Source organism: Phodopus roborovskii, unplaced genomic scaffold (assembly GCF_943737965.1).
Source record: "Phodopus roborovskii unplaced genomic scaffold, PHOROB, whole genome shotgun sequence".
NCBI lineage: Eukaryota > Metazoa > Chordata > Mammalia > Rodentia > Cricetidae > Phodopus > Phodopus roborovskii.
This window is the reverse complement of record NW_026125554.1, coordinates 3,569,588-3,641,676: the sequence shown is the minus strand read 5'-3', so window position 1 is coordinate 3,641,676 and position 72,089 is coordinate 3,569,588. Positions and strand designations below refer to the sequence as shown.

The 72,089-nt window shown below is 43.5% G+C and overlaps 1 protein-coding gene across 1 annotated transcript in view; it reads left to right on the top strand.

The window, feature by feature from the left end:
* The first annotated feature begins 71,527 nt into the window (after nt 1-71,527).
* Nucleotides 71,528-72,089, top strand: part of LOC127216813 (olfactory receptor 10H2-like) — a 956-nt gene continuing 394 nt past the window's right edge. The window contains exon 1 of the mRNA XM_051177678.1: nt 71,528-72,089. This exon is cut by the window's right edge and continues 394 nt beyond it. Coding sequence (XP_051033635.1) covers nt 71,533-72,089 — 557 coding nt within the window. The 5' untranslated portion in view covers nt 71,528-71,532.

Here is a 72,089-nt window from a genome sequence, read left to right as displayed (position 1 = left end):
TATCGTTGCCTCATGTGTTTTAGATTCTGATTTCTGGCTCTGATAAAGTCATCTCTTCTTTATTGTTCCACTTTTCTGTTCTAAGATGTTCAATTGAAGGTTGATTTTCCTTTTGAATTGTTTTCATTCTGGGTCAACTATGTAGTGTCTCCATTAAAAGAGTTTTTAGACATTGTAATATATTTTTTGAATTTGCATTACATTATGATTTATTAATTATGAATTTATGTAGGTCAGAAGACAACTTGTGGGAGTTAGTTTTCTCCTTTAACCCTGTGAGTCCTGAGGATAAAATTCAGGTACCAAAGCTTTGGCAGCAGATTCCTTTACCCACTGAGCCATGTCACTAGCCTATATTAATGTAGTTTTGGTCTTTATACTAGGCAAGTTATCACTTTCTTATTGAAAATATTGGTTGATGTTTATTGCAGCTACTTTGTTTGGCAAAATAAATTTATCAGTTGTCTTACTGGTTTCCTGCTGCTGTCATAAACATCTTGATAATTAAAACTTAAGGGAGAAAGGGTTTTGTTGTAATGTTTTAGAAGCAGCAAGAGAAAGACACCACACAATAAAGTTCAAGCACAAGTTTTTTGTTTTTGTTTTTGTTTTTTGTTTGTTTGTTTGGTTTTTGGGAAAGGGATCATAAAGAAAGAAAGAGGAGTGGGGAGACCAGCCTCTGGGGACAGGAGCAGTGGGAGAAAGGAAAAAGACGCAGAGAGGGGCAGAGAGGGGCAGAGGGGGGCAGAGAGGGGCAGAGGGGGGCAGAGGGGGGCAGAGAGGGGTAGAGAGGGCAGAGAGGGGCAGAGGGGGGGCAGAGAGGGGCAGAGGGGGGCAGAGAGGGGCAGAGAGGGGCAGAGGGGGGCAGAGGGGGGGCAGAGGGGGGTAGAGGGGGGACAGAGGGGGGCAGAGGGGACAGAGAGGACAGAGGGGGGCAGAGGGGGGCAGAGAGGGGTAGAGAGGGGCAGAGGGGACAGAGAGGGGCAGAGAGGGGTAGAGAGGGGCAGAGGGGACAGAGAGGGGTAGAGAGGGGCAAGGGGGCAGAGAGGGGCAGAGGGGGGCAGAGGGGGGGTAGAGGGGGGCAGAGGGGACAGAGAGGGGTAGAGAGGGGCAAGGGGGGCAGAGAGGGGCAGAGGGGGGCAGGGGGGGCAGAGGGGGGCAGAGAGGGGTAGAGAGGGGCAGAGGGGACAGAGAGGGGTAGAAAGGGGCAGAGGGGACAGAGAGGGGTAGAGAGGGGCAGAGGGGGCAGAGGGGGGCAGAGAGGGGTAGAGAGGGGCAGAGAGGGGCAGAGAGGGGCAGAGAGGGGTAGGAAGGGGCAGAGGGGGGCAGAGGGGGACAGAGAGGGGCAGAGGGGGGGCAGAGAGGGGTAGAGAGGGGCAGAGAGGGGTAGAGAGGGGCAGAGAGGGGCAGAGAGGGGTAGAGAGGGGCAGAGGGGACAGAGAGGGGTAGAGAGGGGCAGAGGGGGCAGAGGGGGGCAGAGAGGGGTAGAGAGGGGCAGAGAGGGGTAGAGAGGGGCAGAGAGGGGTAGAGAGGGGCAGAGGGGGCAGAGGGGGCAGAGGGGGCAGAGGGGGGTAGAGAGGGGCAGAGAGGGGTAGAGGGGACAGAGAGGGGTAGAGAGGGGCAGAGGGGGGCAGAGGGGGCAGAGAGGGGCAGAGGGGACAGAGAGGGGCAGAGGGGGGCAGGGGGGGCAGAGAGGGGCAGGGGGGCAGAGAGGGGCAGAGGGGTACAGGGGTAGAGAGGGCAGAGAGAGAGAGAGAGAGAGAGAGAGAGAGAGAGAGAGAGAGAGAGAGAGAGAGAGAGAGAGGAGGTAGACAGGGCCCTTTTAAAAGGCATATCCTCTCAGAGCTTCAAGGGCAGGCCAGGACAAATGCCTAAATACTAACATTCCTCCTTTTGTATTTATTACAAAAAGATGAGGCTTTAGAAAGGAGTGGCAGGTGAGGTAGAGATGAGAATGCTGTGTTCTCAAGACTTCTTCCTGTTGACCTAGAGGGCACCGTTCATCTTTGGGGGACTTAGGAAAGCTGGAATGCTAGCCATGTCCGGAGTGTCTGGCTGCCCACGTCACTGCCCAGGCTCTGTGGAACCATGAGGTGCCACCTGGATCTGGAAAAATGATGTTCAGGTGGATCCAAATTAACTCCTTAGGGCTTAAAGAACCTGATTCTTTCCCATTACTACAGCATCACATGGGCATGTTTGGTAGTCTTGTGCCTTCAGCTCTGTGGCCAACAGCTACCAGTCCTGCAACAATAGTTGATTAGGAATGGTTATAGGGTCTCCAAAAAACATCCCAATGGGAGCAAGGAGTTATAAACGATGACAGTTTCCATGAGTGAGACAGAGAAGCAAGAGCCTAGAGTCTGCAATTCCTAACATCCCAGGAATTCACAGAGGGTCAATTTCGAGGCAAGCATAAGCTTCTCAGTGATTCAAGCACAGGGCAGAGGCCAAGGGCTCTGAGCCCAAGAGAGACACAGTTTCCCGATACCAGGACTTCGAGAAAAGCCAGAAGGTGAGGAGAAGAATGTGCTTGAGAAATGAAGCCTCACATCTGGAGAATGGTCAGAGGTGGGTAGCCCCACCAGAGACACAATTGCCAATATTAAAGGGAAGGTGAAGCCACCAGAGAAAAAGAAAGCAGATTGGTTGCCAGTGGAAAAGAGATCTGTTGAGGTTGGAGCAGGTGGGTAGGGCCCCAGCGTGAAGTGATTACCTTTCTGTGAGCTCTGCCACTGAGCAAACATGCCTCACACAGCAGAATTAATGTAAGAGGTTTATTGGGGGAGGGGGAAAGTGGAAGAGTGAACGAGAGAAGGGGTGACACCTCCTATCTATCAGGATCACTGGCAGAATGTTGCAAAGGGCCCATAAAATATAAGAATATAGAGTGCTGGGAAGCAGATTTTTGGTAGGCTTATTCCCCATGAGTGAGGCAGAACGAGATCCAATGGTTTTTATCAAGTGAGGGTGGAGTGAGAAATGCACAAGCCACCTCAGTCATCAAACAAAGGACAGGGGCTGAAGGACCCAAGGGTCCACGAAATGAGACTGGCAAAAGCCTTCACTCAAAGGGTGGGGGCCAAGGGCTCAGATGAGCCCGAGAGAGCTATGGTTGCCTGGTACCAGGACGTAATGAGGCCAAAGGTGAGAAACCACACTTGAGAGACAAGATGAGTCCTCACTTGTGGGAGCAGGGGAGGGGGGAGCTCACCAATCATGCTGGCTTTGGACAGAGGGACCCATGGGTCTGGAGAAGCGAGGCTGTCATATGTAGATGGGGTTAAATGGGGATCCAGGGTCCCAGAGTGCCTCAGACTCCTTGTAGGCAGGAGGAAATGCCAGCAGGGCCTTCCCAGTCAAAGAACCAATGTTGTAATTTTGTTGTTGTTGTTGTTGTTTGTTTGTTTTTTCGAGACAGGGTTTCTCTGTGTAACAGCCCTAGCTGTCCTGGAACTAGTTCTGTAGACCACGCTGGCCTCGAACTCACAGAGATCCTCCTGCCTCTGCCTCCTGAGTGCTGGGATTAAAGGCATGCACCACCACCACCCAGCTCCCAATGTTATAAATTTTAAATTGCAGTGTGGGAGAGAAAGACACCATGGGACAGAGTTCAAGCAGAGGGTTTTTGTTTGTTTAAATTAGGGAAACGGGATCACAAAAAGGGGTAAGGGGAGTGGGGAGACCAGCCTCCAGGGACAGGAGCAGTGTGAGAGAGGATAAAGAGGCAGAGAGAGAGAGAGAGAGAGAGAGAGAGAGAGAGAGAGGCAGAGAGAGAGAGAGAGAGAGAGAGAGAGAATCTAGCAGTTCCCAGGTACCAGGAGAAGTAAAATTGTCTTTTTGAATTTTTTAAGAACATACAGTATTTGGGTCATCAGAAAACCCAGAATTTTATGACTGTTGTGATAGTGACACAGTATACAAATAGAAGATAGCATGACCTTTGTGGTCAAGGAAGTCCGATTGTGCTGTTGTTTTAAGGTAACTCCCATCTACTGTCAGTTTTAAGAAAACTCCCATCTACTGTCAGAAGTGCAGTATGAGAGAATTTTTGAATGTGCAAACAGTGGAGTATGATAAAGAAAACAAAAATTAAAGACGTGGAATATAGTATTATTTCAGCTTTTAATGAATTAAGCCTTGATTTTCGGTACTATTCAGATCATACCTCCTGTGAAAATGTATGTGGGCTCATTTAAGAGTCAATGGCCTTTGAGAATATCACTGGGAACTTCACCCTGCAAGAGTGGGCTATTCTGATTCTACCCCAGAAGAACTGCCATAAGAGATGATGCAGGAAACTGTGAGGAAACTGGCCTCTGTAGGTAAGTATATAATCATTCCTTCAATTAGTCAATTGAAGAGTAATTATTTCTGGTTTTTCATTGCTGCTACATGAATTGGAAAAATGCTTAAAAACATTAGTGAATATATCAGATGGGATTATTGTGTACTGCAAATTTATCTAAAAATTTGTTGATGTTTCCACTATAACATAATAATTCATAATGGTTTCTCTGGTTCTGTACTTTAGGAAACAGGGAAACACCAAAACATTGAAGATAACTATCAGAATCCATGGATAAATGTAAGATAACTAGCTCCTCAGGAGTCATCTATGTTCTTTAAGAGCTGTGATGTTACCACAAAATAAAAAATACATGTACATCCAGCTTCAAACTCAGTTAAACTCAAGGCATTTTTGGCAAAACTGCAAACGTTTAGAATCAGAAAAAAAAAACATTCAAAATATTCCCAAACAGGACAACTGAAACATGATGCCAAAAATGATGCTTTATCATGCTTCACATGTATCAACTTTATTCCATAATACAATATTAAAATTATAATAGTTATTTATCTACAAACCTTTGGTATAAGGCATATGAAACAAAAATAATATTTTTAGACAGGGACCATTTTGGAGATAAAAAATTCAAAATGCAGCATGATTTTGGCCATTAGTGCATATCATATTGTGCATGCTATTGGGTATTAAATTCACATTAAATATGACATAGATATTTTTTCCTGACAAGGAAGTAATATAACACAACAACTCATGAAAATAACTGTTTTTATTTTAGCTGTCCTCAAATAAAGTTGCAGAACATTGAGTGAAGACATTTTCAAAAATTCTCACCAACCAATGGAACCAAAATTTTTATTCATAAATCATTAACACGGAAAATATAATGCACCTTTGCTTTCTTGCAGCAATCAACTGGTGGGGAAACTGTGGATGCAGGAAACATTATCAGCATGCAAAAGTCTTCAACTTCTCTACCGAGGATATTGTGAATCAGAACTGTTTGTTGTTTTTGTTTGTTTGTTTGCTTTCCGAGACAGAGGTCCTTTGTGTAGACATGGATGTCCTGGAACTTACTTTGTAGACCAGGCTGGCCTCAAACTCAGAGGCCTTCCTCAACCTCCCAAGTGCTGGGATTAAAGGCATGTGCCACAATTGCCCCACTCATACTTTCTTTTTCTTTAATGTGCATTAACATTTTGCCTGCATGTGTGTCTTTGTGAGGGTATTGGACCCCTGGAAATGGAGTTGTAGACAGTTATGAGCTGTCTTGGGAGTTCTAGGAATTGAACTGTAGTCCTCTGGAAGAGCATCCAGTGTCATCTCTCCTGCCTCATAAATCAGAACTCTTACCCATGAATACACAGATATGAAAGCATTGAGTATGCAAAAGTAGTTATTGGCCATTTATCTCTAAGTATACATTTTAAACCTAATACAGGTCACAGATCATATGAAAATCAGGAATATGGAAAGTAACTGTAAAAATAAGCATTGTGATAAAGACTTCAGATTTGATGAAAATTATGAAAGGACTTCCACTGAAGAAATATGTAAGCAATATGGAGAATTTTTCAGTTCTTTCAGATATTTTCAAAAGCATGAATGACATTACTATACCAAGAAATCCCACATATGTATGTAAGCAATGTGGGAAAGCCATCATGTAGTGAGATATCCACCCTGCCTGAACCTGTTGCACTGACCACGCCCACTGGGGGGACATGGGGACAGGTGTGGGCATGATCTGTGGGAACTAGGTCTTGGGTCCTGGACCTGAGCTTGCTCTCTTACTTCCTGGTCAGAGACAAAGAGCATTTGGAGGCATCCTTGGAAGGGGAACCTGCATCTCTCATCTGTTTCTGTGTAAGTGATTTCTTCCTCAATAAACATTCATTAGCCTATGGTTTCCCAGATTCTTGTTTGCCATGCATTATCTGGTGTCAGAAGTGGGATAGGGATTTTCACAGGACCTGAGGGATTGGGTTTCACCCAGGTGGCAGGCATCTGCAATGTGCCGCTCCCTCCCCCAACCCCAGCTATTTGGCAATCCCTTGCAGTTTTCCCACTCCCCTGCCCCTATGGTCTGCTTGTTACACATCTGTGCTGAGGTTTCAGTGGGACATTTGTGTCTGGGCTGCAACTCCTTTATTGCTTCAGTAGTCCTGAGACTGCACTCACTGATGCTGCTGTCCACCCCCCCCCCATGTTGTGCTGAGACTGAGCCACTGAGCCTGGCGCACTGTGCATCTAGCACCCCACTCCCTTCAGTCCTCCAGCCACCTAGCACCAGTCATTCCCAATACTAGCGGTAGCCCTGTGGTCCCAGCAATTTGCACGGGGCTTGTTTCACTCCTCCATTTAACAAAATTTCTCTTGGGTTAGTTTGTTAAGAACTGTTCTACAGGGACCAGGATCGGAAGGATCTCCTACTGCCAGTCACTATTTGGTGGTACACCTGCACACCTACTGGCCAGGTGTAATTAATACAAATTGAGATCTGCAACTGAAAGCATCAAAGTTCCAGGACAGCAGAATTATATCTACGGTAATTACAACATCCTTGACAATTTAAGCTGATATAATAACCAATGGCAGATAATCTTATGATGCAGGACATTAGGAATCTTTTTGTTTTACATATGAAAGGAATCTTAGAAGAGGAGCATGACTTAACCAGAATATACATTTTTAAAATAATGGAGATTAGTTTCATAATCCATACAATATTCTTAAAGAAAGGGTTTCAGATTAGAGTGAAGAATAAGGAACTTGTACAAACCATAGGACACTTAGTAATAAGGATTTCAGAATATGGAAAATGACAATGGAGATCTGAAAACCAGTGTTCTAACACTTAGAAAAAAGGGTTCCGAATATTGAAGATGGCAATGGAGATCTGACAGGTAGAATGCAAAACAGGGAACATAAAAATGACCAACTAGAAGACAGAATTTGTTTCATGTCTGCTGCTTCAATAACCAAAATAGAAACAATGCAGCACATTAACACGCTAGCAGAAACAGCTCGTTCCTTGTCTGACTACTCGAATAATAAGATAAACTGGAACATCAGATTGAAAAACTGGCAGATAGAATTTGTTCTGTGTCTGAGGATAATGGTAAGCTAGCAGATGGAACATTGTTTCTGGAAGGCAGTTTACATGCCATTCAGATAATATCTAAAGATGAGGGGCTGGAGAGATGGCTCAGTGGTTAAGAGTACCGGCTGTACTTACAGAGGTCCTGAGACTTGCCTAAGGTCATTATGCCATATTCTATGGCTTTCCCTATATCTGTTTCTGAAAAACCAGCAATAAAAAGCCCCTGAAAGGTTTCCTTGTATATCAGTGGGAACTAATACACATGAAAGATTTAAAAGTTATAAAGGAAGCAGTAGTCTCTTATGGCATGCACTCACCATATATGAAGCAATTAGTTGAGTCATGGGCAAGGAATAACAAGGTAACCCCTAAGGATTGGGATCAATTAATATCAGCTGTTATTGAAAATTTATCTTAAATAGAGTTGAGGGATTTATGGAGGGAAGAAGCAAAAACTCTTGAACTTTAGTGCTTAAAATTCTTGGTGAGGGTCTTTATACTGATCCAGAAACTCAAGCTGCATATGATGAATGCATCTTGTCTCTATTCAGTACAGCAGCTTTGAATGCTTGGGATAAGGTTCATGAACCAGGGGAGAGAATAGAATCTTATACCTTGGTAAGGCAGAAACCAAGAGTATATTTCTACAAAGATTGTCTAGAGCAGTACAATTAGAGGTAGCAGACCCAGATTCTAGGAGAATACTCATAGAATCATTATCTTATGAGAATTTGAATCCACAATGCAAACAAGTGCTTTGGCCTTAAAAACCAGATCAGTTCCATTGGATGAATGGGTCCTGCATACAGCCAATGTTGAGTATAATGACCATGACATTGAAGCTTGGGTAGGAGAAGTGATCTCCAAATGTTTTAAAAGACATAAAAATACCACCTGTTTTAATTGTGGTAGAAAAGGACATCTAAGAAGAAATTGTAGGCAAAGAATTCCTTCAAATAACACTCCTTCTAGGAATAAATCAAACAGAAAGCCTCAGCCTTCTGGATTATGTAGAAGATGTAGTAAAGGCCAACACTGGACCAATCAATGTAGATTGATTAGAGATAGGCAAGGAAACCCTCTACAATGGGAAAATTCCTTGGGGGGCCTCTCGAAGGCCCCCATGTCAAAGGTGGTCCAGACATTCCCAGTCACTTTGGAAGACAATCTTCCCCAGGTCAATTAGAAAATCCAGTACCTATCATAAAAAATCATACCACTCTGGATAACAGATTAGCTATGGAAGATGAATCAAATGTAAATGGAAGAAACAAAAAGTGTATATTTTGGCAAACTTTTATAAATGATCAAAGGCCTAAACTAAGGGTCTGAATAAATAACTGGTTTATTGAGGGGATCCTTGACACAGGCACTGATGTGACCATTATAACTCAAAAATCTTGGCCTCCAAGATGGCCCCTGGAAGAGGTAAATGTCCAGTTCTTAGGGATTGGAACCTTATCTTAGGGCACGAGATGGGTTAAATGTATAGGACCAGAAGGACAGAGAGGAAGGTTGAGACCAAATGTGGCTGATATAGCAATAAATTTATGAGGTTATGATCTATTGCAGCAATGGAATACACAGATTAACATTCCTCCAGTATTAGATATGAACCATAAATGAACTCATGGTTGTAGAAAAATATTATAAAGTACTATACAAGACAGATGCCAAAATACAGGCTGTACAAAAACAGAATACAAGTGCCAAACTAACAGAGCCCTACCCTTAAAATGGCTAACAGATGAACCTGTCTGAGTAGGGCAATGGCCTATGACCTCTGAGAAGCTAGAGGCTTTAGAAAAGCTGGTTTAGGAATAGCTAAATGCTGGACATATCAAAGAATCTACCAACCCTTGAAATTCTTCTGTGTTTGTTATCAAAAAGAAATCTGGAAAATGGAGAATGCTTACAGATCTGAGAGCCATCAATAAAGTAATCCAGCCAATGGGCTCTCTACAGCCTGGAATGCCCTTGCCTTCTTTTATACCTACAGAATGGCCTATTATAGTTATTGATTTAAAAGGTTGATTCTTCACTATATCTTTACAAGAAAAAGATAGGGAAAAATTTGCCTTCTTGGTACCTAATTGCAAAATTCTCAGCCTGTCAAGAAATATCAATGGAAGGTTTTGCTAAATAACCCCATCCTGTACCAATATTTTGTGTAAAAACCTTTGGAAATAATTTGTAAACAGTTTCCACAATCCATAATTTACCATTACATGGATGATACATTGTTGGCTGATTCTAAAGTAGAAATATTTTTTTTTAATGTTTGAGGAAGTAAAGAAAGTTTAACCTCTCTGGGAATTACAAATTGCCTCTGAAAAAATACAAAGAGGAGATTCTATCAATTACTGGGGATATAAAATAGGTCTACAGAATATTAGAGCATAAAACAATACAGATCAGGAGAGATCATTACCAGACTTTTAATGATCTTCAAAAATTTCTAGGAGAGATTTCTCAATTACAGACCACTATTGGAGTAGAAGGGCATGATTTAAAAAAACTTGAAAATGGCCCTAAGAGGGAACAAGGATTTAAATAGTTCATGAATACTATCAGCTAAAGCTGAAAAAGAATTAGAATGTGTAGAAAAGAGGATACTAGAAGCACATGTGGACCATGTAGATCCAAAACTAGATGGCATTCTGTCTGGTTACATTACCATCTAGAGAATATCCCTCAGGGATTTTGAGGCAGAGGGAAGATATCATAATAGAATGGCTATTTCTACCACATAGAATGAAAAACTAAAAACATACATGGAAAAGATCTCTGACTTGATTTTAAAAGGCAAATTAAGACTTTGTCAACTGACAGGAAGAGACCCAGGAGAAATTATAGTACCTTTAACAAATGAGGAAATTTTCTCCTTATGGAAAGATAATGAATATTGGCAGAGAGTTTGCAGTAACTTTTTGGGAACAATTATCAACAATTACCCCAAAAGTGAGAGAATCAAATTCATAAAGAAAACAATTTGGATCCTTCCATGCACTGTAAGAAAAACACCAATTTCTGGAGTCCCTACATTCTACACTGATGCAAAAAAAAAAAAAAAAAAAAAAAATCAGGTAAGGCAGGATATAAATCAGGAAATATAAGTAAAGTAGTTCAAAGCCCTTATAACTCTGTACAAAAGGCAGAATTGTATGCCATTCTCATGGTACTTATGGATTTTACAGAACCTCTCAATATAGTTACTGACTTTCAATATGCAGAGAGTCATCTTACACATTGAGACTGTGGAATTTATTCCTGATGATACAGAATTAACTTCATTGTTTATACAGTTACAAAAAAACAATCAAAAATAAAACTCATCATATATATATATATATATATATATATACATACATATATGTATGAATGATACATCACATTAGATCCTATACAGGTCTGCCAGGTCCTCCAGCACAAGGCAATGATGACATTGATTGGCTATTAATAAGAATGTGATGAAAAAAAATACCAGGTGAACAGTATAGATTTAAAAAAGGATTTTTCTACCACTTGGCAGCAAGCTAAGGAAATAGTAAGGAAATGTCCTACTTGTTCATTCTATAACCAAACTCCTTTATCAGCAGGCAGTAACCCTAAAGGTATAAATAGGAATGAAATATGGCAAATGGATGTGTTTCACTTTGCAGAATTTGGAATATTAAAATATGTGCACCATACTATAGATACATTTTTAGAAAAGGCTGATTCTGTTTTCACACACCTATTAGAGATAATGGCCATTATGGGTATATCTGCACAAGTAAAAACTGACAATGCTCCAGCATATGTCTCCAGCAAATTGAAATGGCATTTTGAATATTACAACATAAAGCACATAATTGGTATGCTACACAAGCAGTAGTTGTGAGATATAATTGTACTTTAAAAGAAATGCTCTATAAACAGGCAGGGGGAACCAAAACACCCAAACACAGATTACATAGTGCTTTATTAATATTAAACTTTCTTAATGCTAATGAGAAAGGAAAAACAACCGTCGCGTCTACCTCGTCCAGCAAGGAAACACGACCACAACTCCTCTCAAGCAGTTTATTTAGGAACCTTGTACATCAGCTTCTCTCTTCCCAGCCCCAGCAAGCCCTTAAATGTGCGCCCAATGAGCCCAATCAGCTCATGCCACCTGGTGATCCCAGATAGGCCACAGAAGGAGGAAGCGCACCAGATCCATCAAGCACTTCCAAATAAGGCTTGTTTACAGCTAAGCTCAGACTACCTGGCATCCAGCCAGGTGCCATCTTGGGGCTGTGGCTTCCCACAAACAACCACAGAAAGACACTGGACAATAGAAAACTTTTCTGAACTAAACCAGCCGGTATACTTCAAGGATGTATTGACCTCAGTATGGAAACCTGGATATGTGCTACGTTGGGGTAGGGGTTTCACCTTTGCATCTATCTACAGGAGAAGAAAAGCTGTGGATACCATCTAAGTTGATCAAGATCTGAGTTGAATGATTGAAACCTCTTAATGAGGAGAAATGGGAAATCATCAACCAAAGTATTTTTCATGAATTGTATGGAGACCTCTCAAAGGTAGGGGAAGTGTTCTTTTCTTGTCTTTACAGGAAAACAGAAAACTCTCATCTTCAAACAGCTAAAAGACACTGAACTTATGGGTACCTAAAGAAGAGAAGATAGCTATCCAGAAAGAACCATCTAACAAAGAGGAATCTCATGTATGGTACCAATATCTAATTCTAGTGAACTATTTCTATACAAAAATTTATTGCTCTTTACTTCTTAGTACTCCTTTAGTTCCAATTCATGTAAACAAATGCTGACTTTGGAGTTGGATTTGGCTTTCATCCTCTAAATTCAAACATGTGGCTAAAATAAAATTCAGAGTTTCTGCCTTATATCAAGAAGCTAGTTGGTGTAAGACAGAAGAAAACAAAATCTAGGAACTGTTGTTTGTCTAAACTCAGTTTTCTCTCTGAAATTCTAATTTCCCTTATACTTATTTTCATAATCAATGTTGCCTTTCCCAATATGCACACCTATAAAAGTTGAAATTTTTATGTTGATGTTAATGTTTAAGTTTTCCACAAGGGACAATAACAATTCCTAACTGCACTCTTTGAACTCTCTGGAAAAAAGATGGGGCCCCGCTTCATCTGTTCCACTTGATTCAACCTGTTGCATCTGGATTACAAACATCACCCTCAAACCAGTTTGGGATTGTAATGCCCCAGACAACTCCAGACTAGCTAGCAGAAGTGGTGTACCTTCTTATTACATCCTGGCCAGAGTTTCAGATAAGAACTTCAGTCAAGCATTTTCTCCCATGCAGAGACTTGCTACAAATGTTACAGCTAGTCCCCTCAAGAAATTTTGTTGCCTTAATTTTTTCCTACAGGATCCCATGGAGTCATGTCATCCCATTTCAGCAGGAAGTAAGCTTAAGAAAATGAAGCCCCATTTTCCTACTTTTGGCATTAAGGGATAATATTCATCTGCATAGGGTTGGTTTTAGTTACTTAGGGTTGGGTATGGAAGGTGATGCTCAGACTTGGGTATCACTTTTAGATGAGTATAGGGTATGGTTGGAAAGGGTATGGTTTAGATGGGATATAGGTAGATTAACTTATCTTCTTGTGAATTATCTTAGTAATTATTAGCTATACAACTTACATTGTTATAGATTCTTATATGCTGTAACTTAAGTAAAATTAAGTTTATATCCCTTTCTCAGATAAGTTGTATATTTTGTTATATTGTGTAAAATCTCTCTGTTTATGAGGTTTTCCACAATATCTTTATCATATTATATGTATGTATACCTTTACATATGTTCTAGACATTTTGTATGTTGACACAATTTAGAATATTTTTTTTATCATGTTGCACTATACAGTTCTACCTCGGTCAAGTCATTTTGATTCTATCTCCGTTTTAGAGATTTACATGTATATATATGTATATAGTTATATTGCTAAAATTATTATCCTTGGTAATTACTTAGAGAAGTTTCAACCATTTATATAGTTATGTTCCTGAATATTACAGAATATCTTCACCCATGTTTCTTATACCTATGAGATTAGTGAGACATAAATGTTTGATTTTCAAAGACTTCATAGACCTGCAGAACATGGCATTTAAATGTTTGAATATTAGTACTCCCTTGACATGAGGCACTATTGCTCCTGACAGCACTGAGCTATTACCAAGAATATGTTGGGCACTGATGTCACTCCTTCTGGAGTCCATCCTCTCCTCGGCTAATGGCCTCTTGGGCAAAGAACTGCCCCATCTTGACCACTGACTTTGGACATGCTGTCCAAGTCAGGGTAAGACAGCCTTTCTACCTCTCTGCTTCTGTAGTGGTCTGCCAGATACTCTAGGCCTTGGCCAAAACTGGTTGCCCTGATGTTGCTGTAAGACTTTAGGTGACTGTCCAGTTTAGCCTGCTGTTTCTGTTTCGCTGCACTTTTTGGAAGCTGCTCGCCTGTACTCCTGCCTACCCTAGTATTTTATCTTCCTTATCAGGTTCTTGATGAAGTTGAAGATTAGATTGTCACAATTATTGTTCTCTCTTCCTAGATAGGAATATTAGGTACCAAACTTAAACTTTCCAGCTTAGGACAACTCTATAGTAATCTCTGTTATGCCTTCACCCTAGGACTGGATATGTAGCTCTTGCCCTTTACTCTTGTTACATCACTGGCAATAGGTCTTAAATGTATATGTTCTTAATTTTCTCTTTCTTAGAGCATACTTGATATTTACTGTCTTTGTATCAAGTTTTGTATCAAGCCTAAATCTTTTCTTTAGACTAAAAGAGGAATTGTAGTGAGATATCCACCCCACCCGCACCTGTTGTACTGACCATGCCCATTGGGACATCAGGACAAATGCAGGCATGAGCTGTGGGGACTGGTCTTGGACCTCAGCTTGCTTTCTTACTTCCTAGTCTGAGACAGAGAGCATCCGGAGGCATCCTTAGGACAGGAACCTGTGGCCATTATCTGTTCCTGGTGTAAGTGATTTCTCCCCAAATAAACATCCATCAGCCTGTTTTCCAGATTCTTATTTGCCACGCATTACCTTCATTACTTCTACTTTCCCTCAAGTACATAAACTCACAGTAGAGAAAAACCTTACATATTTAAGCAGTGTGGGAAAGCTTTCTTGTTTTCATATCAATTACAAAAACATGAAGCGATTCACAGTGGTGTGAATCCTTATGTTTGTAAGCAACATGGGTAAAGCTTCACTGGTTGCAGTTCCCTAAAAATACATGAAAGAATTCACTCTGGTGAGAAGCCCTATGTATGTGAGCACTGTAGGAAAACTTCAATCATTCCTTTCCTCCTTCAAGATATGAAAGAATTCATATCTTGAATTCATATCTTGAAATCCTACTTTGCACACAATGTAGAAAAGTTTTCACATCACTTCCATGAAAGTACACACAGTAACAACAACAACAACAAAAAAAAACCCTTACAAATGTAAATATTGTGAGAAAGCCTTCAATCCTTTTACTTACCTTGAAGTATGTAAACAATGTGGGAAAGGCTTCTCTTTTTCCTGTTCCTTAAAAACATAAAGAAGAAGTCACACTGGTGAGAATCCCTGTGTGCTAGCAGTATGGAAAAACCTTTGTTTGCCCTTATTCCCTTATAAAAACATGAAATAACACTAGAGAGAAACCTTATTAGGCAAAAATGTGCAAAAACTTTCACTCAATAACAGTTCACTCCACTTTCATGAAAGGAAGAACAGTGGAGAAACCCTAAAATGCAAGCATTGTAGGAAAGATTTTGCTTGTTCTGATACCTTTAACAATGCACCTAACTACCTTTGATTCACTTAAATAGATGTATATTTGTACATCTCTTCCCAGGAAAGTTCACCCAACACTGTGTGTCTTAGTTACTTTCAATTGCTGTAAAGAGACACCATGAACAAGATAACTTACCAAAGAAAGCATTTAATTTGGGGCCTGCTTATAGTTTCAGGGGGTGTATCCTTGACGAGCATGGTGGAGAGCATAGTGGCAGGCAGGTAAGCATTGCATTGGAGCAGTAGCTGAGAGTTGACATTTCAAATCAACATTGAGGAGAGAGAGAGAGAGATATTAGCACTGGTGTGGGCTTTTGCCCTCAGTGACGCACCTCCAACAAAGGCCACACCTATTCTTTCCCAAAAACAGTATCACCAACTGGGGATCATTATTTAAATATACGAGCCTAAGGAGGATATTCTCACCATGATCTTGAGTAGTGAAATTTTACCTAAAGGGGAGGAAGTGAGGCTGAGATGGAGTCTTGTCATTTTTTCTAAGCTGACATCTAAGAGCTGACGACCACCATCAAGAGTCAGTTCTACCTTGAGGCTGCATTGGATTTTCAGGCTTCTCATATTTGAGACAGAATCAATAACTTCAGTAGGCAGAGTGAATGATCTTACCAGCCCAAATTTGAAGATGAAGGTTTCTGTCCTGCCAGGTCCCACCACCCTTCAGCCCCAAATAAACACACAAAATGATATATTAATTATAAAACTATTGGTTGATGGCTAAGGCTTCTTACTATCTCTCTCCCTTAATTATTAACCCATAACTACTAACCTATGTATTCCTGCATGACCTTATCTTACCAGAGAATCCTTGCTGTGTAGCCAAGGGTCATGTCTTAGTTAGGGTTTTTCATTATTGTGAAGCAACACTATGACCATGGCAACTCTTATAAAGAAAACATTTAGTTGGGATGGCTCACTTACAGTTTCAGAAGTTTGGTCCATTATCATTATGATAGGGAGCATGGAGGCATGCAGGCAGATGTGATGCTGGAGTCACAGCTGAGAATCCTACATCCTGCAGGCAACAGGAAGTTGACTGAGACACTGGGCAGTACCCTGACACTGAGCATAGGAAACCTCAAAGCCCATCCACACAGTGATACACTTCATCCAACAAGGCTGTACCATTCCAACAAAGCCACACATCCTAATAGTGCCATTCCTTGAGATTATGGGGAGAAATTACATGCAGATGACCACAGCTGTCCTCATACTTGATTTACTTGCTACAACCTTGCAAGTATTGAGAGTACTTCCTTGACTCAGCATGGCCAGCTGTGATGATTAAGGATTCTTGATGTCTAGAAAATTAGTAATATAGTAGCACATGTAATTAAGAAGTTACTTCTGGGAAGAATTAATGCAAGGCACTGTTGGAGTATGTCAGTTGTACCATTCAATAGGCACCCAGATGCAAAATAAGAGGAGGCACCCTGGCACTAGTACTCTCTGCCTCATGTCTGCCATGAGGTGAGCCACTGGACTCCACTACATAGTCCCTACTGTAATGCTTTGCCTGGGCCCTGAAACTTTAGAGGAAATTACTGAGATTTCAGTCTGTAAAAGTATAAACTGAAATTCTGTGCTATAATTTTTGTCCCTATGTGTACAAAATACAGGTAGATGAGCCAGGCATGATTGTGCATACCTCTAAGCTCAGCACTCAGAAGGCAAAGGCAGATGGATCTCTATAAGTTCAAGGCCAGTCTAGTCTATATACCAAGTTCCAGGCTAAACAGTGTCACATGGTGAAACCCTTCTCAAAACAAAAACAAACTACCATCACTACTACCACCAACAACAAAATACCCATAGATGATCTCCCTTGCCATGAATCTACCCATCCATCCCTTGGTGTTATCCAGCATCCAATTCTTAGTCTGGAATTGGTGGTCAAAGACACTGTGGAGAAAAACGAATTTTGAAAAATGAGAGTGAGTCCTGGCACCAGAAGAAGGCTACAGGGAGTCAAATGCTTTAATCTTCTTTACATTCCCCATCATGGCTACTAGCCACTGGGGAACATGGAACAAGAACCCAAGAAAGAAAGGATTTGCATGTGTACTGAATGTATGTACTCGCTCATTTTGTGTGTCAATTTGACACTTGACACAAGCTAGAGTCATCAGAAAGGAAGAAGCCCCAGTTGAGGGAATGCCTCCATGAGATCCTGTTGAAAGGCATTTTCTTCATTAGTGATCAATGAGGGAGGGCCCAATCTATAGTGGGAGGTGCTGTCCCTGGGTTAGTGGTGCTGGGTTCTATGAGAAAGCAGGTTGAGAAAGCTATGAGAAGTGAGCCAGTAAGCAGCACCCCTCCATGGCCTCTGCATCAGCTCCTGCCTCCAGGATGCTGCCCTGTTTGAGTTCCTGTCCTGGCTTCCTGCGGTGATGGACAGCAATGTGGATGTGTAAGCCAAATAAACCCTTTCCCCCTCAACATGCTTTTTTTTTTTTTTTTTTTTTTTTTTTTTTTTTTTGTCATGGTGTTTCATTGCAGCAATAGAAACCCTAACTAAGACAAACTTATAGAGTGTCCCACCCTGTCTCCCAAGGTAAAGAACCTGGTTGAAAAGGAAAGATAGAGTGCCTCTCTCTCCTCCCTGGAGCAAAGAAGGAAGCAAGGGAATTACAGACCTGAGATTAGACAGAAAGACATAATCTAAAGATCCTATCCCAACCCAGACTCTCCACTATAGGGTAGCAGCCAGAGTTTGATCGAAGCAAATGCTCTCACTTTGTTCCCATGTGCAGCAGCTGGGTGCAGGTGACACACAGCTCCAAGCTTCTGCCTTAGCATCATGTGCAGTCTTCAACGACTTCCACTCAGGTAAATCTAGGATTCTTGATGTCAGGTCCAAAAGACACTTGGAATAGTTGGCTATCTGTGGTGTTTATTGGCACACAAAAGCACTTGCTGGCCTCCAGGCTCTCTCAGTATTACCAGTACCTGTGGCTCTTCTTACCTTGCCCTCTACCCTAACCTGCTCTAACTCATGGGCTTCCCTGCCTACTGCTCCCCCAGCTTCTCATTGTCCTTATAACTCTGGTGTTTCAGTCATAACTCTCTCTTGTATGTTCTACTCTCGGGCTTCTCTCCTGTATCTTCCTCTCTTGGTCTCCTCTCTCGGTCTCCTTTGCCCACACCCTCCTTTTCCTCCTCTGTTGCTCTCCACCTCTCTCCCTCCTTCCATGGCCTGTCCAGTCTTCTGGCCATGTTTAGTGTACAACTTTCTTTTCACACTCTGGACTCTTCTAGATGCCCCTGGCTGTACTCTCCCTCATATCTACAATAAAGAACTTTCCCCTTAACACACCTTGGAGAAGTCTCATCCTCAGTTTATGAAATCTGGTGCCAAAGCCCTCAGTTTATTCAATTGACTCGTAAAAAAAATTCTCATATATAGATATATATGAGAATTTGTATGAAGACAAACAGACATTGGAGTTTCTTTTTGTTGTTGGTTTTTGGAGACGTGGTCTTACTGTGTAGCTCTGTCTGTCCTGGAACTCACTGTGTAGACCAGGTTGGCCTCAAACTCACAGTGATCCATCTGCCTCCTGAATGCTGGGATTAAAGGCTGCAACACTATGTGTGGCTAGGACAGGTGTTTCTTAAGGAGTGCTTTCTTCCTTTTGTTTATTTGTTTCTTTGAAATAGATTTAAGCACTAAGGCTACTAGAAAGAGAAAAGAATAAGACATACCCAAGATTGGGTGCAGACTTCTCAAGGGAAAATACTACACTTACTTGTTTTTACAATAGCCATAGATGTGATTATAATGTGTTCTTTAGTTATATTCTCAAAGGCTGCAAAAAATTTAAATGAAATTACAGAGTGAAGATGGCAGAGATGGTTCAGCAACTGAGAGCACTTGCAAGGTCAGTTCCCAGGCACTTAGGGAACTCACAGTCACCTGTAACTTCAGCTCCAGCAATCCAATGTCTTCTGGCCTGTGCATGCTTGCACACACACAGCGACAACAGTAATAAATCCTTTAAGAGAGACCACAGGCTAGATTCTGAAGCACATAGGTTAGGACTGGATCTGACAATGTAAATCTTTAACACACAGGAGTTGCCTGAGAAAGCCAGATTATTTTTACCATGACTAGAATTGATAGTCTTGCTTGGGAGAATCATAAAATATCTGGGACAGTATATGAGACAGGTCACAGTCATGGTCATATATTCACACCTAAAGCATGATTCATTGGTCTCTTAATATTCATATCTTAAAATATCTATATAAAAAGAATATTGTCTTTATGGTCTGGAGAGATTGTTAAGAGCATTTGATGTGGTAGCTTGTAACTGATAGAGTGGGACATGTTGGGACAGCATGTCTCCTTAGGCAGACAACAACCATTTCTGCCTCTTTAAAGGGGCACAACCATCTTTTTTTCCTGGTAGACCCTTCAACTTCTTGGAGGGGAGTCTGCTCCCTTGTTGTGTACACAATAAACATAGTCCCATCTGCTGAAAAGTCCTGTCTTTTTCTGCCTCCAGTCTCTTTACGCTCCCTCAGAACTGTAACAACCATTCGTAACTTCAGTTCCAGGAGTTGACACCCTCTTCTGACCTCCATGGGCACCAGGCACACATGTGGTACACATGCATATGTGCAGGCAAAACACTCATATATGTAAAATTAAATAAATCATTAAAATTGTTTTGATTAAAGTATTGTCTTGATATAGACAGCCTTCACAACAAATGTTAACTGTGCTGGAATTCTTTTCTTTTGATACTTCCTTTTACTTATGTGCGTGTATACATGGATGCATGTGTGCTTGTCAGAGCACTCACATGGAAGTCAGAGGACAACTTTCAGGAGTCAGCTCTCCCTCCAACAGTGAACTCAACAGTCCTGAAGCCTTGGTGGCTTACTCAGTAAGTCACCAGTCTCCTGTGCTGGAATTATTAACCATGACACCTCTGAGGGGGCTCCTTTCCTTCCAGATTTCCTCTAAGTTTCCCCTTTCTCTCTTACTTCCTACTTGCTACATGGAGTTCTTACTTTGGTGGGATGAAGACTCTAATGGTTTTCTGTCTTACCCTGTGTTTTCATTTGTTATATCATGGAGACTTACTGTGGTGGTCATCTTAGAGACTACTGGGTTGTTTGTTTGTTTGGTGAACACAGGATGTGGCGTTTTGTTAGGGGCAAAAACCATGCAACAAATCATTAGCCATGTGTGCTGCAGACTCCTTTCAACAGAATGAAGTATAAATGTGTTATAATAATATAGAATATGCAGTGTCCCCAGCATGGTGGCCCTACCACGTTAACAAGAAGCAGAAATCGCCCGCTGCTTGGAGGCCAGGACTAAGTTCTGCGAGCGAACAAACACAGGCTTTTCCCTCAAGCAAGCTGGGACCCTTGTGCATAGACTCTGTAATTCGGCCTCTTGCCACTAAGTGGAACCGTGGATTGTTGCACGATGGGAGGGGGATTGTTTCACACTGCATAAACTGTCCAACCAGGAGATTTGGCCTTAAGAGAGAGATGCTGCAAAACATGGGGGATGCCACCTTTTGTACTCGCTACATTAAATGTCCAAGGCTAAGAGAGATTCCAGGTTTTCCCCCCTCTACGTCTGCGTCACGCCCACTGGCTGCTAGAGTTACAAGAGCATCCTAGGACATCTAGTGGCTGAAAATGGTGCCTGCCGCCGAGCATCCTGAGTTTGAGGTGGAGGCTGCTGGGAGCCGCTGTGGCATAACCTCCTCCAAGCAGTAGTCTGCTCTTAAATATTTTCAGATACCATTTATCGGTATAAATAGTTGTCGAGTTTGTGCCTTCTGGTGTGCTGCCAGAGGGTGGCTGTTTACTTGTGTAAGCAAGATACAAGGGTCATCTTTTTTTGGCACATATGTTCTGCTAAAATGAAGCAAATCAGGTTAAGACTGTTGCTTAATCAAAGGGCCAGTGCTTCTAGGCTTGGCACAACACAACAACAAAGCATAGAGTAACCCCAGAGCCATCAGCCTGTCTTCCCTACCCTGTCCCTCTGTCATATCAGTGGCGCCTGCCTTTGCTCACATATTTGAGGGGAGCTTTCTAACGGTAATTGGCCTGTGCCTTTACCCACAGTGATTCTTAGAACTAGCAGCAATTACCTGAATTTCTAATATTGCTAAGCTAACTGCAAATGGACATCCACATCCATGGGTGACTGGGATCTTCCCTTGGACTGTTTAGGACATTTTACCTTTTGTGGGTGACGGGTCTCACTATGCAACCCTGGTTGGCCTGGAACTCAGTTTGCTTCTGCTTCACTAAGGACTGGGATTAAATGTGTGGGCCACAACACCTGGATTTAGACATTAAATTAAAATTTAAAATCTTAGTAGGGTAGGATATGACAGTAAGAGAAAGCCCGAGTATTTGATACACAAAGTTCCCTAGGGCTATGTTATTGGAGAAACTGGGTCTCTTCCCCCTCCCCTTAGTTTTGTTAATAACAGAATTTAGGAAGGGGCACAAAGACAACTATATTAGAATTTAAGAGAAAACTAACAGAGCAAGTGTGGTTCGATTGAGAATGACCTCTATAGGCCCATATTTGGTCCCCAGTTGGCAGGTTCTGTCTCAGGTGACATCTATGAGAGGGGGCCTTCTTAGAGAAAGTATGTTGGAGAAAGTGGGATTGGAGAGTTTAAAGACTCATGCCATGTCCAGTTTGTTCTCCCTGTTTTGTGCTTATGGTTCAAGATGTGAGCCCTCAGCCTTCTGCTCCTGCTATCATGCCTGCCACTTGCTGCCATGGTTCCCCACCAGGAAACTGTGGAACTAAAAGCTTAAGTAAATCTAGGTCGTGGTGTTTTATCACAGCGATAGAAAAGTAACTAACACAATAGGCAAGATGGAAACCTTGGCAGCTGCTGGAATAGGAAGGTGGAGACAGGAAGAAAAAGCCTTCTACACCAGGGGTTGATAGAGAGCACCAGCATGGTTAGGGGAGCATTAAGCTTCACAGACTGAATGAGAAGGCCCAGAGCATCAGGTGAAAGCATCCACAGGCTTTGGTCAGTATCTCAAAAATTAAAAGCCACACTTTTCCAGTTCAGAAAAATGGACAGGCTGCACGGTGGGGGCTTCTGAGAAGGATAGGTACATAACCTCATTAAATGAATAATTATGCCTCCCATCTTTTTTTTTTTTGCACTGCTTTAAGTGAATCTGTCTTCCTGAGGAGTGGTTTCTTGGCCTGGTGATTGATTGGCTCACCTCAACTCCTGTGTGACTGATTGTGATGTCTCTGTTTCCTGATCTTTTTGCCATGCCCTCCCTGCTTATACAGACTCTAGTCTTTTGGAGCTTTTAGCCAAAGTAAATGCTGTTCTTTCCTAGCTTGCTTTTAGTCCGGGCTGTTTTATCATAGCATCATAAAGGTAACTAGAACAGTATTCTATGTTGTAGGAATTTGGTCTCATAGCCAATTGCAGGGAGACACTTGGTCTAATGGGCGTAGTCTTCTCTGGAAATATTGTCCTGTTAAGTTGTAGAGGAGTTATGTGCTCGCTTGGGTGTAGGAGCTGGCAGAGCCACAGTCTAGTGACCTTCTCCAGGCTTTCCCCATCTTCTTTGGAAATGAAGAGGTGGCAACAGCTGGGTCAGCAATGGTGTCACCGATTAGTTTGTCTATTGTGAGTGCACGGTATTAAATAAACCTGACTTTATTGCAGACTTCCTTTCCTGCATTAGTTATAGAGCCATGCCTGTAATACAGCACTGTAGTAAGTTGTTTTGACTTCTATGCATCAGAGACCAGAAGGAATCCAATGCCCTGAAACTGATGTTATTTGGGACCACCATACATTAATAATTAATCAAAAACATCCTCCCACAGACATGCCTATGGGTCAGCCTGATGGAGGCAATTTCTCAATTAAGATTGCTCTTCCCACATGACTCTAGTTTATGCCATAGCATGTGACATAAACTAGCTAGTGTAAGATTCAAGTCCTTCTGTAGCAAGCATTTCAAAACAGGTTTCATTTTAAAGTTTAACTTTTTATTTTGACCTGTTAGACAACAAAAAGGCAGGATAATACTCTGGCATCTCTGTCTGGAGTTTGTCCTTTGGGAAAACTGAAACCACAGAGACAATCATCCTTCTAAATCTGTAGCTATCTTGAATTTTCAATTTCAGGCAGAGCCTCACTGAACTACTCTTACATGAGAGCCTAAAAGCTAAGAAATTTTCTTTTTTCACCTTTTTTTTTTTTTTTAATGAAACAGGGTTTCACTGTGTAGCTCCAGCTGTCCTGGAATTCGCTATGTAGACCAGGCTGGCCTCAAACTCAGAGATCTGCCTGCCTCTACCTCCTGAGTGCTGGGATTAAAGGTGTGTACTACCACTGCCACTACAATATAGAATTTTCTTGCCAATCACATAGAATCAGAATTGAGACAAGATTAAACTGGTAACAGTCTTATCAAGGATATCCAATTATATCTAACCTGTTGGGTTAGCCTTTCAGTTTTATTTTTATTTTTAAACTCTATCTGTATTATAAAGTAGAAGGAATTTGGACCAATTGGACAGTTTTAATTCATGTGAGCACTCACTCATCCTATAAGCCAATTAGGTACTAAGTAAACAACATAAAATATAAGCATATGTAGAGTATTGTATGTGTGTGCATGCATATACATAAAGCCACACATAGAGATACTTTTAATCACTTAAAAAAAGTAGTCAGGCAGTGGTGGTTCACACCTTTAATCCCAGCACTCTGAAGGCAGAGGTAACTGGATCTCTGAGTTGGAGGTCAGTCTGGCCTACAGAACAAGTACTAGAACAGCCAGGGGTACACAGAGAACCCCCGTCTAAAAAAACCTGGGGGAGTGGACTATGTTGGATCTAAACTAAAAGGATCTTTATGAGGATGTGATATGGGAAACCTTGAGGAACCTGGTCTCCATAGTAAAAATATTATTGCTGTCATAATTAAAGGATGGATGCTTCTGGCTCATCAGTGCTGCTGCATAGGTTGAAATATGGTACAGAAGCATTTGGGTAAATATATCAAGTGGATTATTTTATACTGTGAAGTTAGCTAGCTAGTATCTAATAGTTTTTCTATGATAATATTTTTGTAATATTGTCATTACTAATGGTTTCTCTGGGTCTGTCTTTAAGAAAACAAATGAGATCATGAAAACACTGAAAATGAACACCAACATCCCTGATAAAATCTAGGTAATTCACACCCCTAAGAGACAGTATTGAACCTCTAGAATCCTGGTACAAGATACTTCAGAAAAAAAGTAAAAGGCAAATATATCCAGCTTCAAAGTGATTTAATCCAGAGTAATTTTCTCCAAAACTGCACGCATATTAAGACTCAACACTCATACCATCCCAAGTGTTCCAATACTGGAAGCAATTAGAACATAAGTGTTGTTTTCTTATCATCCATACACACAAACTTCATTCCGTATATGGTACTATTTAAAATGCTATGTTAATTTATCTGTAAGCTTTAGGTATAAGACATGAACAAAATAAAAGCAAAATACATGTTTTTAGGCTGGACCAATTACCAATATACCTAATGGATATCAAGTAATCACAAAGTCCAAGATAATTTTTGTCACTCATTTTGAATCAAGAAGGTGCACAATAGGCTGGGCATTGGTGGTGCATGCCTTTAATCCCAGTACTTGGGAGGCAGAGGAAGGTGGATCTGTGAGTTTGAGGCCAGCCTAGTCTACAAAGTGAGTTCAAGGACAATCAGGACTGTTACACAAACAATAAAATGTGCACAATGTTGTGTATTTGAATGTAACATAGGCATTCAATGTTTGCCAGACATGAGCATGATATAATGCAAGTGCACATGAATACTATTGTTTTTATTTACCGATGCTCAAACCGTTTTGCAGAGCATAAAATCTGAACATGTTAAAAATGTACAGATCATGTTATCACTTTTATATAGCAAATCATTATTAACCAAAGTCTTAGTAATGCTCTTTTTCCCATTTTTGCAGCAGCCAATTGGAAGGGAAAACATTTGGATGTAAGAAGGTATCAGTGTGCAAAAATCTTCAACTGCATCCCAAAGCATGTTGTGAATCTAAATTCATATCCAGAAGTGAAAGAGTATGTGGGAAAATAGGCATTGGCTTTATATCTCTAAGCTCTTCCAGGATACAAACCATATGAAGATCAAGAATATGGAAAGAAACTGTATAATTACAAGGAATTTGAGAACATCTCCAGTTTCTCCATGTCCTTTTAGAAGCATAAAGGGACTCATATTGGAGAGAATACTTCTAAAATAATCACTGCGATGAGATACTTTTGGTATTTCAGATATGGTCAGCATCATGAACTACTTTCACTAGAGAAAAAAACATGAGTATAAGCTATTGCGGTAAATAAGGATCAGGATAAACAAATAAGCCGAATAGATGTTTATTCAGGGAGAAATAACTTACAACCTAGACAGATGAACACCAGGAAATTCAACCCGATCCTCTCCTGTCCGAGTCACGCCAGGAAGAGAGCGCCTTCCTGCCCCCTCCGACCTCCTTCCTCAGGTCACCTCCGCCCATAGCTCCACCCCCCAATGGGCGTGGTCAGTGCTACAGAAGGACTACCTCACTACAATTCCCCTTTTAGTCTAAAGAAAAGATTTAGGCTTAATACAAAACTATATACAAAACAGTGAATAACAAGTGTGCTCTAAGAAAAGGAAAATCGAGAACAAAATGACCTACATATCTAGTCCTAGGGTGAGGGCATAATGGAGTTTACAATAGAGTTGTCCTAAGCTGGAAAACGTAAGTCTAGTACCTAATATATCTAACTAGGAAGAGAGAATAATAGTTGTGATAGTTTAATCTTCAATCTCATCAAGACCTGAGAAGGAAAATAACAATACTAGAGTAGACAGGAAATGCGGATGGACAACTTCCAAAAGGTGCAGCAAGGACAGAAACAGCAAGCCACCTGAACAGTCACCCTAGGTCTCACAGCGACGTTGGTACACCCAGATTTGGCTAAGGCCAAGAGAACTTGACAGACCACAACAACAGCAGGGAAATAGAATGGCTGTCTTACCCTGACTTGGCAAGGTCAAGCAGTCTTCTATATTTGTCTCCTGCAAGCACATAGGACTGCATGTCCAAATCAGTGGTCAAGGTGGGGGCAATTCTATGCCCAACAGGCCATTAGCTGAGGCGAGATTGAACTCCAGCAGGAGCAACAACAGTGTCCAACATATTTTCGGGAAAGTGCATGGTGCTGTCAGGAGCAACAGTGTCTCATGTCAATGGAGTACTAATATTAAAACATTTAAATGCCATGTTCTGCATGTCTATGAAGTGATTGAAGATTAAGCATCTATATCTGACTAATCTCATAGGTACAGGAAACGTGAGTGAAGATAATCTGTAATAATCGGGAACTTAGCTAAAAGACTGATTAAAACTTTTCTGAGTAAAGCAGGAACAAATACTTAAACAATATAACTATTTACATATACCTACATGTAAATCCCTAAAATAGGTAGAGTATAAGTGTCAAGACAAGAGGTAGAACTATAAAGGGCAGCAAGATAAATATCCCAAATTGTATCAATATACAAAATGTCTTGAATACAGGAAAAGTATACATACATAGAATATGGTAAAAAATAATGTGCATAAATATTATAAGTGGAAACATTTAACACAATATAACAAAATATAAACTTAATTTTACATAGCTTACCACATAGGAATACATAACAATGTAAGCTGTAAAATACTATCTCATTCATACTCAAATTCTCAAGGAAATAGGCTAATCTACTTATAATAAGCAATGTAAGAAAGTTTCGTTTCTTCCAGCTCCTTTCAAAGGCATGAAGAATTTCACAGTCAAAAGAAATTCTATGTGTGTAAACAATGTAAGACCACCTGCATGGTTTCTAAAAACCATGAAAGGATTCACACAGGTGAGAATCCTTATGTATGTAAGGTATCTGAGAAAGTCTTCTTGTCTTTGAAGCAATTACAAAGACATGAAAGAATTCCTAGTGGCAAGAATCCTGGGCCAGGTGGTGGTGACACATGCCTTTAATCCCAGCACTCAGGAGGCAAAGGTGGCTGGATCTCTGTTCCCCTATCTATCGCTGCCTTCTCTTTCTCATACCAATCACAGCAGTCAACTTTCTAGTTCTGCCATACTCGTATCACTTGCTACTCCATCTTTCCTGCCTCTCCATCACATATTCTTTCATTGTAGTGGCATTGGGAGCTACACTGGTCATGCAGTATATATACCCTTTGCCCAAACAGCTTTCATTGCAATGAGTCTCTGGTCTGGTTCAGGGCCTCTGGCTTCTGCCACACCATGGATACGGGACCCTCACCCAGACTCCTCTCAGATATCCTGCTGTTGTCTAGAGTATTGGCACTCCTGTGGCTTTGGTTCTACAAGAGTTGTCCCTTCACATGCTCCAGTAGCTCATAGATGGGGTATATGTTGGGGTGGACCAACTCAAAACCCTGGATCTGGGTGGTAGCTGAGTTGGTCAGCCTGGGTCTCTGCTGCCTTCACCCCACACCCTCACCCTACCCCTGAAAGGGGTGAGGCCAAGCAAGGGGTGGGGACAGCCCTACATTGACCATGCCACTGCCTATGCCTCTGTGCAGTGGCCTGCAGTGGGGGTTAGGCCAGCTCTCTCTTGGCTGGCAAGGGATGGGGACAACTCTCCATCACCCACATCAGTGACAGACAGGCCAGGCAAGAGTGGCTGGTGAGGGGCAGGGTAAAAAGGACTTTTCAAAGAATTGTCTCAATATTTGTTATTACTCTTAACTTCCATGTATTTTGCAAGAAAAAGTTCTCGTCTGGAAATGCATTTTCACACATGTACCAAATGAAGACTTTTACGCATTTAGTCAAATTTGTTCTCCATACCATGTCCTTAATCTTTGACTTAATTCAAGAATTAATCTCTCCACGAGCATCCCTATGGGTGTTATGAAAGTGATAATCAAGACATAACAAATTCTGTCTTTAAGGTTACTCTCTGTGAAATCTTTCATGTCTGTGATAAGAACTAGAAAAACTGAAGGCTTTCCCACACCATGTACATGCAAAAGGTTTCTCTACACTGTGAAGTCTTTCATGCATTCGGAGGTAAATGGAAGAACTAGTGACTTCCCACAATAAATGTATGCATATGACTTCTTAGCAGTGTGACCTTTGTTATGTTGGAACTACTGGAGACCGATGAGACCCTATATCTGTATAAACCACAAGAACAAAATGAAGGGCACTAACATAAGACAATTTTGTATGCTTTGTCACAATAACATTACATACATTTAAATGGTGTTTTTTGAAAAAAAAAAAAAAAAAAAAAACGCTTTGACTCCAAAATTTAAGTTGAAGAACAAGTTACTGGGGAAAAGTATTTCTATTTTTGTTTCCACAGAAAATGAAAAGATGTGGATTCCTTCCAGACTAATGTGGTTTGATCACACCAGACCGCCTGAAACAGAGTACAAGCTGATCCTACATTCCAAACAGCTGGACAAAACAGCCCTACAGACTACAGCTAGGATATCTGAATCTTCTTCGAATCCCCCAAGACAGCGCCCCTTACCAGCAGGAAGTAGTTTGGAAAGAACGACGCCCAAATTCCCAAATATTGTGTATAAATGTTTGTTTTCATTTAATTGGACTTTGTTATATAAAATTAAATAAAAAAATACTCTATATGCAAAAAAAAAAAAAATAAATAAATGGTGTTTTTTGTTTTTTAAATCCAATTAGGCCATTATTTCTCCTGTTATTTTAAATTGTGTTGGACTCATTAGTGAGTTGCTATTTATTTGTAATAAGTCAGAACTCATACCTTATTTTAAACCATTGTGATCAATGGTGATTTACTATTTTTTTCTGAATATTGTGACTTACCATCTGGTTCATGTAGCAGATTCTGACCATTCTGTGTATACTTTCATTCTCTTTGATGCACAAAAAAGTTTCATATTGATTTTATACTGTTGATTTTTAAGTCAGTGCTTTGAGAATTTCATACAGTGTATTTTGATCATATTCACCTCCCTTCTTCAACCCACCCAGATCCAATCCACTTTCTCTACCCATTACACTCTTTGTACTCATTTTTTCAAACCTATAGAGTCCTAGTCATGCTGCCTAGATACTTTTTGGGTGTATGGGCATCTGCTGGATACCCTCAAAGAAAAACTAACTCTCCCTCCCAGGAGTTTTTAGTTGTCAATAGTTCCTCAGCTTGGGGCAGGATTTCATGCCGACCTTTGCCTCTCCATACTGGGATTTTTGTCTGGTTGTTTGAGGACGTGCAGGTCTTGTGCAAGCAACACAACTGCCATGAGTTCATACATTGAGCTGCTCCATTGTGACTGGAAAAGCTTCTTTGTAATGATTCACTGCCTCTGGCTCTTCCACTCTTCCACTCCCTCTTCCACCAGCTGGACCTTACAAAAGTTTCTGTTTCCTAACCCTCATATACCCTGCAAACCGTGTTTTTCATCCTACAATGAACGTAGGACCCCATGATGTATGGCCACTCCTTTGCCTTGCTAAACTCCTGAACCTGTGATACACGATTGCCCTTTTGTCTTGGGCGAACGCCTCTTTGCAGACCTCAATGATTCCCCTTCCACGTGATGGATTATTGCATTTTTATTGCCTCTCTTCTAACAGCAGTTATTTCAATAGCTGTTTTCTATAAACTCCAACCCTTTTCTGTAAAAGGGAGCTCAAAAGCCAGTGAGGGACTGCTCTCTGAAATGTGATACACAGCCAGCTGGCCAGTTCCTGGTGCATCTCTAAATAAAGCTTGCTTCAATCAAACAGTCATAGAATTGTGTTTTCCCCCCTCAGGTCTAACAAGACACAGAGAAGCTCAGAGATGTGCCAGATCTTTCCCGTGGCCCAGTGCCGAGAAAAGGGACTATGTGACTTTTTTTTTTTAATGTATTTACTTTTATATGCATTGATGTTGTACCTGCATGTCTGTGTGAAGGTGATGGATCTCCAGAACTGCAGTTACAGAAGTTGTGAGCTGCCATGTGGGTGCTAGGAATTGAACCAGGGTCCTCTGAAAGTGCAGCTAGTGCTCTTGACCATTGAGCAATCTCTCCAGACCCAGATATATGACCCTTTATGGGTAATTCATGTAGTATCCATCCTCCCTAATTCTTGATGTTAGATTTCAAACCTAGGACAAATGGCTTAGGTGCATATTTAAAGTGTCCCCCAGTCCCTTCCTGTTACAGGGCCCTCCTGGCTGGCATACTCTGTCCCCTACTCTGAACATTCCAGCCCAGGGGGCTGGGATGCCTTTCCCTATATAATCCAACCATTTTGGCCTTCCACTCTCTTTGTACCTTTGGGCCTCCTGGCTGCTGCACCTGGTTCCCCTCTCCCTTCTATTCCCCCATCTCCTTACATCACCCAGATCAGTCTGTTCATGTCCCTCTCCCAGAGGTCCCCACTGGACCAGACCCTCATTTAGCCCCCTGCTTTGGTAACCAGAGCAGGCTGCAGAAAAGACTCAGCAACATGTGCTGAGCTTCTGACCTTGCCCCAGTCACTAGGAAACCAGATAGCCTCCATGTGGCAAGGAACCAATCAAAAGTTAGCTGGTGGGCTCTGGATGTTCTTTATGGTAACAGTGGAATGCAGAGCGTAGCAACTGCCCTGTAAGGACCTATAGCAACCTTGCTACAGCTGCAGTTGACCAATCAACACAGGACAGTTCACCCAAGTCCAGAAGCGCACCAATCCCCAGACTGTTGCAGACGTCAGACGCTTTCCTTGCTCTATCCCAATATATTCCCCCCCACGGTCCCTCCAGGTCCTTCTAGCTCCATCTGCTGTGTTGGACAGCCAGAGGACGAGTTAATACAGTTAACTCATTAATCAGTTACTCTTTGCTTTTGCATCAGCCTCTTGGTGATTTTGGGGTTCAGAATTTAGGTACAATATGGCTGTACTTGTTGTTTTTCTGCAGCTACTGTGAGTGATGAAACACAAACCACAAAACTCAACAAACCCATATAGAGTTTCTTGGGAAAGGGAGCAAAGGGAGGAGTAGGTGTTGGCCAATCAGGAACAGAGATGGAAGGGGGAAGGGAAAAGAGGTGAAGAGACGGACTCTTAAAGGAGTCCTTTGCACCTCCATGGAACTCTGGGCTGACCAGGGTACTGCTTGAGTGTATTCTGCCAAGAAATAGGGGCAGGTCAGCATAATGCCTGAATCTTTATAATACACCCCCAACATGAATATAATAAACTTTCTCCTCCACCATATCTAGGGGTTGTCATGTTTATCTTATGCCCAGATCTCAGAGTCCCCCTCAAAACCAATGAGGAGACTTAATCCCATATGTAAAAGCAAAGAGCCTTTATTCAAGTTTAGACTCTCCATCTGTCCAGGGCAGCAGTTAAGAGCAGAGAGTGCGCAGCCCAGGTGGGGTAGGATTTTTATCATAGTAGAGGTTGGGAGTGAGGGGATTTTCAGGGTTCAAGATCCTGATTGGCTGACATTTGTCTAGGGTTGTCTTGGTGAAAGGTGATGGGTCTGCTCTTTGGCTAAGGAACATCAGTTGAGACATTAGGAATTGTCTTTGGAATGTTAGGTATTATCCCTTCGGATGGTCTATTCCTGGGTGGTACCTAGGTGGTCCCAGCTTGTGTCCTGGAGTCAGGTATTGCACCGGGGTAAACTGAAACTTCAGGCCTACTTTCTGCTTGGTCTCTATTGAGCTTTGGCAAGGCATCAGTGCAGCCAAGCAGCAGGTGTGCACTAAGCTGCCCTGGGCCCACATTTCCTTTCCTTTTTATTTCTTTTTTTATTATCAATTTGCTGCTGAAACCCAGAACCAATTATGTCCATTCCTTCCTTTTTATTTCTTCATTCACCTACAATAGACTTCTCAAGCATGCTTCTTTGGATGAGTGAAGCCTGGGTATGCTAAGGGCTTCCTGTTTTCTGCTGCTGCCCCCTTTCATGTGTTAACATCTGGAATCTCCTTCTTCAGGAAGTTCCCTTTTCTCCAGCATCACCCAGCCCTCCCTTCTGTTCCAGTGTGACTTCACCTGTCCTAGATGATCCTTCATCTCTGATGTCACAGGCTGTCTCCATGGACACTGAGTCTGGAACTCCCTGAGCATACCTGTGACAGTTCTTTGGTGAGGAGGAAGCAGAAATTACCCCCTGAGCGTTAAGAGTAAATATCAAGTCTGGAAAGCCAGGACTACTTCTGTAAGTAGCTCTAGTGTAGGAAGCTAGGTTAGCCGGAAAGTCTGGTACTCTTCCTGCTAGGGGGTTCATTTCTGGCCACTCAGCCTTTAGGAGGAGGGCACCTGGATTGTTAGCCAATAAGGGATAAGGTTTGGTGGATTGTCCAATGAGGAATTCAGGCTTTAGGAAAAGGAAGATGCATAGTGTAAGGATTCAGGCCATTATGCTGGCCAGCCCCCTGTCACCTGGCAGAATGCACTCAGGCAGTACCCTGGTCAGCCCAGAGTTCCTTGTCACTACATAGACTGCACACAGGTGCAAAGGACCCTTTAAAAGAAAAACCCTGCCCACCTCTGCTCTCTTCCTCACTGTTTCCCTGAAGGAACAGTAAAAGGAATTTTCCTGTCTCCATCTTCTCTTCTATCCTTTCTCTGTGCTTCTGTGTCTCTTTACCTATTTTATCTTTCCTTCCTCCTCTCTTCCCTTTCTAATTAAACTTCTCACCTAAGCTCTGTCTGCCTGGCGTGTTTATCCTTCACCCACCTTGGAATCTGCCAAGGTTGCCAATGTACTTTATTCCTAACACATAGCACATGAAGTCTTCCATAAAGAAGAAGGGCCCATGCTTTTTCCCACTTGAATCCTCCACCCCTACTCCTCTGACTGCAGTCACCAAAGGACATCAGGACACTCAATGGCTAGAAATAGGACACGTGGCTGTGTTTTAGAAGGCGATCTGTGTAGAAATGGATCAGAGCCACTGTCTTGTCACTTGCTGAGTGTTCATTGGGGTCTTCAAAGGCAGCTAGGTGCTGGCAGCACTGTGTATCCACAGCCTGGGCAGTAACTGCTAGGGCCACAGTGGGGATCTCAGACTTAGGTTGAGGTTTGTGTGCCAGGGGAGCTGCAGAGTGTGGTACCCGAGGGTCTTGAGCCTGTGTAAGACCCTCAGAATGAGGAGTCTCCCAGTTTCGGTTGGTACCCCCAAGAACGCAATGTCCAGGCCAGTTGCTGTAACACACAAGAGGCTTTAATGAACAGGAAACGTTTGCGCAAACGGGCTCCCTTAGCACACAGGCTAGAGAGAAGCCCCCTCCCCCGGGCACAGGCATCTTTAAAGGCAAAACCCACAAGCTTAGGGAGGGGGTGTGACCCTCTGTTCATTGAGTATGTGACCCTTTGAGGCCGGATGGTCTCGCTATTAGGGTCAACAGACCTTAGGGCCTCAGGGTGTGCTAATTAATCTTGTCTAGGCAAACCAGAGGTACAGTTATCTCTTTGTTTCTTATGTCACCACCTGCTGACTCACAAGAAAGGAGGGGCAGTGTAAATTCTTGGTGTCCTGTTATCTCAGGGCCTTGTGAGGGGAAGTTAGTAAATTCCAAGGAACTGATGATATTGGTGTGGGTTAGCTTTCCAGGTCAGACTGTCCTTCATTTCAAGTGGGGGGTTTCTTTAACTTTACTTTTTGTCTTTCATTCCCCCCTTTTTCTTTCTGCAAGATTTTAATCTTAAAGTCTTAAGGGAACTCAGTGTTAGGTATAGCCTGATACTGTTGAGTAAGGACAAGGGCTTGAGTAATGGATAATCTTTCTTGTATAAACCTTAAAAGCCTGTTGAGGAGGCAGGGGCCAAATGTTAGGAGCAGAAGGAGTATGAACAGAGGTCCTATCAGAGTTGAAACTAGGGTGGTCAGCCATGGGGTCCTGTTGAACCATCCTTCAAACCATCCCTATTGGGCCTCGACCTCCTTCTGTCTTTGGGCTAGTCTCTCCCTGAGTTTAGCCATGGAATTTCTAATTACTCCTGAGTGATTAACATAGAAACAACATTCCTCTCTGAGGGCGGCAAAGTCCTCCTTCTTGTAGGAACAATAAGTCCAATACTCTCCGGTTTTGAAGGGCCACCTTGCTAGAGAGGCTAACGATTCTTCCAGTCTGATCACTGACTTTTCTATTACTTTTAGGTCCTCTGTCATAGCATGTCTAAGTTCGTTATGTTGTTTTGACCTTTGAACTAAGGCCACAGTCCCAGTGCCAACCACTGCAGTAATCCCTACTCCTAGTAGAATGGCTAAAGTCAGGGATATAGGTTCTCTCCTGTATTGGGTTGGATGAGAACCATATATTTCTTTCAGGTATTCTGTGGATGGAAAAATACATGAGGCAACAGTTGAACCAATACACAAAAGTCCTTGGTTAGGTCAAGGGCCCCTGTATGTATACAAGGGGTGAGCCCTGTATCACAGGCCCACCATAGGCCAGGGGCAGGTATTAGGTATGTGGGGCTCATACCAGCTTGAGGCTGTGGAAGAGTGTTGTTACAGATCCTGGTGAGACTGAGGAACAGATCCTAAACAGGTGCCTCTTCCTGTGACTTGGGTGAGAGTTAGCCTATGGCGTGTCCCCCAGTCACACTGGGAAGGTTCACTGGTGTTAGTAAATGCCCCAGTAGTGGTTATGCCCTCATAATAAGGAGGGGCTGAGGCAAGGCATAGCCAACAAGGGTTAGTTATATCTGGCCTTGTTCGATTGAGGGCAAAGAAGGCTCCTCAGATTAATTCAAAGGCCTGCTGGCCTGTTGAGGGGGTTTCTTCTCCTCAGGGGGCGGTAACCTGAGGGGAACTGATGGCAATTGGGACTGGGGTAGCGACCGGAATCAGGACTCTAGGTTTGGGGGTTTAGGTGTCCCTGGGTTTCTAAGAACTAGGTTGGGCCCTATGGCTCGTGGAGCAGGGTCCCGAATTTCTAGGCGAATCTTAAAGATAACCCCTCTATCTGGCCCCTGCAAGTACCATCTCAGTCCCCAAGTCTTGCCTTTTAGCCAGGCAACATAGTATTTTCTCCTGTGGATGGTGAAGTCAACTCTCAAGGGGAGACAAAGGCCCGACTCACAGGTCCAAGTCCCCCAGTAGGCGGGAGAGGCACAGCCAGATCTGCCCAAAGGGGGGCAAGTGTAATTTCGGCGCACAGTTATTAGATCCCAAGATGAGCTTGGGTTCCAATAGGCACTCCCAGTGGTTTCACATCCCCATTTTTTACAAAAATATTCTTGGTATCCCCTGCATCCCTATCCCCTAGGTTGACCCTGCTGAGGGCAGACATAGAAGTCTGATTGAGCCAAGTAGCATCAGGCCCTGGGGTCACTACATCTCTGAGACCATTTGTCCCCTAGGTCTGTCCTAAGCATTGTTTTCTTAAGGGAGTCCGTGCCATAAGTAGGGATGTCCCAAGTTTCCAGTCCAGCGGCCAGTTGACAAAAGTCAGGGGTGAGGCTAGGCCACCAGGTGCCAGGTGGATAATAGCCAGAGGTGGACCAGACAATGTAGCCCGTCTGGGAAATCACTTGCCAGATCAATTGCTGAGGGACATGTGGGTTGCCCTTAATAGGGGCCGGGAATTGGGGGAATAGTAAGCAAAGCAAAACAATTAGGTATTGCAGGAAAATCTTAGCTTGAGCGGGTTTTGGGTGCGTTGCAGTCACCATCCCTGTGTCTCGTCCCCCTTCTGATCTCCAATGGCGCAGGCCTTCTTGACATGTGAGGCATGGATCCATGCTACGATTCCATCCACCTTGAGTGCCGTGGGGATGGTCAGGAGCACGGTGTAAGGTCCCTTCCAGCGAGGCTCCAGAGTCTTGGACTGGTGACGCCTGATGTATACTGAGTCCCCAATCTGGAATGGGTGCGGGACGACAGGGCCTCCAGCCTGGTATGCTGCAGCCAGCAGCTTCCAGATCTGTTCTGAATAATCTGAAGAGCATGCAGCCGGGCCTGGAGGGGTTGGGAATCAGTGAGGTGGTTAGGATCTGGGGGAAGCATGTTCATTATGGGTGGGGGTCCTCCGAATAAGATCTCAAAGGGTGTATCGAGGGGGTGTTCCGGACTTGGAACAGTGCCATGGGCAGGAGCTGCACCCAGTCTCTAGTGCCAGTCTCTATGGTCAATTTAGTTAGGGTCTCTTTAATTGTCCTATTCATTCTTTCTACCTGTCCTGAGCTTTGGGGTCTATATGCACAATGTAGCTTCCACTTAATCCCCAATGTTTTGGCCACCAACTGACTTACCTGGGAGACAAAGGCAGGTCCATTGTCGGACCCTATTACCTTAGGCAGTCCAAACCGCAGGAAGATTTCTTCTAGTATCTTCTTGACCACCACTTGGGCAGTCTCATGCTTAATAGGAAAAGTCTCAGTCCATCCTGAAAAAGTGTTCCCAAAAATACCGGGTTTGATCTCCGTGAAATCAACCTCCCAGTGGGTCCCTGGCCATTCCCCTCTGTCTCTGATTCCCTCCAGCAGCTTGCATCGCCCAGCATTCACCTTTGCACAAGGAACACAGGTGGTAGTGATCTGCTGGAGGAGGGCGTTGAGGTTATGAATATAATAGGTATGTTCTTCTCCCTGTTGGAGGATTTTGAGCTTCTGGCATCCGAGATGGGTCCATCAATGTAGTTGGGACAAAAGCTCTTTAGCCTCTACCTGGGGTAGTAGGATTTTGCCTTGGTAGCGCCATACCTTTGCTTCTTGGTCATACTCAGCCCCCAAGCTCTGGACTGTTTTTAAGTCCTGGTCAGTGTATTCAAATCCCTGTGGTGTATGTGGGGCTGGATCAGAAGTCTTTAAGGGGAGAATCTGTGGTCTCAAAGCTGCTTTTCTGGCTGCCTCATCAGCCATCCGGTTCCCTTTGGCTATCGGGTCATTTCCTTTCTGGTGTTCTGGGCAGTGCATGATGCTCAGCTTCTGTGGCAGAAAGAGAGACTGCAAAAGATCCAGGATTTCAGTCTTGTTTTTGATGTCCTTTCCTGCAGAGGTCAGTAGGCCTCGTCTTTGGTAAATTTCTCCGTGTATGTGGGCAGTGGTGAAGGCATAGTGGCTGTCTGTGTAGATGTTAAATTTTGTGGCCCTCTGCCATCTTGAGTGCTTGGGTTAGAGCGATGAGCTCCGCTCTTTGGGCGGACATTCCTGGTGGCAAGGCACTGGACCATATTGTGGTTTGTCCATCTACCACCGCCACTCTGGCTTGTCGTATACCATTTTGCAAGAAACTGCTCCCGTCCATGAACCAAGTATAGTTGGCTCCGGGCAGCAGTTGGTCCGTCAGGTCTTCTCTGGTTCCACAGGTCTCGCCAGGATCTGGTGGCAGTCATGGGGCAGGGCGGTGTCTGCATCGGCTTCCGGAAGAAGAGTGGCTGGGTTCAGTGACGTGTTTGTCCCAAATTGCAGCCTGTCTGGATTAAGGAGTAGAGCCTGGTAATGGGTCATTCGTGCATTTTAAAGCCATCGGTCAGGGAGCTGCCAGATTACAGTCTTGATTGTATGAGGGACCATTACCATAAGTGGCTGACCCAGAGTCAGTTTATCTGCAACCTTGATCAAGACTGCTATTGCAGCCACCATCCGGAGGCAAGGGGGCCATCCTGTGGCCACATTGTCTAACTTCTTGGAAAAGTATGCTACAGGTCTTTTCCATGGCCAGAGCTGCTGTGTTAAGACCCCTTTTGCCACTCCTGCCTTTTCATCCACATAAAGGGTGAAAGGCTTGTTTACATCAGGGAGGCTCAGCGCTGGAGCCGATAGCAAGGCTCTTTAGATTTTATCAAAGGCCTCCATGCAAAAGGGGTATTAGTCTTGGTTAGGGGGTATAACGGGGCTGCCAGCTCCGCAAAACCCGGAATCCAAAGGCAGCAGAATCCTGCTCTGCCTAGGAACTCACGTGCCTCTTGGGGGCTTTTGGGCGGTGGGATCAGGGCTACTGCCTGTTTCTGCCCCTCCGTCAGCCATCTCTGACCTCCCTGGAGCTAGTATTCCAAATAGATGACCTGTTCTTTACAGAGTTGGGCCTTCTTTGCTGATGCCCAGTACCCTAATTCTCCCAGCTTTTGCAGTAGGGCCCCAGTACCTTGGAGGCAGTACTGCTTGGTCTCTGCTCCCAAGAGAAGGTCATCTACATATTGGAGTAAAATTATGTTAGGGTTATGGACCCAGAAATCCACTAAATCCTGGTGTAGGGCTTCATCAAAGAGGGTAGGTGAATTCTTAAACCCTTGAGGAAGTCGTGTCCATGTGAGTTGGCCGGAAAACCCAGTCTCAGGGTCCTTCCATTCAAATACGAACAGGGGCTGGCTCTGTGGGCTCAGTCTGAGGCAAAAGAATGTGTCTTTAAGGTCTAATACCGTGTACCAGACATGACTCAGGGGCAGCGCGCTCAGCAGATTATAGGGATTGGGTACCGTTGGATGGATATCCTCAGTCCTCTGATTGACTTCCCGGAAGTCCTGTAGTCCCCCATGCCTGGTTTTTTTATGGGAAGGAGAGGGGTGTTCCAGGGGCTTTGGCAGGGTCTGAGGATGCCCTGCCATAGTAGTCTATTAATGTGTGGTCTGATTCCTTCTCTAGCTTCATGGCTTTTGGGATATTGCTTGATGGCCACGGGGTGGCCGAGGGCTTGAGGTTGATTATCAACAGGTGCTGCTTTTTGGTCAGTCTGTTTCAGCCCAGGCATGAGGCTATTTCTCCAGCCAACTAATTTCCATGGCAGCAAGGGGGGAGATAAGTCTTTCAAAAGCCTATGTTCATCCTCCAGTCATAGAGTTAGTATCTGGAGGGGCAATCCTTTCTCTCCTGTAATCGGCCCCATCCTGATGAAGTGAATGTGGGCTCCTACCTTGGAAAGGAGGCATCTCCCCAGCAGGGGGTAGGGACATTCTGGCACAAGCAGGAAGGAGTGGGTCACATGTCTAGTACTCAAATGTACCTTTCGTTCTTTTGTCCATCGGTGTAGCTTTCCTCCAGTGGCACCCTGAACCCAAGCAGTCCAGGAACTCAGCGGTCCATGAGTCTGGGTTAGGACTGAGTGTTGAGCTCCCATATCTACTAAAAAGATTACGGGCTGCCCCCCTACATTAAGGGTTACCCTGGGTGTGGGGGTGTGTGTGTGGGAGAGTGGCTCCTGGCCCTGACTGGCCTAATCTTCTCCCAAAGAGAGAACGGGGATGGGCTTCCATCTGGGGTTCTTGGGGGGCAATCCTTGACCCAATGCCCCCTTTCCTTGCAGTAAGCACATTGGTCTCTCTCCACCCTAGTTCTCCTTCTGTCTCCCAGGTTCCCTGTCTGTCCTGGCCTAGGTTCTGATTTCTGCACTACCACCATGGCCAAAATCTTTGTCAGCTCCTGGTTTTGCTTTTTATCTCTCTTGTCCTCCCTGTCTTCCTGTAACTTTCACAATTTTCTTCCTTCTCCTCTGGAGTTTCTCTCTTGTTAAAAATCTTTTCTGCTTCCTTTACTAGGTCTTGAAGGGTGTATCTCTGCAACCCCTCAAGGCGTTGTAGTTTTGTACGTATGTCAGGTGCCGACTGTCCAATGAATGACATGATTACTCGGCCTCCCTATCTGGGGCCTGAGGGTCAAAAGGGGTGTACATCCTGTATGCCTCCATCAGGCGTTCTAAGAAGCCTGCCAGGGTTTCTTCTGAACCCTGAACTACTACATGCACCTTAGCCAAATTCATGGGGCATCTCCCTGCCCCTTTGAGACCCGCCAACAGAGTCTGATGATAGAGACGATGACGCTCTCTACCAGCTGCCGTGTTGATGTCCCAATCTGTTGGTCTGGTTAAGGGACAGACTTCCTCTATTTCATTGTGGAGTTAGGTAGGCCTGCCATTCAGTCCCTGCATGATTTTTCCTGGCTTCTAGGAGGACTCGTTGTCTCTCCTCAGTTGTGAGGAGAGTCTGTAAGAGTTGCTGGCAATCATCCCATGTGGGTTGGTGGGTCCCACCAAGATCAGGTCGACCCCCAGACTCAATTCCATTGCCAGTTGGAGGTAAGATAGAGCTTGCAACCTATATGTTTGATGTATGTCTGATGTGTCTGATGTTATGTGTTTTTGACTTGAGTATTTGACTGTGCCTGGCCTGTACAGGACTTGTATTTGGTATAGGACCTCAGGGGGAGACAGACGTGTCCTGAGACCCCTGATCTCTCCCTGGATGAAAGTCCTGGGTTGTTTGAAGGAGGGGAGGAAACAAAGTTTCGCTTCTCTTTCGAAGGACAAGTCCCACTTGTAAAAGTCCTGGTGCTTTTCCCTTCTTCCAGCGTGGTGTTTCCATCCCTTTGCAGTCCATTGTTTCAGTAGCTTGATACATTAATAGGTGGGACCTCCAAAATGTAAGACCCTCAGAATGAGGAGTCTCCCAGTTTCGGTTGGTACCCCCAAGAACGCAATGTCCAGGCCAGTTGCTGCAACACGCAAGAGGCTTTAATGAACAGGAAACGTTTGCGCAAAGGGGCTCCTCCAGCACGCAGGCTAGAGAGAAGCCCCCTCCCCCAGTCACAGGCATCTTTAAAGGCAAAACCCACATGCTTAGGGAGGGAGTGTGACCCTCTGTTCATTGAGTATGTGACCCTTTGAGGCCGGATGGTCTCGCTATTAGGGTCAACAGACCTTAGGGCCTCAGGGTGTGCTAATTAATCTTGTCTAGGCAAACCAGAGGTACAGTTATCTCTTTGTTTCTTATGTCACCACCTGCTGACTCACAAAAAAGGAGGGGCAGTGTAAATTCTTGGTGTCCTGTTATCTCAGGGCCTTGTGAGGGGAAGTTAGTAAATTCCAAGGAACTGATGATATTGGTGTGGGTTAGCTTTCCAGGTCAGACTGTCCTTCATTTCAAGTGGGGGTTTCTTTAACTTTACTTTTTGTCTTTCACCTGTATGTCAGAAACATATTGGAAAAGAATATTCTCGGTGTCACACACAGAGACACACCACCAAAGCAACTTGGCAAAGTGAGTTCTTTTGTTAAAAGATGCATTCTGATTTAAATCAGGGAGCAAGCAGGGCAATGGTGGTGGTGGCAGGAAGTTCACTTTGTTTTTATTCTAAATGCAGATCTTGACTGCATCTCACTCCATTGGTGGGAGCTCTATTTCACAATCTGATGTGATTGGTTAACTCACAATCTGCTGAAAGGGGAAGTCTCAGAAGCATCCAGAGGTTGGGCAAACAGGCTCAAGGGTTTCACAAGACAATACATACCTGTACTCCCTGCACTGGGGAAGCTAAAGCAGAAGAAACAACCTGAAGAGCTCAAGGGAGGGGAATAAGAACAAAGCATCATGAGAATAGGAAAATGCCATAAAACTATTCCTGGGGAGCTAGGTAAATGGTAGGTAAAAGAGCTTATTCTGTAAGCATGAAGGCTTGAGTTTGAATCCCCATGGCCCATGTAAAGTTAGGCATGGTTGCATATGCCCCAACCTCAGTATTGGAAGGCAGATACAAGCAGATTCTAAGAGCTTACTGGCCTGGCCAGCCTAGCTAAAACGCGAAGCTTTCTGGATCAGTGACTTTGTCTCAACTAATAAGATAGAGCCTGATAGAGGGAGACAATATTTTGTTTTGGTTTCTGAATGGCTGTGAATGGGTGTACACATTCATACACTCACATGAATGTACTACACCACAAACCTATCAAGATGTTGTCCCACCATTGGCCTATCATTGTCTGGGCTTCGGTCTCATTCTATCAGGTGGTCAGATTAGTTGTTAGAACTGTGTGGCATCTCTTTCGAAGGACAAGTCCCATTTGGAAAAGTCCTGGTGCTTTTCCCTTCTTCCAGCGTGGTGTTTCCATCCCTTTGCAGTCCATTGTTTCAGTAGCTTGATACATTAATAGATTGAGATGAGTGTCACAAGTGTCCTCTTATAGCAGCGGTCCCCAACCTTCCTAATGCTGCAACCCTGTAATACAGTTCCTCATGCTGGGGTAACCCTCAACCAACCATAAAATTATTTTTGTTACTATTTCATAACTGTAGCCTTGCTACTGTTATGAATCATAATATAAATATCTGAGATGCAACCCCTGTGAAAAGGTTGTATGACCTTCAAAGGGGTTGTGACCCACAGGTCGAGAACCACTGCGTTAGCATCTCTTCATTTCTGCCTATTACATGAGGAGTATGGTTTAGATTTAGGAAGGAGCTGGGAGTGCTAAAAGCTCAAGGTTGTGAAACACTTTGGTGGGAAGCGAGTACCACCTGCTTACTGTCCTTGCCATTCTTCACTGAGGGAAAACGTGTATCTCCCTGGCTTTAAGGAAGCAGAGTTTATTGACTGTCTTTGACAAGATCTCTTAACATTTGAAATTACATTTATGTACTGTGTGCATGTGTGTGAGCCAAAGCAACTGTGTGGTCATAAAAGAAGCTGGGAGGACTCGATTTGTCTCCTCAAAAGTGTTTTTTCCCACTGAGCTACCTTTTTGCTTTTGTTTTTGAGAGGTGGTTTTGCTATATAACCTTAGTTGGCCTTGAATTCACTGCAGACCAACCTGGCCTCAAACTCACAGAGATCCAGACACCTGGCTCTGCCTCCTGAGTGCCTGTACCACCAAGTCCGGTGCCTGACAAGATAGCTTTTGGAAGACAGCTTTATCAGTGGTGTCTCCTGAATCACTCTGTCAGCAGGATCAGCAAACCCAGACCCTGGAATAAAAGACCTATTTTCTTTCCCATGATCTCCTTGTTGGGAACCAGCAGTCTGCTGACCCCGCCCCCAATGATGGGGGGGACGCTCATGGCCATGTCATCACTAAGTCAGCCTTACCTGGCTGCTCAAGCTTTACCTGGCTGCCAAGGGACTCAGTTACGCATGTGCAAGCCCCCCTTTTTAAAGCAAGCACGCCTCTTTCTCTCTCTCTCTCTCTCTGGCCCCCTTCTCTTGCTCTTTCTCTCTGTCCCCCTCTCCCTGCTCTTTTCTGTCTTTCTCTTTCTCTCTCTCTCCTGCTTTCGGTTGGCCACCAGCTACCCCCCTTCCTCTCCCCTCTATCAATAAACTCCACGTGGGCACGGAGTCTCATGTTTGTGTTTTATAGGCATTAGCTTCAGCAAAAGAACAACACTCCTCCCATAATTTTCCTTTTTACTATCCTGCTTCTCAAGTTTAAAGAAATGTTGAGAATTCTACCCTCATGGATAAACTAATGCATTAGTAGATTAATGGGTTATTTTTAAACTGGGCAGGCTGTAAAAGCCAGTTTGGTTAGTTCTCTCCCATACTCCCTTGCTTGGGACTCTGTCAGCGAGAAACCTAGATGAGATACTTGAGCCAAAATAAACTTTTGTGACTTAACTCAGACATCTAGAATTGGCTATGCTGAGTCGCAATTTGAGAATTTATTTCTTACAAATTTAGAAAACTCAATGCAGAAAGGGGTCCACCTTAGGAAAAAAGAAGGGACTAGGCGTTGGGCCTAAAATGTTCCAGACCCAAGGCCTAGTGGAACTTCCTGAGCCTGGCTAGAGGTGGGCGACCTGTCTTTGGCCTATCACTTCCGTATAGGAGTGACTCAGCAAAACTGCCTCTGCCCAGCTACTGTTGACGTGGGAATCATAATTAGCCCTTACGCCTCACCCCAACCTGAGGTCCCCACTCTTCTTTCTCAAGGTTATATAAGTGCATGACTGATGCAATAAAACGAGCTCCTGCTCAGACAGGTTTCCGACTCAGTGTGTGTTTCTTCCGGGTAACTAGAGGCAAGGTCTGAGTCGACAATGCTCATCAGCCCCAGGAGGAGAGCAGCTGGACTGGCTCCTTCCATATCCCTACCTGCTGGAGGACCCGGCAACTAGGGACACCGTGGGCTCCACTTAATGAGGACTTCCCTAGGCCCATGTGTCATCACATAGGTGAGAGGAGACCTGGAGCAGCAGTACTCGGCTGGACTGAGATCCAGCACTGGGCCTGGGGGCCGGGGTGGACCCCGGGGTCCGGGGTGGACCCTGGGGTCATACTTATAGGACGGTAACTCAGTCACCACAGAAAATAGTCTCTGGCGGTTGTGGCACACAACCTTTAATCCTAGCACTTAGGAGGCAGAGGCAGGTGGATCTCTGAGTTCCAGACCAGCATGGTTTACAGAGCTAGTTCCAGGACAGCCAGGGCTGTTGTTACATAGAGAAATCCTGTCTCGAAAAACAGAGAGAGAGAGAGAGAGAGAGAGAGAGAGAGAGAGAGAGAGAGAGAGAGGGAGGGAGGGAGGGAGGAAGGAAGGAAGAAAAGGGTCTCAGAACAGGAGCTACATCTAGGAAATTGTGCCACGGTAAGGCGTACAGTATTTCTGCCCTCCACCAGTCTTGTGTTGTCCCACCGCCACGCCAGCCCCAAATAACGCACAGAGACTCTGTATTTGATATTATACTGTTGGCCAGTAACTACTTTCTTATCGGCTAGCTCTGTCTTAAGTATTAACCCATTTGTGTTAATCTATGTATTTCCACGTGGTCTTCTTACCCGGAGCCGGCTGCCACGTACTGCTCTCTCCATCTCTCCATCTTGGCTCCTCCTTCCTCTTTCTTCCTTGTCTCCTAGTCCCTCCTATCTTTCTTGCCTATTGGCCAACAGTGCTTTATTTATTAACCAGTATGAGAAACATATACAGAATAACATCTCCCATCAGTGCCACTAAGGAGCCTTCTGCAGCACAGGCTGGGGAGTTGTCCATTCTGTAGATTGTTGCTTTTTGGGCTTACTTGTTCCCAGACTTGAATGGGTTCCTCCTGCTTCATACTGCACTTAGTGTATTCTTTCTCCTGCTGTGTATTGGAAATCCAGTGAGAAATGTGCTGAGGGAGTGCCAGGCTTCAAGAGGCCCAGGGAATGTGCAAGCAGCACATGGGATCTGAAAGAATGACCATCTGAAGTCGGATATCAGGAATTCCGAGTGAGGGAAATCAAGGCTTCCTCCAACCTCTCCAATGCTGAATGCCAAATGCCCTTTATTGGGGGGGGGGAAGGAGTGGGCTTATCTACTGACTCACAGCACAGTGGAAAAACAACAGAGTCAAGAATACAAGTTTTCAGGCTCAGCTCCTCCCTAGCAGATGTGTGTTATCAAAACAGGAAGAGGACCAATAACAACTCTGGGCAGCAAGATGTTCCAGCCAACAGCTTCAGGCTTGCTCAAGGTGCCTCGGGGGTCCATGCAGGGCCCTACAGGTCCCCCTTCCTTTTAATATAAACTAACACCTGTCTTAGGCAGCAGAGGGCATCAGCATAATTCCTTACCTGTCATTGGAGAGGTCACTCCGGCCTGTAATCTTCCTGTCTTAGGTTAGAAATTTGCTTCCTTCTGCTTTATCCATCTCCGGTGATTAGTTTGTAACTTCAGCCATACTTGGGCAGAGGTGTTCTCTTGAGCTAAAGACAGTAGAATCTGTCTTGTTTGAAAGTTAGCCTGGGCCTGTTTAATGCTGTGGTGGTGTAGGCAGATCAGGCAGATAGCACCAAGGGCAAGGGCAAGGGCAGATAGCACCCAGGGAGAGAGAGCTTGCCCATTCTCTAATTGATCTGCCCCAATGTTGAAGTCCTTGTTAAAGGACTTCTGCACTGGCAAGTGGTACTCAGGTTTCATTGATGTTAATGATCTGCATGGTTAAAGCATGTGCATAATTTAAAAACGGATCACTCTAGGACCCCTGGAGAAAAGTAACTACAACTGATGCAATCTTAGCTTTAGCAGGTATAACACAGATATGTGTGAGAGAGAACAAGAAGCCATATGAGCCTCTCACAATAAATCCATTTGTTCCTATAGGAGGCTAGTTTGTAGATTTAGTTTTAAATGCCAATTTGTACTAGATAATCAAGTGTGTTTTGGGTGGCTAAGGCTTCAGACAATTCACCTGATAGTTGATCCACTGTGCTTGCAGTACTTAGAGACTAGGAGAGGGCTATCCTCAAAACTGTTACTGCAGTGGTAGAGGTGACAATGGCAATAACAATCACAGCCATGATCTGTGATCCCCAAATCTCCTTTCCTCTATGCCACACAAGTTGGTCATCTGTAGAGGAAGTCTCTGGCATAGGTACCACCCTGGGTACATGGACCATGACAGCTTCATACGTCCAGCAACTAACCAGTAGGCAGACTCGCTGAGAAAACTGAGACTTCCTCCAAAATTAGTAGCATTAGTTACAACAAAAAGAAGGGAGTCAGAACACAAGTGCCTGCAATGAAGGTGAAATTCTTGTCCTTTGAACCAAAGTGTAATTTTATAGCCGCCTTACCCAAACTATAATTAGTGATCAGAAAAAGTGGCTACACCGGGCTCCTCAGACCCACAGGCATCAGAATGGGTGCATCCTTGACGAAGGCCCATCAGACCTTCTCACTGGCTGCTACAATCATGGTCCCTCCCCATATGGCGAATCAGACACTCAGGCACCCACCCAAACAGGGTTATCTGCATCTTGTGGAAAGACACAAACTGACCCTTGGGCCCACACTAGAACTGGGTCAGGGCTGCACATTGTCCAGTAGTGACATGACTTTCTTCCACATAACTGAGCCATAGTCAAATGACCGAGGGCGCCAATGCCTGTTGGCTGGAGATCCAGTAGCACCATCAATAGTTAAAAAATTGAAAATATAAAGGACAAGAGAAAGTTGATTATGAGGAGACCCTGTAAATCCCCCCCCACTTTTTTTTTTGTTTTTGTTTTATGAAGATAGGCTTTAATTGTGTGATGTGCACGCTACACCATGGTCTGACCTTGAGGATTATAAGGGATGCCCATTTTATGGGAGATAAATTTTTTTTTTTTGCAAAAGGAGTTGAAACCCTGACTAGTATAAGCGGACCATTATCAGCTATTAATTGTCTGGGCACCCCCATATAAACAAAGGCTTATAGACAATGGCTCTTAACATCCAGTATGAGCAGAGCCAAATATGAGATGATAATTGGTATCGACAGATACATGAACAAATTGTAGTTGGCCAAAGGAAAGAACATGGGTAGCATCTATCTGCTCATATATCATTAGGCGCGACACCCCGGGGGTTAATTCCAAGGTGTGGAACAGGTAAGAACTCTGCACATAGGGGACAATTCTTAACTATATTAATGGCTTGGTCTCTAGTAATTTAAAAATGGAATTTAAGTGACCCTGCATTAAGGTGGAGGTTGTATGAGCTTTGCAGGCTGCTTCATTACCAGATTATTTCATTATCATGATGGTGCTATCTGTTTTAGTATTAAGTTCGGCAATGTCATTTTCTTCACTCAAATCAAAATGCTCTCAGAGATGTCCTACAAAAATTGGATAAGAGGACCTCCATAGTAGGTTTTGTATGGCTAGTAAGTGTTCCTGTACACGAGAGTCCAGAGCTATATAGGCAGCAGTTTCTAAGGGAACCAATATATGATACACAAGTTTACTATCAGTGTATAAGATAAACAGCTCATCAGAAAAATGTTGAAGGGCTAATTGTACTGCAGTTAGTTCAGCATATTGTGCATATTTGCCTTGTAGTATAAAGCATTTAATAACAGGAAAGGAAACATCTGCACGACCATTTGAGGAGCCATGTGTAAATACATTGTGGGTTCCCTTCAAAGGATTTTGGAAATAATTTTGGGGAAACACACAGGGTGATTTTTTAAAAAGTGAGCAAATTTATTGGAAGGAAAATGACTATCAAAGTGGCAGGGTGTGAAACACATGAAATGTGCCCGATCCTCATCAAACTGTTGAAGCCATTGTATCTGTTGTTGAGTATAGGGAGTGACAATTACATCCGGGATCTTGCCACAAACTTGAAGACTTATTTTGTATGCCTTTTGAATAATAAAAAGCATTGCTTGGGAATAAGATTTAACTATTTTTTCCTGGGGATCCATGTTCATGCACCCATAATATAAGACCAGTTTGCCAAAACACTCTGGAAGGAGAATATGCTTAAACAAAACCATCAAGTTTTGAGAATAGTTAATATAATTTACGTGTGCAGATTGGAGGCATTCTTGCACAAGTTGTATGCAGGTGTTAAGGTACAGGGAGAAGGATCAGAATCTCCTTGTAAAATATCAAATAAGGGTCTAAGCTGTCCAATGGTTAGGGCCAAACTAGATCAAACCCAATTTATATCTCCCAATAATTTTTGAAAATCATTAAGGATGGTCAGTCTACCCAGCCTTAAAGTAATTTTTTTGAGGACGGATACCAGAATATAACAATTGATGACCCAGGTATTGATAGGGAAATTCTTGTTGTAACTTTTCTGGGGCTATTTTTAAGCCAGCTAGTTGAAGTTTATGTTGTAATTCCCCAAAAGCCTCATTTATTCAGCTAGCATAATTTTAACAGGCTCAAAAGTAAGGACAGCTCCCATGGCCTGAAGCACATCTCTTCCCCAAAGATTAATAGGGATATGACTTAACACAAAAGGTTTGAAAAGAAAAAAAAAAAAAGAAAGAAAGGTTGAAAAAGGCCTGTATGTCCTTCATCATCTGACCATTTAAGAAGCTGAGTACTACATTCTGGAGCCACAGCAGTCCCCACTCCTTGTAAATGAGTGGAGGCCGGCTGAAGAGGCCATGCTTGTGGCCAATGTTTTTTTGTTTTTTGTTTTGTTTTGTTTTGTTTTTTGTTTTTATTTTGCTATTAATGAGGAGTCAGCTCCAGTGTTTACAAGTCAAGAAAATTGTCTACCTTGTATGGTAAGGGTGAGCATGAGCATGGGACTCTGTTCAAGACTTGATACTCAAAAGGCAGCCATGGAGCCCGTGGACCCCAAACCAGCAGATGCCCTGGTGCTCTTTAAAAGGGGATTGTTGGTTTTGAACATAGGGAGAAGAACCAATTGTTCCATCCCAGTGCCATGTAGTATCATTTCTGCCCTAACCATGATCTTTATTTCTCCTTGAAAAATCTGAATCTATTACTCCTGGAATGACTCTAATTCCTTTCAACAGGGCACTACTGAATCCTAGCAGTAGCCCTATCCTGGTGAAAGAGGCCCAAAAACTCCTGTGCTTAAATCTTGAGTGCCCATTTGTGGTGTTAATATTGCTCAGGTAGAAAAACAAAGGTCCAATTCTGTGCTTCCCTGGGGTACCTCTGATAAGGTCCTGGACATAAAGGGGTTTTGGTTTTTTTCTGAGGGATCATCTGTATTGGATGGGTTACAGATGTATCCACTGCCCTGTACATTTGAGTTCAAGGGGCCTGAAGCTGGCCCCGCTTCCCATTTCCCAGAGCTGGTAAGGGATTACCAAGAGCATTTTGTTTTTGATCTACATTCATTGCTCCAGTGGTGATTCTTACAGCAATGGTGGCAAAGACCCAGCTCAGGTTGAGATTGCATTGTTGCACTCTGGGGGAAGTTCATTTTGAAATGTCCTGGCTGTCCACATTCAAAGCCAATCTTTGGCCTGGATCATCCATTGTTCTCATCTCCTTTTATGACTGAAGCTATAACCTGGCCCATAATATGATGACCATCTATGTCCTGACATATGCATATATAATCATTAAGACTTCTAGCCTTATGGAGACATAGAGCTTCTTTACAATACTTGTTTGCACTTTCAAATGCCAATAGTTTAACTATTTTCAACATCACCAAAAATTTGACCAGCCAGCTGCAGGAGGCAGTCTGCAAATTCTGAATAGGGTTCAGATGGTCCTTTTAATACCTTAGATAATTGATCCCCTGCAGCAACAGCCATTTGTGCATACACTGCTGGGTCAAAAAGAATTTGAGCTGCAAGGTTAGGATATTGCCCAGCACCCATGAGCATACCTAAATTCCTAGCAAGAAATCCAGCATTGGCATTGTGTTGGGCTGTTTCTTTACAATATTCTTGAAATTCGCCTCTCCAGAGCAAATAATCATCCCCACTCAGTGTGGCTCTACCAATCACTAGGGGTGCAAAAGACTCAAAAAGTTGCCTGAGTAAAAGGAGCATGGGGTCCATAAGCAGTGACAGCTTCCTTAAGATGTTTTATATCCTTGAGATTTAGTGGGCTGTGCTCCCTAATCCTGTTATCCTGAGGATCCACTGTCTCAATCACAGGAAATGCTTGTCTTTCCTAATGCTTCTACCTTGGTTATTAAATCTTTGACCTCCTCATTTAACCCTCACAGCTCAGAGGCCCTACTAAAGGGATCACAAGAAAAGGGGTTGTGCCATGGCAGATGGCATTTGCACTCATCAGTTTCAGCAATTCTTTGTTTTAATTGTTCAATTTCTGCTTCCAAAGTATTCTCTTCACCAGTTACGGTAGGACTATCATCTCCCAGTTGGGATCCCTCCTGTTCTCTGATAGATTTCACAGATTCTAAATCTTGTATTGCACTTCCTCAAAAGTTCTACTCATCTCTGCCATTCTTTTATGTTAACATTGTTGCTCAGGGGTGCATCTTTAACTTGACACCAAAGGGAAAATGTGGCAATAGGGGAATTATCAGGCCCCTCTTCTTTATAAGCTTTTTGATGATCTCTTTCTACCTGTTCCCAGTCAGGGAATTTTAAGCCTCTAGAGTGTATAAACCAAAGACTACGTTTCTCTAACACAACAATTATTTCTTTAGCTGTCTTAGTTCTAATCCTGATGCCCAATCTTTTCAATAGGGCCACTAATTGCCCACTAAGAATTTTCTTAGAGTTACGGGCACCCATCCTTCAATATACTCTCACTCACTTACTTTGCCAGCCGGCCTCCGAGGGCAATCTCTTAGGTGATCCTTTCTTCTTGATCTCAGTGGAACCTCCACTTGTAGTGCCTGTGCTACAATCTGTTCCACTAATCAGGCAAAGGCCTAGAGATTGAAATAAGAGATAAGACAGTGGGTCATTCATTCAACAGTAATGTCGGAATGCTGAATGCCATTTATTGAGGGGAAGGAGTGGGCTTATCTACTGACTCACAGCACAGTGGAAAATAACAAGGTCAAGAGTACAAATTTTCAGGCTTAGCTCCTCCCCAGCAGATGTGTGTTAGCAAAACAGGAAGAGTACCAACAACAACTCTTGGTGGGGGGGAAGATGTTTCAGCCAACAGCTTCAGGCTTGCTCAAGATGCCTTGGGGTCCATACAGGACCCTACAATTGATAGTGTCTTTTTTTTGTTGTTCTTTCTTCAACCCTGTCTCCTCTTCCCACTTGTTCTTTTCTATCCTCTCCCTTTCCTCTCTTCCTCTCCCTCAGCTCTCTTAGACACATAAAGATTCACAGTGTATGGCAGCCTCCCCTCACTTCTCCTGGCAGCGTCTGTGTATCCCTATGGAGACCAGGGTATCCTAGAGATCACAGTTCTCCTATCCATACCTCTGAGTGCTGGAATCACTGGCATGGACCGTTATTCAAATCTTGACTATGACTTTTAGTGCCTTGTTTTCTTTTTCTTTTCTTAGTTTTCCTGTTTCAAATTGTATTTTGGTTGTCGTCATTGGAGTAGTAGGGAATGATATGTATGTTTTTCAGGACATGACAGTTTATCTTTGTTTGACTTGTATAGATACTGGGGTTTCTGTCTGTGTTGGATCATGCCTACTTTATCATGAATCAATTTTCTGTGGAAAGCTGATCCACAGAATATTGATTTCGTTTATACAATGGGTTTGTTCATGCCTGTCTTTTTGTTTTGTTTAGTTTTGTGTTTCAAGACAGGAACTATATTCAAAGGTTGAAGCATTGGTAGGGTTGAGAACCATTAGTCTAAAGAATGTCATCCCTTCCTCTTCCAATATTGTTTCCTTTCATCATCATCCTCCTCCTCGAAGTGATTCTAGTCCTAGGTGAGGTACCAGGACACTGAGAAAGAGTCCTGGGTAAGAACTAGGTCCTCAGTCTGTATCTATAGACTAGGGTCCTTGGAGCTGTGACAGAAATTCAGCAGTAACACCTGACTCCACTATTTTGCTGTGCATTTTTTTAAGTATTTTAGAAGGAAATTGTTCTCCTGATCTTAGCCTGGGGGGAGTTTGCATATGCAAAATGAACTCCCAAATGGTCCAAAAGTCTAGAGTCGCAGTTCTCAAACTGTGGGTCACAACTGCCTTGGGGATAGTTTGATCAACCCTTTCACAGCAATCACATATTAGATATGCTGCATTTCAGACATTATTACAATTCATAACAGTAGCAAAATTATAGTTATGAAGAGCAATGAAGATAATTTTATTGCTGGGAGTCACCACCACATGAGCATGAGGAACTGCATTAGGAGGTTGAAGCATTAGGAGGGTTGGGAACCACTGGTCTAAGGAGTATCACTCCTCTTCCTGTGCCAGCTTTGTTACACCACATGAGAGAAGAAATCAAGCAAAGAGATACCAATCGTGAGTGCTGATTGAAAAGTGTGCTGCCTGCCCCATGGCACCTCTTCACCCTTCAGTACCCCACAACCTCTTCCATGGGCCTATTTGTCTTGTGGGAATGAAAACGTAGGCCATAAATGGGACACTTTGTTGGAAGAATTGTTCTAGCAAATGGAAGCTGTTTGGGTAGGAAATGGCAAAAAGCAGAGAGTAGCAGGATTGGGCACCGGTAATTGTCGATATATTGATCCTTGATACATTTCCTGGCATGAGAGTCTTGACTATACAGCACTTTGTGAATGTATGTGCAATGATCCCTGCTTCTTTCCTAGAACAGAAGCCTTGGCTGTAGTAGCATTTTTCTCTGTGTGTACAAATCCTTGCTCCCTTCCTTTATGAAAGAAATCTTGACTATCCATCAGTTTCCTGAAATGTACATTGATGGGAGATGTCATTCTATAAATATGTTTCTCTTATTGGTTAATGAATAAAGTCCTGCTGGCCAACAGGAAAGCAAGATAGGTAGGACTAGGAGACAAGGCAGATTCTGGGAGATGTAGTAGAGGAGAGTCAAGATGTAGAAACTTGAGAAAGAAGAGATCCGTACCCTCTCTCCAGTAAGATAAGACCATGTGGAAACATTTAGATTAATAGAATTGGGTTAATATTTAAGCTAGCCAATAAGAAACGCTAGTAACAGGCCAACAGCTTTATATCTAATACAGAGTCTCTGTGTATTATCTGAGGCTGATGCAGCAGTAGGACCAGGCTAGAGGGAAAGCTGCTGGTAACAGTACATATTTCCACCATCTTCAATCCCTAGAAGACAAATCTTAGACAAACCAGAGCACTTTGTGTGTTTGCTGACCCCTGCTCCCTTCCCAAAAATGGAAGTCTTTCTCTCTATCCTGGCGTATACAAACAATGAAACATGCTCGATTCCTTAGACACCTATCTGAAGTCTGTGAATGCTTGTGAATGCGTTCACTGACTGAAGTCTTCTTCACTATCCCAGCTCTTTTGTAAGTGTGTATGTGTCTTTTATCTTGCTCCATTCCCTAAATACCCTGCTCTGTTCCACAGATCAATCCACAAAAGATGCCGTTCTCTTCATACCCATCAACTGTTGCCACAGCTACAAGTCTATGTGGGTCCTAAATAGAATGTTGTAGATTGAATGAGGTCCACATGTTTTCAGGTAGCAAGAGAGAAACCAGAACACATGGGCTTTTCCTTTCAATGGAAGGGATGTACACAACCATTTTCCATCCAGAAGGCTGTGAATGGATGTGTAATAACCTGGTAATCTTTGCTGTTCTGTGGAACCAATCCTCACTGAATCCTCCTTATCCTGAGCATTGTTCACTCAATAGAACCTATTCTTAAGAAAGAGGCCACAGGTGCTTTGCAAAAACATATTCTCTGCAAAGTAATTTTGATGTAGTCATGCTTTAAGCTTCATTGTGACAGTTATCAAAAGGAAATCTTTTTCCAAAGTTGTGCCATGTTTATATATGTAAATAATAAATTTCTCAGGGTCAGCCTCTAGAAGGTAGAACCAACCCTGCTAAGTTATATTGAACTGATTTCCCTATTTGCCTCTCACAGTTCATTTCTCTGCCAGTAGTAGAGGTGTCAGGGATCCACATAATGCTCCATCAGGTTTAAGAGAATTACACAGTTTGAGGTATCTTGCTTTGTGTTATCATGTCTTTGGCTTTGTCTACCCATAGAATAGACAAACAGAAAGGTGGAGTCATCTCTTTTTATCTCTTTTGAAGTGTCAAAGATGCATTGGGTGGGGTGAATTCAAACTATTTCTCTCAATAGAATCAGCTCAATGACCAGGGCATCTTCTAGTGCCATACAAGCCAACCTGATACTCTCTTTTAGAGAATACTGTTTCAACCCTGCTCCCAAGACTGACAGGCATTTGAAGTTTCCTGCTATTTCATATTTTTTAAATACTGGAGAACATGGGATACAGTTGAGAATCACTGTGCTGTGGAGGAAATTCATCTGGTCAGCATCCATAGCCAAGCAGAGACAGTAGGAAGAGAAGCTTTGTGGATTTCTCTATCATTGCACTATCTTGGCCCTGCTGTCAGTAGAATTTAGTAATGAATTATTTTCATGTTATCAATGTGATAGAGAGAATATGGTTACAGTAGTCATTTGTGCCAAATTCTGAGCATGGCATGTATGGCTACAGGTGAGTATTACAGCTCTGGAGGAAAAGGTATCCTGACATGTCTGGAAGTCAGGCAATACCCTAGAGCTATAAAGGGACATCTCTGGAAGCTGAAGATGCAATAAGACAACTCAAGAAGGAAATGTATCCTGACTTGTCAGGAAGTCAGGGAATACCTGAAGCTGGGGTGTGGAAGGGGGTGGTCTCCCCACAGGATGTAGCAGTCCTGGTTTTTTTCAAGAGAAAACTGGTACAGCTGGGCTTGCTCCTAAGGGAACTTCCTAGCAGAGCTGTTTCTTCTTCTGCTCTGCTCAGCTTTGTCCCAAGACATTACTTCTTCTGTTTGATCCTGCTAAAGGGGAAGCCCCTACAGAAATATAGCAATCTCCCCAGCTCCACCAAAAAAGTTATTTTCCTGCTTCACTCTTAAGGGAGTTTCCCAGCAGTTGTAACTGCTCAGTGGCCCATTATGAGCAGTTTCCCGGCAGCCTGGTCCCAGGGTTGCATCAATCCCAAAACAATAACAGAGAGACTCTATTACATATAAAGCTGTTGGCCAATGGCTCACATCATTACCAGCTGCTAACAGATGCAGTGCAATTTCACAGTGTCACTACGAGTTGCATAGTAACAGGCATACCCTTTCAAAGGTCCCTCTGAACATCGTGGTGCTCTCTCTCTCTCTCTCTCTCTCTCTCTCTCTCTCTCTCTCTCTCTCGTGTGTGTGTGTGTGTGTGTGTGTGTGTGTGTGTGTGTGTGAAGAACCATAGACAATGTAAATGGCCATCAAAGGTTCAACCACTGAGCTATATCCAGAACAGTAAATTTGTGATTGATCAGCTGTTAAGAGAACTTGCTACACTTAGAGAAGACTGGGTTCAGTTTCCAGCACTCACGTGGTAGCTAACAACCATTTGTAATTCCAGTTCCAAATGACATAATACCCTCTTCTGGGCACTGTAGGCACTACCCATACATGGTAAACAGACATGCACAAAGGCAAAATACCCTTATACCTAAAACAAAAGTGAATAAATCTGAAAACGTTTGGGCAGTGGTGGCACGTGCCTTTAATTCCAGCACTTGGGAGGCAAAGGTAGGCTGATCTCTTGAGTTCAAGGCCAGTCTGACCCACAGAGGGAGTTCCAGGACAACCAAGGCTATACAGAGAAATCCTGCCTTGAAAAGCCAAAAAATAAGTAAGTCCATCTAAAAAGAAAGTGTGTATGGTGCTTCTAAGGTATTAATTAGTGATATGAAACTTCAGGGACAAAATTGACAATGTGTCTTGGCTAAACTTAATGAGGACATCAGGCATCTGTACATCTCATCTAGAGTTCAGCCTCCCTCCAAGCACACTGGCAGAAATACTACTACAGGACTCCAGCTAACTCCTCAGGGTGGGACTCTGTGACACTCAGCATTGTTGTTTCTGTTACCTTTGAATCTCTGTTTTACATTGCCTTTATTGGAGCATCATCCACCTTCATGGACCACTCTGAGTTATATGAATGCAGGAGAGATTGGGGGTTCTTAGATTTATTAATAAAAAAATTAAAAATAGACTTAAATGGAAGCTCAAGGACAATTTTATTAGAATCCAAACAAGAAACTCCTTCAGCTGCCCAGAAAATAAGAGAGGGAAGCAGAAGTGCCATGTCATGGAGGTTAGGCACACAGTGAGCGAGCAGCCATATGCTGAGAAGGGAGTCCAGAGAAATTGCAGGAAGCCCAAAATGTAGGGGAACCCAAAGTATTAAACACGATATGCTTATAAAAGAAATAGAATGAATTAATATAATATTCTTTTGATAGGGAACACAAAAGGTTTTTGTTGTTGTGTTGTTTTGCTTTTTTTGATGTGGACATTTCAGTACAGTATATGGCATGGACTTTTCCCCCTAGAACATCATTCTTATGCCAAAGATACTCATCTGGGGCCCTCACTGTCAGAAGGACAATTCTGAAGGGTTTGGCTCCTTATCCTGCTACCTCACTGTAGGAATTGATTGACATCTGTACACACTTTCACAGTAACTGGTAGGATTAATACACGTATCCCTGTGACTTTGTGTACCTGATGACATGTTAAAAAGTACTCTAATGACAATTGTGCTGACCTGTATTGGGTCAGAGGTTGTCTATGTATAAAGCCACAGATTTGCAGCCCTTCTTGTCATCTCTCTGTTCCAGGCTGGGCAAATTCTGTTTGGTGTGTGGTCTCATTCTCAAGTTTCCACTGGACTCATTCTCAGGAAGCTCTACAGACCCAGAACCCTTGTTGTGCCTCTGTCCTTTCTGGACTCTGTTCCACAGAGAAGAATGTGAAATGGGACTGTGGACAGGGAGGACTACAAGGTTGTATTATATAAAATATTTAATGTGGGAAAGAAATAACACAGTTTAAAGTAATGGTAAAGACAGGGAGTGTGGGTCTCTAGTAATGTTGCTTGTTAAGCACACTCAGGATCCCAGGTCTTAGCACACACAAAATATATGTGTGGGGTGGTGGTGGTGGGGAAGCATGAGCAGAAACACTTCTCAACCAAATGTCTGTTTAAAGAAAAAAATCCCCAAGAGAATCCAGATGAAGCAATGCCATGGCATTCATGTGCCAGGCAGTTACAATGCTTTGCAAGAATATGCCATCTCCAGCCCTGCTTAGAAACTTTCTGTGCCCACTAGTCAAAGCCCCTGGGCTTCTGTCCTGGAGGACATATCAGAGATGAACAAAGTTTAATTGTTTTCACTGGCTTTAAATTGCCAAATGGGACATCTTTCTGCAGACTTCCAAACTTCCCTGCCATAATAGTCCCCAGGAAACCAATTCCAAGTTTTATCAGGGCTCACAGCAGGTGCATTTTCAGTGACACCTGGGGACTCATTAAAAGTTGACAGGCAATTCCAGTCTTCACTTTATTTGTACAAATTAAAGAACCTCTGAGAACCAGTCACAGAGATAGAGGCATCTGTGGCTGATGCATACACAACCCATGGCTAGGATGGAGGAACCATGCTACCCACTCAGGAGCAATGATGCTCCCCAGGTGGTTTTCTGCTTACTTTCAAGCCTAAACTTGAGTGTCTGCCTAGCAAGCAAGACCTACAGTTAAGTACTGGAGGTAGCCCTCTGTTTCCCCAGGACACAAAAGTTCCAGAGACCCAAGAAGCCAACTGCTACAGAGAAAGCACTGTGACACTCTACCATGCAGAGCATGGCCTCTGGGAGTAACCTATGCTCCTGGCACACAGGATGTCCTGCAGGGCTCTGACACCTCTACCTCCACCGCAGTGCTCAACACCTTGCCATATAAATGACCCATTTAGCAATATCCTTCATACCACACTAAGCCCACATCCCTAAGAGGACAGGAACACACTAGGCAACTTCCCTGCCTCTGTAGATACTGTGCTCAGTAACTATTTGGGGAAAAACAAGCAAACGGCTGGAGACACAGCCCACTAGAGTGCTTGTCTAGCAGGTACAAGGCTTTGGGTTTAGCAAAGCAAAACAAAACAAAACAACCCACAAAGTGGGTTGACCAGAAGGCTCAGGAGGAAAGGCATTTGCTGCCTAATGACATGGGTTCTGTGACCTGAGTTTAATCCCAGGGTACTACATGGTGGAAGGAGAGATCCAAACACTGTATGTTGACCTCTGACCTCACACATGTGTGGCATGGACACCCACACACATACACACATGCATGCACATACTTACAAAATAAGTAAGAAGGTAAGTGAATGTACTACCATTAAACAAACACAAAACAAAACAACAACAAAACAACTAACAGGGCCTGGAAGATGGCTCAATGGCTAAGAGCATGTACTGGGTTCTTACAACTGCTTGTAACTCCAGCTCCAGGGGCACCTCAAACCCCTGACTTCCATGGGTGATGATATAGGCACATACTCCGACTCTCCAACATGGACACATGTATATACACATAATTAAAAATAAAAATAAGTTCTTATTTAAAAAAAAACATCAAACAAATTACTGTCTCTCAACCTGGGGTGCTGAACACTGTGAATTACAAAATTCCTATCAAATGCAGATTACTATTCATTAATTTTCCTGAGGTGCATTTTTCAGGTGTAGGTGGCATCATTTGAGCCTTCCTGGCCTGTGCATTACCATATCATCATCCTCAGTATCCCACAGATAGATGATTATGGGGCTGGGGCTGCTGGGATGATGATGGAAAGTCTTTCCTATGTGGAGCCTTCTCTGTCTTCTCTTAAGCCACTGCACATGCTGTGACCTGAGCTGCCTGTCTTATTAGCTAGCCCTTTCTCTTTCCTTGGATAAGAAATTACTTTTGACCTCAGGTCTTTGTGTGTGTGGGTCCCTCTGGTTGGTGAACCCTTTGCTTTCTCCCTGCCTGTGCTGATTATTTGCCTCATTACTAGGCCAGAATACCAAAATAATGCAATTTCAGGATGGAAGGGATAATTTTGGTGGGACTTTTCTCACACTTGGGAAGGCATGATGGAACTTAAGGTGGCTGGTCACATTGTATTCAAAGCCAGGAATCATAGAACTGTGATTACCTGTGCTCAGCTTTCTTTCTCCTTTGTACACAGTCTAGGACATTAGCCCATGGAGTTGTACCACCCACATTTAGGATGGAGCTTCCCACTTCAGTTGACAGAATCAACAGAATAACCCCCAATTGATGGGCCCAGAGATTTCTAGTCTTGGTGATTCTAATTCCTATCAAAATGATAAGATTAATTATCACACCACCACAGGAACAGAATGAAATTCCATTTCTTCCATGATGTCCTTGCTGATATGTCTGCCTGGTTTCTGAGGATGATGCTTTCCTCCTCACCAAATTTCCCTCCTCACACTCCTTCATTGTTGTCTAAAATTTGAACACTTCTTTTCTCTGCATTGGTTCCCAGGAGTAGGTAACCTGTATGCTCTGCCCATTGAACATCTGCCAGCTTCCAGATCAGCACTGGACTGACATTAAGGGCTGGAGCTGAGCCTCCTCTCCATGATCACTTAGCACATAGCCTGGTTGTCCTTATCACATGAGACAGCTACTTCATCTGTCCCCATTTCTCTCCCCTCTTTATCAAGAAGCAGATCACATGTCCGGTTTCCTGCCTCTGCTCATAGTCAGGTAGCTTCTTCTCTCAGGATGAAGAAATCTGCAAAGCAAACAACCTGGCCCAGTCACCTTGTTTTAGTTGAAGGCTGCTTTCTTAAGTTTCTTTTTTGCAACATTTATTTAAACATTTGTGTATGAGGATGTGTGTTAACATGTACCTCCTTGACTAGTGTGAGCATGTATCACCTTGACTCCTTTATGTGGTGTTAGGGATTGAACTATGGCCTTATGTATTTAAGCAAACCCCTACCAGCTGAGCTACCAGCTCAGCACCTATATGTGTTGTTTTAAAGACAGCATCTCAGTGTGTAGCCCAGAGTGCCCTGAACTCAAGGTCCTACTGTCTCAGCCTCCCAAGTGCTAGGATCACAGACATAGGTATGAACCACCAGGTCCCATTATCCTTTATTCATGAAATACCTACTACGTGTTAGTGATAAGAGACATTTGGGACTCAATGCTTCCTTTGGAATTTTCCAAATAAGGGAGAGCAATGTCATTCACATATTTCAAGATAAATGCAATAAAGACTTTATGTTCTGGGTTAATTATAACCTTCTTTTCTTCTTTAAAACATCTCCAGGTAAAAAAGACACATGTGTTTCGAATCAGATTGAAGAGACAAGGGAAATTGTTACCCAGTCCCTAACCCAAGGCCAGGAAAATGGTCTGTGATGCATATCCTATCTACAGCACTGAGCACAGGCTCTGTGCACAGCAGGGGATGGTGTATGTTTGAGACATCAGATGACTAGAACTTTTATTAACTGGGCCTCCTCTGGATCAGAGCAATGGGGAAAAGCAGAATGAAGTCACAACACTGCAGTGCAAAGTGACTTTCTTTATTTCCTGTTGCTTCTCTAGTGGCTGCTCACTGATTGGCACACTGTGAGTGCTTAGTGGTTATATGTGGCCTGAAAGAAAGACCAGAGTCTCCAGCTCAAGGAAAGTTTGACATCGGGGTGGAAAGAGGAACTCATTCCAAGAAACCACATGCACTTTGCCACATTCCTCACACCTATTTGTTTCATTAAGACAACAATCTGGCTAAGGAGCTGGCTCTATTGGTAAAGGTACTTGCAGCCAAAGCTGACAACTGGGGTTGGATCCCAGAAACCTACATGGAAAAAAAAAAAGAGAAGTGACTCCTGCAAGTTGTCATCGAATACACAGACTGGGGGTGAGGGGTATGAGGAGGGGAGAAAGGGAAGAAGAAAGGGCAAGAGGGAACATGTAAATAAAAAGGAAAATTTAGATTTTTACACAAAATTTTAAAAGTTAAAAAAGAAAGCCAGGCTGTAGTGGTCTATGCCTTTGAACCCAGCACCTACGAAGAAGAGGCAAGTAGATCTCTCTAAGATTGAGCCCATCCTGGTCTACAAAGAGAGTTCCAGGACAGTCTATGTTACACAGAGTAACCTTATCTCAAACAACAACAAAAACAAAAAGCAAGAATTCAGACCTATTTACCAAAGGGAAAATAAAGCCCCCACTAACTCACAGCATCCCCACAAGGCAGGACTGCAAAATGCACCTGTACCAAGACTTAATTCCTCAACTTTATGCTGTGCTTACCACTCTCACAGAGACTCCAGGCTGTGGTGGGGATATTTCTGGGCAACCAGAGAAACCTTAGAGCCTCTTTCTCTAAGTCATGGATGGCTCCATTTCTTGGCCAACTGTCTCTCCCTTCCTGGTTTTGGCTGAGGTTATGTCAAACAAGAGTTTTATGAGAGAGTATATGGAGACCCAGACCAATTCCTCCAAGTTCTGGGTCTCCTACTCAGCCAGGAGGCTGGGGCTTAGAAGAAAAAGTCAGAATCTGACAACAGGCTGTCATTGACCCAGACTCTTCCTGTCCTCTGCCTCCAACACACCATCTTCCCTCCCCACCAGCCCCAGAACAATGATTCTAAGGTGTTTCCCAATCCTTCCCAATCTGCTTTGGGTTCATTTCCCAGGCTCCCCTGTCTTACTTAGGGTTTCTATTGCTATGAAGAGACACCATGGCTATGGCAACTCTTATAAAGGAAAAATAAAATTACGTGTGATGGGAGATGTCATTCTGTAAATATGTTTCTCATACTGGTTAATTAATAAAACACTGTTGGCCAGTAGGAAAGCAAGATAGGCTGGATGAGGAGACAAGGAAGATTAAAGGAAGTAGTAAGGAGGATTCAACATGGAGGAAGGAGAGCAGAACGCCAGCCCCTCTCTCAAGTAAGATGAGACCATGTGGAAGTACTCGATTAATAGAAATGGGTTAATATTTAAGACAGAGCTAGCCAATAAGAAGTTAGTAACTGGCCAACAGAATTGTATCAAACACAGAGTCTCTGTGTATTATTTGGGGCTGTTGTGGCGGTGAGACCAGACTGGCAGGGAAAAACATACTCATAACAAAATGGTGCCAAACGTGAACCTGAGAACTTCCACATAAAACTTGACAAAAGCTTAAAAAGGGATTTCAGAAACGCAAGAAACAGAGACGAGCAAGGCTTCTTGGTAGCAGCATTTTTTGGTTGTACTCTGTTTTGCTAGAGACAAGGAGAGACTTGTGCGGCTCCTTTAAGGGAGGTTTCCTGACTCAGCATAAGCAGCAAAACCCCCAAGGCTTTTAAAGAGCTCTGCTAACAACTTACTGGTGTGTACAAGAGCTGGCAATGGCACTGGCCACATCTCCAAGCAGACAACATGCTGCTGTATGGCAGCATAGACCAAGGCAGTGAGCACAGCTCTCAGTGATGGCCGTAAAAGTACCTGCCACCATCTTGGATAGACCATGGCTAACACAGCTGTGGCTTTCATTTTAGGAATGTTGTCTAGCAGATAAAAGACTCCTGGCTACAAAAAGATAAAGATTTACAGCAATGACAGATTCAGATTAAGAAAAACCTCTAAAGGTTTACAGTATGTTTTAAAATATACATAGGCTTGGGAGCGAAAAAGAAAGAAACAGGATAAAATGGGTTAAAAAAGAAAGAAAGTAGAGTAACTGAGTGTGGTGGCACATGCCTTTAATTCTAGCACTCGGGAGACAGAGGTAAGCGGATCTCTGTACCTGGTGTACAGAGTTAATTTCAAGATAGGACAGATAAAAGTTACACAGAGAAAACTTGTCTCAAAAAATGAAAAAAAAAATAGAAGTAGAAGAAATAGAGTAATAAAAAAGCCATGAAAAGATGCAAAGCACAGAGAGAATCTGGATACTGTACAGTATTATATTGTTTTTGTATCGTTTGACTGCTGAGAAAATAACAACAACTGTTAAAAGAAATGCTGCTGGATTAATTCAATTTATATATTTTAAAAATGCTTTGACTCCAAAATTTAAGTTCAAGGATAGGTTACTGGGGAAAAGGATTTCTATTTTTGTTTCCACAGAAAATGAAAACCTGTGAATTCCTTCCAGACTAACTTGGTTTGATCAAGCAAGACCTCCTGAAGCAATGTCCATGGGACAATGCAACCTTGCAGACCACTACAGCCAGGATTTCTGCATCTTCTTAGGATCTCCATGACAGCCCCCCCCAGCAGGAAGCAGTTTGGAAAGAACTACGCCCAAATTCCCAAATATTGTTTATAAATGTTTGTTTTCATTTATATGGGGTTGGTTATAAATGATTAATGACAACAACCAATCTCTTTTTAAAGGTAAAAAGGGGATTGTGGTATAGATATGAATACTGTGTTTTGGAATGGATTTTCATTTATTGATACAATTTAAGGTCAATTTTGTGTTATATATATATATTTCTCCTCTTGTTTAGCTATTGTGTTTATATAGCTCATTTAGATATGTAATGTATAATTTAGCACAGATTATAGTTACCTATAATAGTCAAAACTTATAGCTAGGTGAGTTAGGTTTTCTAGAAATGTAGAGATGTATTTGAGATGGATAGGCATTCTTCAAACCTTTCAAAAAGCATTTAAAATGGTTTAGGGTTTTTCTTAACTGAGGCACAACTGCTCCTGCATCAGAAAGGAAGATGGACATCAAAAGAACCTTGTTATGGAATTTGCTTTCAAAATGTCTGGACTGTTTGACTTTATGCTGTATAAACTGGACATACAGGACCCACAGGAAAATGACTGCTAATACAAGATGGACATTGCTACAGGGTTCCTGCTTCATGGAAGAGTCTGCCAGACAGTCTGCAGGACACAGAGAAAAGTGACTGAAAAACTGACAATACAAGAAGACAGTTTAAAGTTTCCTGCTTTGCTGAAGAGTCTGCCAGACACACTATGGCCTATGGGCTAAAGATGGAACATTACAGAAGAACTTTGGGTGACTGACCAGGCAGTGAGTTGTCTCTGTCATTTCTAGAGTTTACATATTATCCTTCTGTGGTCTTTGAGGGAGTTGAAGACAAATAGTTATGGTTATAATTTTCCTTAGTTAGGATTAAAGATAAGTTACATAGACTTTAGACACACAAAGATAGGATAGATGATGGAATATTTTCTTCAAATCTTGCTAAATGTTAATGGTCTAAATATTGTTAACTGTGATTCTTATTTTATAACTGTTGTGTTATATATTTTGCTTTGTTAAGGTTAAAACCCTTCTTTTTATTTAGACAGAAAAGAGGAGATGATGGGAGATGTTATTCTGTAAATATGTTTCTCATACTGGTTAATGAATAAAGCACTGTTGGCCAATAGGAAAGCAAGATAGGTTGGACTAGGAGACAAGGAGGATTCGAGGAAGTAGTAAGGAGGAGTCAAGACGAAGGACTGAGAGAGAACACCAGCCTCTTTGGTAAGATAAGACCACGTGGAAATACTTAGATTAATAGAAATGGGTTAATATTTAAGACAGAGCTAGCCGATAAGAAACTAGTAATTGGCCTACAGCTTTATATCTAATATGTCTCAGTGTGTTATTCAGGGCTGGCACTGCTGAGGGACCAGGCTGGCAGGAAACTACTCATAACATATGTGGCTTCGAGTTCCAGAGGTCTAGTCCTTTTTTATCATAGCAGGGCACAGCAGCATGAAGGCAGACATGGTGCTGAAGAAGGAGCTGAGAGGTCTATATACACAGGCAACAGGAAGTGAACTGGGCTAGACATAGCTTGATCATAGGAGACTTCAAAGCCCACCTCCACAGTGACACACTTCCTCCAACAAGGCACACCTACTCCAACAAAGCCACACCTCCTAATAGTGCCATTCCTTACTAACTTATCGGGGCCAATTACATTCAAACTAATACATCCCCCCAACCTCATTCTTGGAACTGCTGATGTCATTGCTTGGTCCCCTGTCTGGGATATCCTCTCTGGCTTTGTGTGCTCAGCGTCTCTTGTTTACCATTCAAGGTATAGCACAAAATCCATCCTGCCATTCATCCTTCTGACTGAGGGGTGGAACTCAGTCAGCCATCATTACCCTATTCATTATTTTCTTTAATGTGGTCTGTATTTATTAAGTGCAGAGACCATCAAAGTATTGAGAATGCATCATGCACCCCCCCTCAGGAGGTCACAGTTTAGTGGGAGATAGTCTCATGACCAGGTAATGACAACACAATTTGGCAGCAGACTACATGGGAATACTAGAAATTAAGGAGGTGCTGGCCAGCAAGGGTGTTAATATCATGAATAGAAGGCTTCCTACAGCAGGTGGCATGCAGCCTGATGGGTGGGAGTGAGTCATTAAGGATGCACAGGTACCTGGGGTGAGAGAACACAGCACAAACAAGTGAAAAATTCATCTCACTTTAGTCTGGAGACTAAAAATGGAGGGTTTTGAAAAGTGAGGAAAGGAGCTAAGAATAGAAATCAGAGAAGACAACAAAAGCCAAGCTTCTCAGAGCCTTGTGGAGTGCAATCAGGCATCTGGGTATAAGGGAGTCACAGCTGATTCTAAGCAGAGATCTGGTTTGTTTGTTTGTTTGTTTAGCCACATATCTCTGGCATTGCTTTTGGAGTGGACTGCAGGAATGAGAATTGTACCAGAAATCCCCAGAAGGGGGCTCCAGTGGGCCACATAGGGTCCTCCAGAATTTCCGATCCACGTGGACCCTCAGAAGGTGATCCCACTTGTAATGCAGGTGTGAGACTTGTAATTACTTAAGATGTTGAGATGAAGCTCTCCCAGGTTCAGAGTGGGGCCCTGAATGGAAAACCCAGTCACAGAGAACACTATGTCTTGAAGAGAGACGCAGACACTGGAGTGAGATGTCTACAAACCAAAGAACAGCAACGAGTACTACTGGAACCAAAGGAAACCAGAAAAGAATTGTGGGACACACTCTTCCTCAGAAGCCTCCAGAGGAAGGGGCAGCGCCCTCCCCCTTCATTTTGGGCTTTTGGACTTTGGAACACTGACAATAAATTTCAGTTTTAAAACATCCAGTCTGTGGCTATGTGGCTATTATTTTTGTTTTTTTGTTTGTTGTTTTTGAGACAAGTCTTGTTTGTGTAACAGCCCTGACTGTCCTGTAGCCCCTTGAACTCACAGAGATCTACTGAAATTGTGTTCTTCCTCCACCCCTCTGCTTCTGACAGGGTCAGGTGTGGGCCAACTCTGACTCCTTTCCTTGACCATCTAGAGCAGAACCCTAGACTTTAGAACAAGGAGACCCACGCCTGACTCCAGACCTGGAACCATCCATGTCTAGAGAAAGCCATTTGGAGGATGTGTGTAGCATGTGCACATTGGTAGATGGGACTGATAGAGGTGAATAGAGGAAACAGACTTCTCCAGGAGCGGAACTGTTCTTTAATCAGAGCCACTGAAGGACCACAGTTTCCAGGGAGTAGAGACTGTCAGCACGTAGCATAGGGGGTTGAGGTTTTATAGAGCAGAAAAGGGGGCTTTGGGGATAAAAGATCCCATCTGTAGGTTACTTTCCCTGCAGTCTCAAAGTGGTAGATACTTCTCAGAGAGGTACACAGAACTTCTTATCAGAAGTGTCTGGAATCCTAAAACAGCCCACAGGTGTCATTGCGCAACTTCCTGTCCAGCTTCTCTGTCCACCTGTGGCTGTGAGGTCATAACCAGCCACTATTTCCTTCAGGAGGAAGTCAAGGAGCCCAGTGTTGGTGGGGAAGGATAGGAAGGAACTAGTCTTTTAAATTATTTCTTCTAATTTTTAAATTACACTTTTGGTGTGTGTGTGTGTGTGTGTGTGTGTGTGTGTGTGTGTGTGTGTGTGTGTACACACATAGGTAGGTACCATGACACATCTGTGGATGTCAGAGGACAACTTGGCTAAATCGGCAATCCCCTGCCAGCTTGTGGATCCTAGGGTCCAGACTCAGGGCCTCAGGACTGGCCCAAAGCACCTGCTGTATTCTCTCTCATTTCCCACCTCTTTCCTTCCCTGTCCCTCTCTCTCACAGGCAGCATTAAATCACCAATTAACATTTATTTAGAACTTAATACTATGAACTAGGCCTCAGTTTAGGAACTGTATTTTCTTTTAAAACAATTTTTGAAATGTAGTCTTTATCCACATTCCTTTCTACTGTCCCATTCCAACTCAGAACTCTTCCTTCCAAATAACACATCTCCCCCTCCTACTTTCAAGTCTTTAAATGTTTTAAAATAACCCACTGAGTGTAATTGGGCCTCTTGCATGTGAATGGGTGTAGGGTTACTCCCTGCAGGGAAAGCAGCTTCCTTTCCCAAGCCTCTCCTTTTTCTGTTTCTTCTGTGGTCCAGGCCACCCACCAGCATCCTCATTCCATCCCCCAAGGTAACTTGTCATCTCTGTGGGTCTGACCTGGGCACCAAGGACCTTTAGAGGTGGATGCAGGGCTGCTTGTGCAGCTGTGCTGGCACCAAGAAGGCTCCAGAGGCCTAAGGTCGCCTCTAGAGTACCAAGCGAGGCCCAGAGAGCATCCTGCTCCGGGATCTCCAGAGAGTTTTGTGAGGAATTTCTGGAGAGTGCAAGGATAAAGATAGGGCTCAGCCTTCAACTTGCCCACCCCCTTACGGAAACTAGAATGTGAGTTAGAGTGTACCAGCATCTCCTCTGCCACGTAGCTGCCCCTGCTGGCATCAGCAGGGGTCAGTGAGTGACTTCCAGGCCGCCTTCTGGCAAGAGCTGAAGCAAGAGGGGTGCGGGCAGAGGCAAGGAGACTGTTGGGAGTGAACTTTGCACACAATAGAAAGGAGATCCACCTACAGGTGTGGCTCCTCATTCCAGGATCCTGCGCCCTGGACAACCTTGGGCTTCCCTTTACGGGTGGTAACGTGACAGCTGCGCTAGAGAGTTTTAGCTGTGTTGCGCCCAGAGTGTGTGTGCTTATGTGCAGGGCCAAGTGTGTAGGGGGCCTGGCACTGTGTGGGTGTGTGTGTCTCGGCGGGCAAGATCTTGCTGTTTGTGTAAGAGCTCGTGTTTGAAAGTAGCTCATGTATTCATGCAAGTCCTGTGCGTGCACTGAGTTCACAGTCTCCATTTTGTGGGAAGTGGGTGCAGGTGTGAGGTGGGGAGAGGGTGCCCTGCTGCCAAGGCTGCACAAATCTGAAAAGTGCTTCTGGACAGTCCTCCCACTGCGACCACCCACCAAGGCTGAATCCAGGGGCTGCCCTCTTTTCTCTATCTCTGTCTACCCCCTCCCCCGTTCTCTTTCCATCTGCCGCCCACCACCTCTCCAGACTCTCACTATGTAGTTCAGAAAGGGCTTGAACTCCCTGTCCCCCTACCTCCACCCTCCCATGCCCAGTATGATTTCAAGTATAAGCCAGTATAATTCCAGATTCTCACTTTGCGTTTTTAAAAGGTGAGGTAAAAGCCAGAGGATGTACAGCTCACCTTTCCAAATACAACAGCCCCAAGGTATATACTGTACTCACTTTGTCAAAACCTTTTCATCACCCCTGAGGTACCAGCAAGTCACTTCCCCTTCCTGTCCCTCTGTGGACCGCCTGCTTCCTACCTCTGTGGACTGCCTGCCTGTGAAGGACATTTCCTAGGGACAGAGCCAGGACTCACGCGGCCTCTGTTCTGCGCGCCCACTTAACATCAGCTTGACCATGTTGGGCCACGTATCCTATTCTCCTGATTCTGTGTTCTATAAGTCATTCTCTTACTGTAGAATGAAGTAAGCAAGCATTTTAATCAGCACTCACAATGATATAAAACTAGAGCAGTTATTAGTTCCAAGACCTTTTTACTAATACAAAAGAAAATGTCATATTCAAAACAAAGAGAGCCATAAAACAACAGAAATCTTAAGAAATTAACTTCTGGCACTCTGAAGTCCACCAGCAGTCACTCCCATTCTGCTTTACCCATTTCCTGACACTGAGCTGCCTTCTCTCCCTCTGGACTTACCTGGTGAGAACATCCCAAACAAATACAGCACACACTATTGCTCCTCCCTGTCTGGCTTCTTTCACTCCATGCCTCGTTTTCTAGGCTCCTCACATTGCTGCGAGACCTGTACTGTATTTGAACTACATTGTTCAGATGCACCACCTTTTTTTTTTTTTTAATTGAGCTATACATTTTTCCCCACTCCCTTTTCTGCCTCCCCTCTCCCCTTTCACCCTTCCCTCTCCCCCACCCCACCGCGCCCCCATGCTCCCAATTCACTCAGGAGATCTAGTCTTTTCCCCTTCCTAGGCAGATCATCCATGTATGTCTCTCTTAGGGGCCTCTTTGTTACCTAGATCCTCTGGGGTTGTGGACTATAGGCTGGTTGTCCTTTGCTTTATGTCTAATATCCACTTAAGAATGAGTACTTACTATATTTGTCTTTCTGTGTCTGGGTTACCGACTCAGGATGGCCTTTTCTAGTTCAGTTCACTTGTCTGTAAGTTTCAAGATGTCATTGAAATTTTCCTTATCCATTCTTCAATAGGTCATTTCCAGGTTCTACCTATTATAAATAATGTTGCTATGAACATAGCCGAACAGATGTCCTTGTGGTATGAGTGTACATCCTCTGGGTATGTGCCCAAGAATGTTATTGCTGGGTCTTGAGGTAGATTGATTCCCAATTTTCTGAGAAACTGACATACTGATTTCCAAAGTGGCTGTACAACTTTGCATTCCTACTGGCAATGGAGGAGTGTTCCCCTTACTTCACATCCTCTCCAGCATAAGCTGCCATCAGAGTTTTTTTTTTTTTTTTTTTTTTTTTTTTTAATCTTGGCCATTCTGACAGGTATATAAGGTGGAATGTCAGTATTGCTTTGATTTGCATTTCTCTGATGACTTAAGGATGTTGAGCATTTCCTTATGTGTCTTTTGGCCATTTGAAACTCCTCTGTTGAGAGTTCTCTGTTTAGATCTGTACCCCATTTTTAACTGGATTATTTGGTCTTTTGATGTCTAGATTCATGAGTTCTTTGTACATTTTGGAGATCAGGCCTCTGTCAGATGTGGAGTTGGTAAAGATCTTTTCCCTCAGATGGGTCCCTTTTTTAACCCGTTCACCACCTGCTTCATTTTGCAATTTAAAATAACTGCTTTTTGCATCAGGACTGTCTGCAACATGGAGAACCAGCAGGGGAAGCACCACAGTGGACAGCAAGGATCCTGTTAGGACACAGAGAGGAGAGCCCTGCCCCCTGGGAACTGGGGCAGATGCGACCTGCTGTCCCTCAGGGACAGCGAAGCGAGAACCACAGCTGCTAGCACCCTTCTGTTCTGCACCAAGCAGGTTGGTGATGGAAGGATTCTGGTAGGGATCAGGGAGAGGGAGGAGAGGCAAAGACTAGCTTGGCTGTCAGGGTGCTGGTGGACATCTATGAGAGCAATCAGGAGTTCCAAGTTTGCTAGGGCTAGATGCCAAATTCCAGGTCTACATGTGACTCTGTCCCCAGGACATGACGAAACAGAAGTCCCAAACAATGAGGGAATGGTACTGGCCAGAAGCCAGAGGCTCAGCTAGTATCAGGGTCCAGTTCCATGGTGCTGCTGTCCCCAGGGACAGCTCATGAGTCTCACAACACACCACAGCTCATTCCCTAGTGCTCATCACCTCAGTTACACAGCCCACAACAGGGCTGCACACAGACTATTGCTCACTGCCATGCATCTCAGAGATGGGAGCAGACAGACCTGTCACACAGCTAATGTCATGGTGCAGTTAAGCAGAGCCTGTAAGCCCTTTCCAGGTCTCAGAGAAGGGGTTACCTCCCCTTCAGAAGGAGCTGGCCCTTAGTCCTTGAAGGAGTTGAATGTGTGATAATAGGGAGAAGATTGGAGAGCCTGATATGTGTGAAGGCAAAAAAAAAAAAAAAAAACACGGGGGGGGGGGTGGAGAGGTGTGGGACTGATAATAGTAATACCAGTAACAATAGAACAATAATAATCATCCATATTAATTGTTTATTAAATTCTCAGTGTGCAAGGATCTGCACTGATCACTTAAGATGTATGATGTTATTTAAACCTCAAGTATTATTTATTTTATTTTACAGGGCCTTGCTATATAGCCTAGGCTACCCTTGAACTTACTGCCTCTACCTCCCAGGTTCTGAGAGTATAGACATGTACATGCAGCAACCCATCCTTTTAACTGATCACTTGAACAGATATATTACATTCTCCAGGAAGCCTGCCCAGACAGTGCTCAGGGACAACATGCTTATAATCATCTGGTTTAATTCCTACTCTATCAGGTGCAACCAAGATGCTAGGACCAAACTACACTTCAGTGTCTGAATTCATCTTCATTGGCTTCTCCAACTTCCCAGAGCAGCTCATGCCTGTCTTCTTTGTGGTGATCCTACTAATGTACCTCTTCACACTTCTGGGCAATCTACTCATCATGGCCACCATCTGGAGTGAACGAAGTCTCCACACACCCATGTACCTCTTCCTGTGTGCTCTCTCCATCTCTGAAATCCTCTATACCTTGTCTTTCATCCCACGCATGCTGGCTGATCTGCTCTCTACCCATCACTCCATCACCTTCCTGGCTTGTGCCAACCAGATGTTCTTCTCCTTCATGTTTGGCTTCACCCACTCCTTGCTGCTCACCATCATGGGCTATGACCGCTATGTGGCAATCTGTCACCCACTACACTACAATGTGCTTATGAGCCCCCGGGGATGTGCCTTCTGGGTGGCTGGGTCCTGGGCTGGGGGCTCAGCTGTTGGGCTGGTAGTGACAACCTCCATTTTCCACCTCCCTTTCTGTGGACCCAATCAGATCCAACATTTTTTATGTCATGTGCCCCCTATGTT